This window comes from Tinamus guttatus, unplaced genomic scaffold (genome assembly GCF_059628265.1).
Source record: "Tinamus guttatus ecotype Peru unplaced genomic scaffold, ASM5962826v1 Tinamus_guttatus_pri_ptg000408l, whole genome shotgun sequence".
Lineage (NCBI taxonomy): Eukaryota > Metazoa > Chordata > Aves > Tinamiformes > Tinamidae > Tinamus > Tinamus guttatus.
In genome coordinates, this window is record NW_028288942.1 from 1,018,016 (window position 1) to 1,088,307 (window position 70,292).

The window sequence follows — 70,292 nt, forward strand, 5'->3', positions numbered from 1 at the left end:
TCCACAGAGAAGGTTCTGTAGCGAGGCGGACCCAGAAGTGGTGGGGCTGGAAGGGTGAACAGGAGATGGAGATGCGTTGAAAGATTTTCACTCCAGGCTTCAGTTAAAATTTGGATGAAGAAACAATCACTAATGATGCACAGACAGAGTACTAAAGATGTCTTCTTCAAGCAGAGGATAAGAGCTTGTGCACAGTTTTGATGGTTATGGAATGCCACAGCTAGGATACAAGCCAGCTACAACTGAGGTGGGTTTCTCTCATGAATTCACTTCAACCTGAATTAGATCTTACCCACTCCACATCTCCCCCTTAGTGCTTTGATACCCCACAGCCTGCAAAACCATGGTCACTTAAGTTTGGATGTGGGTGAAGAACTGTGCTGTGTGGCCTTTACTCTGTTGTTATTGGAAGTAAGTAAATATTAGTTAATGTCATTAGCCTAGGAAATATGCAGTCTCCACACTGCAACTCTCCCACTCTTTGGACTTAGGAGTATCTGAGCAGGGATATTTAGGGGCACCAGCCTCTCAGTACAGTCTGTTCTCTGCTCCTATGTGGATCTTGCCAGCTGCCTGTCCTAGTCCAAGAAATGGGAGTACAAGTGCTCCTTTTAGCTCTGACCCTATTCCCAGCCACAGCTGCAGCAAGCTTCGAACCGTGAGATTATCTCCTTTCGATCTTGGTGGGCTTGGTAGAAGGGGCTGTCATTGAAGGGTGTGGTGATCAAATGCTGCATCATTTAGCAGTGTAGAGATGAGTGGCCTTTTTCTCAGGGCAGGCTGAGCAGAAGCAGTTCCTACTGTGTTCAGTGAGAGCTGTGAGTGTTCAGCACCACTGCAGATAAGGGCCGTGGTGCAGGACTAACACCGAAAAGCTACATAAGCAATATATATATATTTTTTTGTGTGTGTGTGTGTAGTTTTTTTTTTCTTCTCTTCATCTAGTGTCTTGCTAGTGATGGACTGAAATATGGTTGTGGTGATGATGGGGTTCAAGTCTTATGTCTCAGTCTTTGAGTCTTTGTCCTCATTTTCACACAGTCTAATTGCTCCTGTTGTACTTGCAATCCTGCACTGGGCAGCTTGATTCTGGCTGATGTAAGGGTAGTTGCAAGCATATGATAGGAACCCACTGTTTTTCGTGGAGCATGATACTTCTTTCTGGAGTGGGAAGGGAGCTGCCCTACAGTTCCTTTACTGCAGGCCTCAAGACCTCTCTAATCTATGGTCTACATCTTCATGAGTACAGCAGAGATGGATTCTGACCTGTCTGCCTACCTAACTCTGAATTATCTTTGAAATGCTTCCTTCTTTCTTCTAGTCACTATGTGGTGGTGTTCCCTGCTGTCATTCACCATTCCCGAGAAGAGAAGCTCTGTGTCCACCTCAGGTCTTTACCTGAGGCTGTCCACCTGACTGTCACCTTGGAGATGGAAGCCCAAAATCACACACTAGTGGAACAGAATGTGGAGAAGCCAGGCACTTTTGAGTGCATCAGCTTCCAGGTGAGTGTAGCTGTGATAGCTGGTTTGGCAGAGAATGCTCTTGCCTTCACCTCAGACAGAAGCCCAGCACGTCTCCAGGAACACTATCCTTCACTGCCTTGACATATTGACATCAGTAGGGGTCTGTGCAAACAAGATAAGTGTATTCCCTTACCCGTGCAAAGCAAAATGTGGCTGTGTCCTGTAATCTAGCAAAGTCAGAAATCCTTTCCTGTGCAGATGAGAACTTGGTCTTTTCATCTTTATTAGACCATTTTATCCTACTGAAAACGTGTTGGAAAAATGTCTTTCTGTTTTCTTATCCATGATTTTCCATGCAAATGTTTGTATATCGTAGAGCAAGCCGTTGCCTATGCAATACTTTTCATTCTTATTTCCTCAGAGGTCTGACCCTCCAGCTGAGAGAGTGGTTCTGCTCTCAAGCTTTATTTGTAGTGCAAGATGTTGTTGCAGCCTGCATAGATATTGACCCAGCTTCAACTGTGTTGGATTAGTGTTGGTGCAGAACCCATAATGAACTGGATTTCACCTAGGCACTCTGGATATTTCCTGGGCATCCTGAGCATCTTTCTTGCTGTAGTTAGCTAAGCTAGCCATACTGAGACTATTACATGAGACTACATGACTACAGAAGCTTTAGCTACATCTTTGGAGAGCCATGGAGATGTGCCTGACATTAAGACTCTCCAAACTTTTGTCTTCATCAGCACTGTGCTAAATCTCTGAGTCATTCTTGCAGGCTTTTATGCACGCCAATGCCCCACTAGCCTTTCAGATTCAGCACTACTCAAGAAGAAATTGTAGTCACTTCTGATTCTTACATCAACCCAGACAATCATTAACTAAATTTTCAGTGCCAAGCCTTAGGAGGGAGCCAGTCTAGGAAAGTGTGCAGTTAGCAAAGAAGTACCTTTCTCCAGGTGAGATGAATGTCTGGGTGATAGCTGGCCTCTGGGTGATGAAGTTCATTACATCATTTGGCAGAATTGTTTTCTGAAGTAGAGCTATGCTTCAGCTGTTTGCAGTGATCCTTGCTACTTATATATCGAATCTCTTAATATCTGATACTGAGATGTCCACAGTTTTCATTTTACCAGTACCTCATTTCCCTTTGCTATCTTGGCCCAGGTCTGACTTTCTTACGGTTTTCCTTGGTTTGATCAAAAATCTTTAATTTCTGTGAGTGGAAGAATCACGTCAGATGCATCACTCTTACATTCATGAATCAGAGACAGAAGGTGACAGCTTCTTCTCCTTATAATGTCAACTGGATAAGAAACAGGGTCATGCAGTGGAGTTTGGACTCTAAAGTTGGGGGGGTGTTTAACAGTGATTCTGTCTCTCACATTTAGGATAAAATTCAAGCAGCCTGATAAATTTGTTTTCTATTTCCTTATCCGAACCAATCCAGATCCCAGAGTTCATTCCCAAGAAAACGGACGATTCCACTTCACATGTAAGACTCACCTTTCTCTGCTACCTTTCTTACAAACCAAAGATCTTCAGCCTCTCCTATGCCAAAGCAATGTTAAATGGTAGAAATACAGTATGGAGAAAATAGCTGAAAGGAGAGAGAAATATGGAAAAAGGCAAACACAACAAGGAGAAAGGGAGAGAAGGAGAAAGAGGATTCTGGGAACCATAGACAAGAATATGACTAAGGAAAGGAATAAAATAAGTCAAAGAAGGGGAATGGAGAAGAGGAAAATTGAAGGGGATGATAAAGGAGATTTTATTTTTGAATGCTGTTTTGGGAATATAGCAACAAGCATTGGAGCAAAGGAAGGTTCAGTCTCCCAGCATTATCCCAATTTACTAAGAGGGGTGCCTCCCTTTCCCCATCAAGTTGCTTACAGCCTCAGGCACTTTTAAATTTTTCATCTGACAGACAGAGGAGGTGGGTTTTATGCATGCCCTGATCCACAGCGGGGACAGTGTGCTTTTTGAAGGTCGCAAGAAAGTTCTGGTAAAGCCGAAGAAGGATGTAATTCTGGTAGAGACAGACAAGGCCTTCTACAAACCTGGAGAAACAGGTAAGGCAAAGAGGCGGCATACTGAAATATAGAAGGAATGGTCAGGGTAGCAGCCACATCTGAGATGAATATTTCATGAAGTGCAGCAAGCTAAGCCCATTGCAACTGGAAGAAAGCAAATTTTTGTTAGCAGGCATTTCCAGGAATGATGTGAGTCAGGATGCACTCCTATGAGCCATGCTGCACCAATTGCCCAGCATGCTGCTCTTTGGTCTTGTTTGAGTAAAGTGTCTCAAATAAGGCCTAAAATAAATGCCAGGACACTGGGCAATCTCCTCATTTTTTGAAGACTGTTGCTTGTGTTTGAGGAACATGATAGAATCATTGCATAAACAATGGCTTGAGTGTGCTTGAGCTGAACAAAGAGATAAAGTCCTTGCTACACAGATATCACCATATAAATAGACTGCATGCAGACAGAACCCACGGTTTTACCTATCAGAACAATCTTTGCAGGTAGAGGCAATGAGTTTCTACAGTCTTCCACTGTGCATAAATCTCCCACATAAAGTAAATTTGTGTTTGAAGAAGGTTGTTTGAGGAAAGAGCTGAATACCTCTGAGCAAAGACAGAAAAAGACACTGGAGCACAAAACAAGGATAAGCAGACTTATGCAAGGGTGTATTGCAGCCAAAACATTTTACTATTCTCTTCTTTTCCTCTGCAGTCAAGTTTCGAATTGTTAACCTTGATGATGACCTTAACGTCATTAAAAATAGTGTGAGTATCACCCTGTGCTTTCAACAAGAAGGAGCCTCAACATGATTCCTTTCTCCCTGCATGCCCATTAAACCACAAAAACGAGTGATTTCTTAAAGGAAACCGCTCATCTATTAGTGTCTTGGAGAAAGGCTGCAGTAAAAGCTAGTATAGAGAGAGGAGACCTGTTGTGGAGTTGTGGATAGGGCAGAATTTTCTGACCAAGGGCCCATGCCAGATAGTGTTACTAATACTGAGCTACATGAATGCCATTTTGCTCTGTACATGTACAGCACTGAAGTTCTCTCTCTCTCTCTCTCTTTTCTTTTTTACAGTACTCCCAGATATGGCTGGAGGTAACTGATAAAGTCCTGACACCTGACTGTGGGGAGATCTCTGTCTCTTCTCCTATGCCTTTTCAGTCCTGGACTGAACTGTGCCATAAATATATCCACGGAAATAAGACAGCTAAAGTGTTTTCTCCGTGGCCAGCCAGGACACAGCTGAGCTAGAGATAGAGCAGTAGTGCACCTTTGTCCAACATCTTACCTACACAGAACACAAAGGACAAGGCAAAGTGCTCCATAGATGAAACAGATGCTTCTCCTTCCAATGGTGTTCTAGTATTATTTCCCTGGTAGCTTTAATATCCTTTGCAGGCTTCACACATTCCCTAGAAGAATAAAGCTGGGGGGGGCAGGGAGGAGGAGAGGGACACATGGAAATGAACCTCCCCTGATGCTCTGGCATCGTCTCTACTTGGGCAAGGGTGAGCCCTGGTAGTGTCTTCTGCACTCACTTTGTGCCTGAGTGTGGCTGGACCTACCAGGTACCCCCTTGGTGGCTCTGCATGTTCTTTTTCAAACAGGATCCTGAACATAATCGTATTGCTGAGTGGCAGAATGTGAAGTCAAAACACGGCATCGTGGATTTGTCCTTTCCCCTGGCCTCTGAAGCAGCCATTGGGCAGTATACCATCTCAGTGAGAGGCAGGATTGAAAAAAGGTTCAGAGTTGAAGAATATGGTGAGACTTGGGAGAGAGAAAGAATGGAGAAGCAGCTTGAGTAGATGGAGAAAAGAGCAGGGTGATCTGACCATGCTCATCAGATCCTATGTCCTGGGAAAACAGGCTGGGGACATGTGGGCTGTGTACACATCTCATATTGGGTTGATTTTTCTGCAGGTGTGTAGGGTGCAATGGTGAAGTTGTGGTCTGACATCTTGTTCTAGCTGTAGCTGGGTCCTGTGATGAGCATTTTCTGCTGCTCATTGTCACCCTCTTCTAGGCTAAATTTACTGTGTGCTCTGTCAGCTTCCATAATGGGAACTGGCAGCATGCCTTATCCCAGTTCAGTTGTGGTAATGTGGTTTAGGAGAAAACTCTGTGCTGTTTGAAATGATTATGCTTGTCTGAGTGCCAGTAGAAAGCAGCTGCAAATAGAAGGAGGTGGGAACAAAGGCAGTAACCTTTATTACACCATGATGATAGGCAACTGGGACACTATTGTCTTCATTCTTTCTGAACTGCAACTATAACGGAACTTCCAATCACTGCCATGCTCACTATAGCCGTATCCTTCCCCCTTCAATGCCTCTATCTGCAGAATTGATGAAATTTGAAATGAAGCTTGAACACCCTCCTTTCATTACTACAGTGGATGAGGAATTTGAGGTGAAAGTCTGTGGCAAGTGAGTACATGATTCCATTGGGATCTCTGTCCTTTGGCTCCATAGTCACTTCTAGATTGTTGATAGCAGAGAAGTGGCATTCAGGTATGATGTTCTCTCATTACCCAATGGCTGGGAAGCAGAACTGTGGAACTTGCTTCTTTTTGTACTTGGTCATTTATTGTGTGGCTGAAGGACACTAAGGATTCTGGGAAAAGGGGGCAGTTGGGATGATAGCCTGAGGAGGTGAAGTGACATCAAGAGAGAAGCTTGAAGTTCCTGACCTAACAAGGTACAGAGTTCTTCCAGGCTTCACATCCTGCTGGTTAGGGAGATGGCCTGCTCTCCTTGTTTATTCTTTCTGCTCAATTGGCTCATCTTCAGGTGGATGTTTCTCTCCTTCAACACAGATATACCTATGGAAAGCCCATTCAGGGGAATATAAGTGTTTCTTTTATTCTGAGTTCACATTCTGAAGATGAAACTTCAAATTCTTCTGAGAAGAAGGAGCACAGTAGCTCGGTAGGTGGCTAAACAGAAGGGTGGAAAATAATACCTGCTGTACATTTAATCTGCCTGGATGCACCTCTGGTATGCATTAATCTGCTTAGCCAGGTATCTTCCCACTTGATAGACCTAATCAGACCATTTATTCCTCTTCTGAGACTCTACTGCTCCAGTTAACTTTTCTGACTGTCATAGTATCGTATCTAGTGCATAGTGTCATATCTAATGCAGTATTTCAAAAGAGGGTGCAAGCTCTGTATAAGCAGGGATGGCCAGTACCTTTCCCAAGGGTATCATATTGTATAGAATCAGATCACTGGTCCATTCAGTCATGTTCTCTCACCAATGAATAAGGATATCAGTGCATCAGTTGTTCTCTGTGGCTTACTGTTTGCTGCAGTAACCACACAGTTTATGCATCATTTTAAGCTTGTTAGTGTCCTGGCTGAGACTGTATCTAGTACTGGCTACACTTTCAGAACATTTGTATTCATTACATTTTTGTGGTTAAGCCCCAAGTTTTTTCTCAGATACTTTAGATGCATCTCATGGGTTTCTGCAGAAGTAGGTTTTTGACCTTGCAAAAGTATTTGGAAAAGCTTTTTTTAGGATCATGTAGCATCTGCCAGAAAAGGCTTCTTCTCTCTCTGTTCATATAAGTTTCTCCAGACGAACAAGAATGGCTGTGCTACTTTTACAATGAAGACACAGACTCTGGAATTAACTGAACATGACAGCTATATATCTGTGAAAGGAGCGATAGAGGAAGACGGAACAGGTAGTGGAGGGCATGGGAAAAGCTCCTGTCTTTGCAGTCAATTTCTTCTCTCTCTCTCTCTCTCTTTATTTGTATATACATATATATGTATATATACATATGCATTTGTTTCTGGCCTCTCTGTGGCAATTAAATTCCTTTTGGAAATATAGTTTGAGAGTTCCCTAGTCTTCTGTCCTGACAATGTTCTAGTATCTCCCCCTCTTCTATGTATTCTTTCTACATTTCCTAATTATCTCCCACTCCAACTCAAATAGCAGGAAGAGGTAATTTTAGTGTTTGCCTGTGCGCTTATGTATCTCTCAGAGAGCTGCAACAAACCATCACAGTCCAGTTAATTGTGTATAATTCTATTGTTTGGAATCCCAGGCTACTCCCTTTTTGCTTGCCCCAACTCTAACTACAAGGAAGCAAGTTTTCAGCTTTAGTGTCAATGTGTGCATAGCTCTGTTTAAACTGCTGTCTACTATTCCAAAACAAGACAATGTAAGTGTGGTCCTTCAGGCCATTTTTAGGAGGACCTCATGTGTAACTGTCTGTAAGTAAGCAGTCTTCTAGTTTCTCTTAATCTCCCATGAAGAGAAATGGGACCCATGTACTATGATGTATCCTGTTGTGAACTGGAAAGCTCAAACTGGTGGAATTGTACTTGAAAAGTATGTCTCCTCAAAAAGTGTCTCTCCTCAATTTGTATGCTCTAAATAGTGGAGAAGGATCTTCTCATTTTATGCTTCCTTAAGAGCACTACTAGTTTTTGACAGATTTCTCATCTCTCCATCCAGGAATAATGACTAATAAAACGGCTAAAATTCCTATTGTTACGAGAATGAAGTCTGTAGAGTTTATCGATCTCCACCCGTTCTACAAACGTGGACTACCATACACAGGGAAGGTAATACACTTTGGTCCCTGCTCTGCTGAGAATACATTATAGGTCTAACCTTCTGTTAGCAGAAAATAGTGTTGTCCAGGAAAGTAAACAATGACATACTGATATCCCACAACTGTGAATGAAACTTCCTTGAGGAGAAAATTCTTCTTCTCCCCTTAACCATAACTTCTGTGGACAGGAATTCTGTGGACAGCTGCTGTCTCTGAAGGCTTCTGCCAAGATTAGTTCCTGCAACTTGTCTGTGTGATTGAAGGCATATGGGATATGGGGTGGGGGTTGGAAAATGATTTAGACAGCTGTTCAAATGCTCATGCCATCTAAAGCCTTCTATATCAATTCATTGGCAGTCATTCCTGACCCAGGTACCTGAAGAGTGCTGTATTAGGATGAGAAACACTTCCACCTAGGCCAGTGCTAATCCCAGCACGGGGGAGAGCATAGAACAGGAGGAGTTAAGTAGCTGTATACAAGACTGTTTCTGATCTTCAGGGGGTCTGCAGCATTGTTCAAGAAACATCTCAGAATCCACAGAAATTACTTTTTTTTTTTTTCCTCAGCATGGGTATGCCATTTGGTTGTACTTTTGTTTTGTTTTGTTTTGTTTTTTTCCTGAGTCTGAACTGCTACACACCGTTGTCTTGTGTATTTATTCAATTTTTACTTGGATTCACAACATCTGAAAGCTGAAAAGACTTAGGAACCCCAATGATAGAACAAATTGGTATTAAGCACTGGCATTTTAACTTTGTCTCCAGGAAATGAGTCATTTTATATCTCCCAGGATGCCATGCTCTAGGAGTGTGGCAGAAGAGGGCATTAACTTCGTTCCTTGCTTTGCAGTTATATTGCCACAGTGGTGACTCTCCTCTGATAAATGAAACAGTCTACCTGACAGTTGACATCAATGATGAGGAGATCCAGCTGTCATTCCTTACAGATGAAAAAGGGGAAGTCCACTTCTCACTGGATACCACCAGCTGGAACAGCACTATGGTTTCTTTGAAGGTGAGCATGGGCCACATAGAAAGGAGAATAAAGTAAGCAGAGAATGAGGAATGGGACCAGACCAGGTCTGGAAGTACTTGTCTTCTGATCCTCCTAACTTATACTTGAAAATTTTTGTTGCTAGTCTGGTAGTACACCCACTATCTGCATTCTAGCAACTGCCATTGAATTCATGCCCAAGCAACATGATCTCCTATTGTCATCCATTCATAGAATCATAGAATCATAGAATCATAGAATGCTTAGGGTTGGAAGGGACCTCTAGAGATCATCTAGTCCAACCCCCCTGCATACGCAGGGACACCTAGAGCACGTGGCACAGGACTGCATCCAAGCGGGTTTTGAAGATCTCCAGAGAAGGAGACTCTACAACCTCTCTGGGCAGCCTGTTCCAGTGCTCTGTCACCCTCACTGTTAAGAAATTTTTCCTTAAGTTCCTATGGAATTTTTGATGTTTCAGTTTCCGGCCATTTCCTCTAGTCCTATCAGTGGCCACCACTGAAAAGAGACCATCCCCGTCCTCTGCACTCCCTCCCTTGAGGTATTTATATACACTGATTAGATCCCCTCTCAGCCTTCTCTTCTCCAGGCTGAACAGGCCCAGCTCCCTCAGCCTCTCCTCATAGGGCAGATGTTCCAGGCCCCTGATCATCCTTGTAGCCCTGCGCTGGACTCTCTCCAGCAGCTCCACATCCCTCTTGTACTGTGGAGCCCAGAACTGGACACAGTACTCCAGATGCGGCCTCACCAGGGCTGAGTAGAGGGGCAGGATCACCTCTCTCGACCTGCTAGAGATGCTCTTCTTAATGCACCCCAGGATCCCATTGGCCTTCTTGGCCACGAGGGCACACTGCTGCCTCATGGTCAACTTATCATCCACCATGACGCCCAGGTCTTTCTCTGCAGAGCTGCTCTCCACAAGGTCAGTCCCCAGCCTGTACTGGTGTCTGGGGTTATTTCTCCTCAGGTGCAGGACCTTGCACTTGGCCTTGTTGAATTGCATGAGGTTTTTCACCGCCCAGTTGTCCAGTCTGTCCAGGTACCTCTGGATGGCAGCACAGCCCTCTGGGGTATCGGCTACTCCTCCCAGTTTCATGTCATCAGCAAACTTGCTGAGGGAGCACTCTGTGCCTTCATCCAGGTCATTGATGAATAAATTGAACAGGACTGGACCAAGGACTGACCCCTGGGGGACCCCACTAGCCACAGGCCTCCAACTAGACTCTGCACCGCTGATCACCACTCTCTGGGCCCTGCCATCCAGCCAGTTCCTAATCCATCTCACTGTCCACTCATCTATCCCACACTTCCGGAGCTTGCCCAGGAGGATGTTGTGAGGGACGGTGTCAAAAGCCTTGGTGAAGTCGAGATAGACGACATTCACCGCTCTCCCCTCGTCTATCCAGCTGGTCATTTCATCATAGAAGGCTATCAGGTTAGTCAGGCAAGATTTCCCCTTGGTGAATCCATGCTGACTACTCTTGAGCACCTTCTTGTCCTCCATGTGCCTGGAGACAACGGCCAGTATGAGCCGTTCCATCACTTTTCCGGGGACGGAGGTGAGGCTGACTGGCCTGTAGTTGCCTGGGTCCTCCTTCTTGCCTTTTTTGAAGACTGGCGTGACATTGGCCTTCTTCCAGTCTTCCAGCACCTCCCCCGTTCTCCAGGATCTTTCAAAGATGATGGAGAGCGGCTTAGCTATGGCATCTGCCAGCTCCCGCAGCACTCTGGGGTGCATCCCATCAGGGCCCATGGATTTGTGGGTATCGAGGTTCCTTAGGTGCTCTCTGACCCAATCTTCCTCTACCCAGGGCAAGTCTTCCTCTCCACCAGCTTCTTCTCTTGTCTCTAGGGCCTGGGGCTCTAAAGGGCTGCCCTTGGTAAACACCGAAGCAAAGAAGGCATTGAGCAACTCTGCTTTTTCTGTGTTATTTGTAACCAAGGTGCCCATCCCGTCCTCCAGCGGACCCACGTTTTCCCTGATCTTCCTTTTGCTGTTAATGTATTTGAAGAAATTTTTTTTGTTATTTTTAACGTCCCTTGCCAGCTTGCCTTCCAGACGTGCCTTAGCTTTCCTTGTTGCATCTCTGCACTCCCTAACTACGTTCCTGTATTTCTCCCAGGGGGCCTGTCCTTTTTTCCACATTCTGTATACCGCTGCCTTCTGCTTGAGCATTGCCACAAGCTCCCGGCTCATCCACGCAGGTCGCCTGCCCCCTCTGCCTCCCTTCCTACACACAGGGATGCACTGTTGCTGGACGTGGAGGAAGCGCCGCTTGAAAACTAACCAGCTCTCTTGGGCCCCTCTTCCTTCTAGAGCACTAGCCCATGGGATTCTACCGAGGAGGTCTCTGAAGAGGCTAAAGTTGGCCCTCCTGAAGTCCATCGTCGCAAGGCTACTTACAGCCCTGCCTCCTCCTCGTTGAATCCTGAACTCCACCAACTCATGGTCACTGCAGCCGAGGCTACCCCCCACCTTCACATCTCCTACTAGGCCCTCCCTATTTGATAGCACGAGGTCCAGTAGCCCACCTCTCCTTGTCGGCTCCTCCACAACCTGCGTCAAAAAGTTATTGTCGACGCTCTGCAGGAACCTCCAGGACTGCTTATGCCTGGCTGTGTTGTCCTCCCAGTTGATGTCAGGGTAGTTGAAGTCCCCCATGAGAACCAGGGCCTGTGACCGTGAGGCAACATCCAGCTGCCTATAGAAGGCCTCATCAACCTCCTCGTCTTGGTCAGGTGACCTGTAGCAGACACCCACCACAGTGTCTCCCACATTAGCCTGCCCTCTAATCCTTACCCACAAGCTCTCAACTCGCTCATCCTCGACTCCCAGGTCGACCATTCCCCAGCGACCATTCCCCGAGCGACCATTCCCCACAGACTGTAACAGGTGCTCCAGCTGTTTTCATCAGAGACTCAATACTATCCAGAAAGGTTGTCCTTATTTTGAGTTGGGTTAGATTTTATGATTAGAGGATCTGTAATCTGGGATGTAGTTTCCCATCCACAGAAAGCGTGGGAATAGGCTCCAGTGCTTGTTCCCAGGCCCATGGCTATTGTCCACAGAGCCCTGAAGTCACTGCAGAGAAGTAGAACTTCACTGTGCAAAAGCTTATTTGCCTATTGCTCATCTTCAGGGCATCCGACCAGAAGTACAGATTGAAAATATGGGTGCTGTTTACCTGATAGAGGTTTGAAGTCTGGTGTGGGGTGTGTTTCCATGGAAAAAGAGCAGAGACAAAATGGGATTAGGGATGAATTTACTAGATTTAGACTTTTGCTAAAGCTTCAGTAGAGAAAGTATTATTGCCTTTAAAGTACTATTTAAACAAAATAACTTTTTAAACATATAGATATATATTCTGCCTAGTAAATCTGGTAATAACTTAGCCTTTTCAGCAAATGCAAAGTATGCAAGCTCCCTTGTCGCTTGATACTGATGGTTTAGTTATGCTTTTATGTTTTGAAGGGTACCTACTTTATTGCAAATGATACTGAGAAGAATCATTTCGACTCAAGCAAAAAAATTGAGGAAAGCTTATACTGGTTGAAACCTTTCTACTCTGAGAGCAACAGCTTTCTGGAGATCCAGGACAGGAATGACATATTTCTTTGTGATCAAGAGCAGGAAGTCCAGGTGGATTATATCCTTGACCACAATAAACTCAGCTCTGAAGTAGATGATGTGGATTTCTACTACTTGGTGAGCATAGAAGACAGCTGAATCTGAGGACAGGATTATTCTCATTGATGTTTTATCCTTTTGACAATAGCTCACAGATACTCGTAAAGGGTAAACAACTCCCAGTTCAGTGGAAGTCAGTTTGTGAGTTCTGTTCTGTCCCTGTCTTGACTTTCTTTTTCCCATCTCCTTATCCTTCTATTTTCCAGCTGCCTTGTCTTGTTAGGAATGCCATGAGTTAAATTTGGATGACAGATGGCTACCATTCACCCTAGTTTCTAGTATGTTCACATAGGCAACACTGGAGGACTGGTCTGCTTTCGGCCCCCAGGTGTGCCCCTGACTTCCATCTGGGTGGACTCAGAGAATATTTCTGGGGCAGCTGCACTTCCCTGTCCTGTATCTGTCCAGAAAAGAGCCTGAAGTTGCCCAGGGTCTAGATGCACACCAGGGATACATAACCATGTGTTGATGAAGCCCACTTTCAAAGAGAGAAGTCTAAAGGAAGAGAGTATCTATAACCTAGTTGAGAGGTTATGAGCATCTGGGTTGCTGAATTGGGCTCTTGTTTGTAAGAGCAAAAAGTATGGTACCTTCTAAGCTGAAGATCATGCTTCTGAGGCACTTAAACTAGCTGTAGACTCAGATATGTCTTTGGCTTTGTAAGTGGATGCTACTTATTGCCTTACAGTTACTTCTCAGGTCCCTTCCCAGCTGTGCTATCACCATCTCTGGCTAGAGAGTTCTTTATGTCATGTCCTGCCAAGTGACAACATCTGTCACAAGCTTCCTTATTTCTTCTCATGTTTCTTGCCCATTCATTGTGCTTGCAGAACTCATATCCTTGAATGACTCTTCTCCTTTCTCTTTAGGTGATAGCAAAAGGCAAGATCCTTTTCAGTGGAGAGAAGCAGGTGCCAATTCTCCAGCACGAGAGTAAGTAGAACGGAAGTACACTGTAACACATCTCAGAAGTGTGATTGCTATCCAGTGAAAAGGTCTGCAAGTGTTATTCTTATCCAGAGGCAGGAGCTATTGAATTCTTGTGTGTGGTCCACCTCATTAGATCACCACAGTCTTTACTCAAATCATCTCAGGAGCCATCTGTGCAAATGTCCCTCTCCTGTCTAATTAATTACCCTGATGACTTGACTGCTGGTTTGTACATTTTAGAATGTATAAAATTTATTGTAGTTTGCCTGCTTGTCTAAGGTACAAGAGTAAAGAGGAACACTTTTATCAACTTTGAGCCAAAGAGGTGTCCAGTGTCCTGGGGTTATTGTTAATCTGTGACAGTGCTTGTTTGGTCTATTCTTATCTGCAGGTAGAAATTACTGAATTCCCTCTTTTGATTCCTCTTGAGTGTCCTGCCCCAGAGAGATGATTCTGTATGCTGTAGACTGTAAGGAATGCTTACTCTCTCCTCTTCCCTACTGTTATGTTATGCAGATTTAAAAGGTTCCTTCTCATTGATTTTGACTATTGGTTATGACTTTCTGCCGGACATCAAGCTTCTAGTATATACAATATTCTCAGATGGAGAAGTTGTAGCCGATGCACAAGGGTTTGAAGTGGCCAAGTGCCTCAGACACAAGGTGAATGGGAATATAAAACACAGTGAATGTGAAGAAAGAGTATGATAACATTTTAGATAAGACCTGCCCAACCTTATCCTCAGCCAATAAGTGTAACCTGGACACATGCCAAGTCAGATACCCAGTAATCTCCTTCCTTCATAAATTCCTAGTCCTGCCCTCCCTGTAGCTGAGTGACAGTCTTCTCCCAGGAGTAGATCAGGCAGGCACCTTGAGCTCTGATGAATTATTTTTACACACTATCTGTAATGCAAAGGGGAACCCTATCTGTCTATGTACCTGTGGTAGCCCTGGATTTCATAGATGGGGCAGTATCATGGTAGGGGAATTCTGGCTGGGCTGTATGCATAGTAATCCCAATTACCTTCCCACTGGCTTTTCATTAAGGGGCTGTTTCAGCATCTTAACATTTTTCTCCACCTTACTTTCTGACTTTACCTCAGACTTTCCCTCATAAATACCTATGAGTTTCAGCCTTCCACTCCCCAGTGTTAAGCCCCTGATCTTGTCTCATTTTGTAGGTGACACTGAACTTTTCACAGAAGGAGGAAGTCCCAAGGTCAGAAGTTACTCTGAACCTCAAGGCTGCACCAGGATCCCTGTGCTCTGTCCAAGCTGTTGACAGGAGCGTACTCCTTTTGGAGAACCATACCCTTACAGCAATGACTGTAAGTGCAACTTGCCATGACTCATCGCCTATTGTCTGCCTGCCTTCTGTCTCCCTTGGCAGGAGGCTCCTGACAGGAGAAAGGCCACAATCTATACCAGGACAATGCTGCAGTGTTAAGTGGCTACCCTGGTATTTTCCCAGTCCTTTGCCACCTCTGGGCAGTTATGTGGTGCTCATGTTTGTAGTGTATCTGTCCTGCACTATGTGCCTCTGCCTGGAGAGAGGTGAGTGCTGCAGGACACTGCATGGGTGGGTGGAGACAGCAGCTTTAAAGAGTTGCTGTTTCTCTCTGCACTGAGACAGACTCCTTAATGGTATCCTTCATATCCACAGGCCCCTCTGCTCTCCTGTCTTTCATAGGGCAGTAAAGCCAACTCTTGAAAAGTGATTTTTGTCCTAGTAAAGTCTTTCTGCCCCTCTGCCCCAAACACTTCTGCATTATGTTATGTATATATCTATATATATAAAATATCTATATATATTAGATACATATAGATATAGCTATAGCTATAGATATATGTATATATCTATGTATATATTATATGTATATTATGTATATATTATATGTATATTATGTATATATTATATCTATGATCTACAGATCAGGTTGAGCACCTGAATAATTGCTTTAGGAAATTCTTTAGGAAAGAGTAGCCAGAAAGGACTGAACGCACTGTGTCCCCAAGGGGCATACAGTGGTTGGTGAAAAGTGATAGGATCTTGTTGCCATGCAGGTGCATACTGTTAATCCAGAGGGGTTCATTGCATTGAACATCCTTGTATTTCATAGGCCCTTCAGCTTAAATTTAAGACATTTTAGTTAAAATAAAAATATTGCAAGAATTCAAAATCCTGACACAGTTCCAAAATGTGTTCCACAGATAATATGTATGCATATGTCTCACATGAAACTTCTTAAATCTTCTAACAACAGATAAAAGGAGCACTTATTAAATAAGTAAATGTGTTCAGACTGAATCATGTGTGCTAACCTAATCTTTCACTACACAATTAAGAGGCTGAACTGACAGACTGAAGTCCACAGAATAAAAGCTTCTCATCTATGTCCACGCTTTTGGTGTTAAGTTCTTTAGCATAAACTGGGCTGGTATTAACTCCTTCAACTGTAAAGCTTTCTAAGGTATGACTGAAAATTTATGAAGTGTAGTAGATGTCTACAATTCAAATTACTCACCCATACCCATGCTTGTTGGCCAGTTCCTTATAATGACCTCTGTTTTTCCATTGCAGCTGTATAAAAAGTTTTTTGATGACAACTTTATAATTGGAACACGAGGGTTTCCTTATCACTTGGAAGACTTTGAGGCATACCCTTGCCTGAATCTGCAATCCGACCCTCAAAAGAAAAAGATCTCGATGGCAGCACCCTGGTACCAAAGTGATGCTGATGTCTTTAATCTATTTAAGGTGAGTCTCTACACATGTAACAAGGTTTTTCTGAGCCAGTAGCTGTAAGCATGCCATCCTGAATATTTACAAGAATTTCCTCTCGGCAAACTTCAGCTACCATAACTCCCTGCTACAAGTCCTTTCTGCCTTGTTCTTCTCCAGTGCAGCCACACTTGTTTGAGCACTCTGTGGAAAGATGGAATTTCTGAGTAAATATAGTGCAAACTCCTTGATTAGAGAAAGACTTGCCATGAGTCTGAAGTATAAACTCTTAGTTTAAGTAAGTTTTTAAGTAAGTTTTTAGAATAAGTTTTATGTATAAACTCTTAGTTTGGGCTATAGTGTCTACAGAGGGTGGCTGGCAAGAATGCCCCAGTAAGACTGGAGCACCTTACTTTAATTGATTTCTGTTTGGTTTTATTATATTGTAAACTTCTTCAGTCTGTGTTTCATTGAGTCTGCTCTTACTTCTCCAATGGTTTTAATAAAAAGCCCTTCACACAACTTGGTTTTATAGCCAACTGTCAAGATTAATGACAAAATAGCCAATACACTACCAGTCATGATAGCTATAAAAAAAAGTAACAGCCCAGTTGCAAACTTAATCCAACCAGTGCTGGTCCAGACAGGATGCTGCTTAAAGAGCCATACATAATTAAAAACACTTAAAAATATTAGAAAGGGTAGCAATACTCTGAAAGCAACCCCGAATGGATTCTGACTTGCACAGGCTTCTCAGGCTGATGGGACTCTGCCTTACAAGTACCCTGTCACAGATCCTGTAGCTTCCTCTACAAAGGCACGATACTCTGGTGTCTTATAGGTTCTCACTCCTAGAATAAGTTGGATGCTGGAGATCTCTGAAGGAAATTCCAGTGTATCTGTATTTTTTATTATTTAACTTGTGGCAGATGACTGTGCCTCAAAAAGCAAGTCCAAGTCTGCAGGTGCGTACATCCTCCACAACAGGGTGAAAGCCTGTATCCTCCATGAAAGGTTGTGATGCTTTAGGAAAGTAAAAGAGTTCTCAGTGATGAGCAGACTATAAAATCACAGCAAAGTCTGTGCATAGGACCAAATGCATTCTTTCTGTGATGATGAATTCTCTCCTCAGGGCACACATGAGAGTGTGTTCAGCTGAATATTTCTATCCTTAGGAAGCACAGATTTTCATTCAAATGAAAGTAGAATCCAAATAAAGTAGTAACTGAGTTTCTCATCAGTTTTCTAAGTCAGCACTGTGTAGTAACTTGTATAAGAATGCATAGTTTTCTGTGACCAACGTCAGATCTCTCTGTTCTAAATTTGTGCATATATTTAACCTTTTTTTTTCCTAAGTCGTTCATGAGAGGTATGGCATCTGACTCTAACAATGAGGTTAGAGTCATGCATCAGGTGTATGAGGAACAGAAGTGGCTGGAATTTACTTTTATGACAGATAAGAATTGGCCCTGATATTCATCAGAAATTGATTTCTACTCCTCACACACTGCTGAGTCTGAGCATGTGAATCTGTATGTATACAAAAAAACAGCACTTTTAAAAGTTTCTTTTGCACCAGACCACTGATTAATACTTGGTATTGTGATATTTTTTCAACATTCCTTGTTCCTTTCTATTCATCATTGATTTATTCCCTTCACTGTTTTCCCAGCTATTGCGCATGAAAATATTAACCAACACGAAAATCAAGAAACCAGTTCACTGTATGCAACCAGGCTTTACGAAAAAGATGTATTATAGCAGAGGAAATATTGTGAGTAAGTAAGAGATATGGTCATCTCTTTGCCTGAGGTGGCCATTCTGCAGCTGAAATAGCTGACTTCCATCGCGCTGTATTTCTTGTTTGTGTGTATGTAAAAGGAAGGCAATCTTTGTCCAGTTCAAAGTTCTCATTTTATAAATTGTAGATCAATACCCTAGCCTCTGTGCATCATTGGCTGTCCCTGCGCTGTTCAGTCTCCCTACAAAATGTAGTATGCTCTGCTACTGCCTTTATAGGTCACTTTAAGAAATACACTTCCATTTGAATATGTTGCTTCTTAGATCCAGAACAAACTTGATGGATATGTCAAAACTGAGCCTCACACTAAGCTTCATCTAATTCTGTCTCCCCAAAGACACAGACTCTGTGTGAGACTCTCACTGAAAAGCTAATCTTGAAGACTCTTCTTTTATGGCACAAAGCATTTATTTTTCTCACATTGCCTATAAATGAAAGAATTAATTTCACCTGTAACTACATATGCTATTTTTTGATATATCGTTTCATTTCTGCAGATGTTACTGCTTTTCATGATGGCCATGTGCCTCACCCTGATAATACAGAGAAGCCGAAACCACGGACATATTTCCCAGAGACCTGGATTTGGGATCTAGTCTCAGTTGGGTGAGTAAAAGCCTCTGGCTTCTACCATAGAGAGATTCCTGGAGACTTCTGAACATTTTTGAGAAAATGCTTCTCTCTCTTTTCCTTCTATAGTGAGGAAGGGAAAGCATCACTCCAAGTAATTGTACCTGACACAATTACTGAATGGAACGCCAACACCTTCTGTGTTGCTGAGAGTGGCTTTGGGCTATCTCCTCTGACCTTTCTAACAGTGTTCAAGCCTTTCTTTGTGGATCTGACACTGCCATACTCTGTGGTCCAAGGAGAGACCTTCAGTCTAAAAGCTACTGTCTTCAACTACCTGAAGACTTGTATACAGGCAAGTATTCCCCCAGTCACCAATCTGTCATATAAAGAGATTGAGCCCAAAGACAACTGTGAGCTTCTAAGGAACCCTTGATATTTGCATCTGGTCCAGAAAGCAGTTTCACACTTCATGACCCATGGAGTTGGCTCCTTTGGACAGTGCCTCATACTAACGCTATACCAATGTGTTTTTATACTCCACCACACTCAGGTACACACCACCCTCACGGAGACTTCAGAACTAAAGGTGGTTCCCTGTTCAGACTGCCAGTTCACCAGCTGTCTCTGTGCCAATGAGGCAAAAACCTTTGTGTGGAATGTGACAGCTACCAAACTGGGTGAGTTTGGACAAAGTTGGACAAAAGGATACATGGCAGTTAGGGAGTTAGGGAGCGGGGGTAAAATTTGCCTGCCTCTGTGTGTCTGTTCCCCTTTCCTGCATATCCAGATCTCTGCTGCAACTGCTTAGCAATACACCTGTGTGTTCCCTGCAGGCAAAGTGAATGTCACTGTGAACAGTGTGGCACAAGATGCACACAACCAGTGTGATAATAGGATTACTGTGACACCTTTGCGAGGAGAAATGGACACAGTGATAAAACTCCTACTTGTCAAGGTTAGTTGAACCTTGGGGTGGAGAATACTTGAGGACAATGGATTGTCCCCCAAGGCAGTTAGCAAGATGTTAAGAGGAAGCTTAGCCCCTCCATCAGCAGACAGGCCTGCTGATGGAGGCTTACTTGCTTTTCTGTCTTCCCTATCTGACTATCATTTTTTCAAATGCAGCCAGGAGGTGTCCTTCAAGAGAACACACAGAACGCCTTTCTTTGTGCTACAGGTATGTGACATAAATCTTTAACTGCAGTCCATCATGAAAGAAGGGTGGAAGTGGCAAGAAGACTGCAAATACTCACAGGTGGAGGGGATTGGTCAGAGGGGTTGCACTATTGGCACCAAACTTGCTTTAGTTATATATAGACTATAGTTTTTATTTATGTCTGTCTTTTACTTCTCAAATACTCCCGCACTTAAGCATTTGTTTGCAGGCCTTGGACCGCTACGTTTCAGTGTCACACTGTGCCATAGTAATTGAGCCATAGAAGGGTCTCCTTGAGGTATTACTCATGTGTGTGATAGGAATAAATTTATGAGTTTTTGTCTTCCTTAGAGAACACAGTCTCTCATGAATTCTCCCTGACTCTGCCTGAAGAAGTATTGGAAGGATCTGGCAGAGCCACTTTGTCTGTGATTGGTAAGAAAGATTTTCCCTATTCTTGGGCTTCTGTGGCAACAGTTTTCACAATATTTTGGCTTTAATGTTGCATCAACCCAATTTCTCCACTATATAAAATCTGATGGGCATGATATGGGCCTCTGAAATTTATATTAAATCATCTTTTTCACAAGTTATTCCTCTAATGAGGATTGATGCTGAGTAATATCCAAGTGGCTAGAGAAGGTAAAAAACGGGGTATCTTCTTTGATGATTGTCACTGCCATCCACCTAATGGAACCAAAAGCTTCCCTCCTGGTTTCCATCTAGTTTGCTTCTATAATGCTTTCTCTCCTTAATACTATCTCAGAAATGATGGTTCTCTTAATCTTCTTCAGATTTCTTCAAGCAACACATTCCTACCCTAACCCCAGAATTATGCAGTCTTCCTTTTAGGTGCTGGACTGATACAGGAATGGTTAGAAGAAATCCAGGGCAGAGATTATAAATCACCCCAGTTTCATGAATAGTGGTCTTTTTTTTCCAGATCTCATAGTGTTTAATATTGTTTAATTGTCCTTTTGTTTAATATTGCTGAATGTCTGTGCTTTTCCTTTCTCTCACCTCCTCTCATCCCCATCTCAAACTTAAGGGGATATCATGGGCCCAGCACTTCAAAACTTAGATCAGCTACTTCAGATGCCTTTTGGCTGTGGGGAACAGAACATGGTTAAGTTTGCACCAAACATCTTTATACTCCAGTACTTGAAGAAGATAAAACACTTGGTGCCAGAAATTGAAGATAAAGCACTGAAATTCCTGAAAACAGGTAAATATCGTCCTTTCCACCTGAAAAAAGAAGGTGCTATAAATCATAAGTAGAACGCACTGGCAGAGATGTCAAAGAGGAAGGTATCACAAAGAATGACAGAATTGTGTATCAAGGAGGGAAAATCATGTTTTTGTATTTGGAGGACTTCTATCTATTTATTGAGGCCTTAAGTCTCCTTTTCTGAAAAGGGGTGTGGACGATTAAAAATTTCTGCTATAACTGGCTTCTGACTTGGCTTGTTCCCTTGTCAGAGGCAGAGAGAAATCTCTTGTTTTCAAGGCATCAGCTGAAGTTAATTGGAATAAAGTGTGATCCTTAGGGAAGAGGAATTTGGTAACTTGGTGTTTCTTTATGTTTTAGCACATGAACTTCGGAGCATGTCAGTTCTGTCCGAATAGATTCTGCATTTGATATAGCGCTAATGCCTGTGTCTCATTTTGCAATACACTTTATTCCAGCAGGCACTTTATCCGGCTACTCTGCTTGTGTAGAAGCTGTCTCCACACAGAACATGACAGTTGGCAGTTTTCTGTCTTCCTCTTTTTCTTTCCTGTACCACGAGTGGACAGAAAGGAACCTATTGAAATGAATATTAGCAGCAGGATGGCAAAAGTGAACAGGGAGACCATGTAGAAGGAGGAGGAAAACAGATACAGACAGCATTTTGCCTCAGAGCTTATAGACAGATCCATCTCAATTTCTGTGTGTCCCATATAAAGCATTTTCCTGATTTCCAACACCACCAGAACTACTGGAAAAAAATAAACAGGATTTCAAATTTGTCCTCCGTAGGAAAAACCTTCCTCCTCACCCTTACAGTTCTTTTTATTCACAGCAAGGTGCCAATGAGGGTTCCCGAGGTAACTGAGAGACATGAAATGACTGAGCATAACCATTCTGTAAAACCACTAGGACACTCACGTAATGGCTCTAGCAATGCAAAGCAATGATGTAGTGCACTTTAGTGGTGCTGCGCAACTGTTCCTTGTTAATCTGTTGCTGTGGGATGCATTATAGGATCTGGTGAAGTCTCTTTCTGTGGAGCCTTCTTCCCACAGTAAAGATACAGCTTGAGAAGCTACAGCCCTTCATATATATACTGCATTGTGCCTCTGTACCCATCTTCATAGGCTACCAGCGTCAGCTGCTTTACAAACATCATGACGGCTCCTACAGTGCTTTTGGGAAGGCTGACACCCAGGGCAACACATGGTGAGTGACGAGAGTGGGTATTTTCATCCCAAACTTATTGTACTTGCTGTTTCTATTCCTGACTGTGACATGGGATTCCTCTGTGCTCTGTCCACAGGCTGACAGCTTTTGTAGCTAGGTCATTTGGACAGGCCAGTTCTCACATTTACATCAATAAGCATCATGTGGAAGATGCTCTCCTCTGGCTGCAGAAGCACCAGCTGCCCAGTGGCTGCTTCCAGAGTGTAGGAAAGCTCTTCAACAATGACTTGAAGGTATGACTCCTGGCCACAGTGGAAGGTGTGTCAGGAACACAATGCGTGGAGAGTGCTGCTCCCTCAGGTTCTTCCACTGTGCACAGTAACAGAGAGCAGTGTCTCCATGGCTCAGCACAGCCGAGGCAGCTTCCTTGAGCAGAATGAAAGAGCATGGCCTAAAACAACAGGCCTTTTGTCTATGTCAAATTTTAATATCTGCCAGATCTTCTTCAAGATCTCTCTAGCCGAATAGGACCATGGCCAACTGTGACATGGTACATTAGGCGCACAGGAAGAAACAACTTTATTTTCCAGTGTTTGTCTAGCATACACTCTCAGGATTCTATTCTTATGCCTTATCACCCAGAATACAGACCCTCCAGGTCTGTTTATGTGCTCTACCATGACATTATCTGAAGTCATAATAATCTCTCCACTTCCAGAGAGGTGTTGATCATGGCCCATCTAGTATGGCTTATCCTTGAGCATGGTACCCCCAAAATGATGCCTGCAATCTAGCTGGAAATGCAATAAACTCTTGCTCTGGTGCTCAGGTACAAACAATTTGCATAAAGTATAGTAATATTTCAGTTCACTGTCCTTGTAAAAGTAAGAATAATCCAGGTTGATCAGATTGCAAATATACCCCTTTTAAACAGACATTAAGCTTATGAAATAAAACAGGTCGATATTTCAGTAAAGTAAAAGACAACTTTTTTTTTTTCCTTAAAATTTGGAAGCATTGCAAAGTAAAACCAGAATCCACATGTAGATCACTCCCCCTTCTTTAACTTTCACTCTTTCCTCAGCTCAGAGCTCCTGTCTGAACACAATTGTTTTGGAACAGGTTTTGGTCCTCCATTAGACTCAGGGAAATCTCCACTATTATGTGTGAATAGTGCCTCACAGCATTTCAGCTCCAATTCTCTCTCATTTAAGACACTGCCTCATTTAAGACAGACTGTCTCATGTCTGAGCTTGCAAGTGGGATCCCCTGAGAATAAATATCGTTTGGTGGGTGAAGAGGCTCCTTGGAACCTGTTTACCCAGGTTAACTTGTGGCTTCTCACATTCAGCTGATTTGTATATAAATTTACATTTTCTTGTGTGTAATTCTATATCATAAAAGCTTTAATAAAGTTTCTAATTGCAATGTCTTTAATAAAATACACAGATTAACACAGTCCCTCATGCCCTTCTATGAGCAGGTAAGTTGAGGCTGTATGCAAAGAGCCCTGAGACTGCCTGTGAGATCAAGCTTTCGTGATAGTCAGACAGTGAGTCTCGAGTATTTTCCTGTAATCCCCACATGCCCAAGAATGGCCAGTGGTAAGGTACTGTACTTTCTCAGGTAGTACTTCACTTTGGTAGTTTTAGTGACTATAAAATGGCAGTCCACACTGTTTGCAGGGAAGGAATAGATGTTTTTGTCTCTGTTTGATGTCCCTCTGGTTGCCTTGCAGGGTGGTGTGGATGATTCACTCTCATTAACAGCCTATATCACTGCTGCACTTCTGGAGCTCCATCTGGAGAAGAATGTAAGTTGCGTTTGAATTTTTACATTACACTTGTGCATGATAAGTTCAAAAGGAAATTTTAAATGTGTGTGGGTAATGAGTTCTTAATATAAATGGCCTGGCCTGCAACAAAGTAAAGAATCTCCCATTCTCCACTGATCTCAGGAGAAACAATTGTCTCAGGCAGTGATTCAGGGTTTCCTGAGAGATTTAATGTCTTCCATAAACAAATTGATACAGCTGATGGAGAAAAACAACAACAACCAAAAAATAAAACAAACAAACAAAAATCCCAACAAAAACACAGCCTCTCCCAGCCAAGATTGCACTTATACAATCCTACTTTTCAGACCTGCAATAAAAGCAATAATGTTCAGTCAGAATGTACATTGTTCTAGTATTGATAGGCTGATATGCCAGACTTACTAGTACAGGTTTAAAAACAAAGGTTTCTCCGCTTTAGAGCATAGACATGGGTTTAACAATTCTGAGCTAGCCTGTTATCAGACACTTCCTGGACTTGCATGCTCCAGTGTAGTGACAACTCCCTGCCCCAGTGAACTGTCTTGTGACCTGTTTATTCTCAATCCACAGTGATATTTTGTCTGCTCTACTTCATGCTCTGCACTCATTAGAGAGATGCTAGCACTGAAATACATTCAGACTGCAGCTTAGATAACTGAGAATTGTGAATACATTCTCATAGTGAAAAGTGGCCAAGGGAAACTCAGCGGGTTTGTATTCCTTTTGTAGGACACCATGCTGGATAATGCTTTACGTTGTCTCAAAGATGTAGCACTTAATGAGACCAGCCTTTATGTCAAGGCCTTGATGGCTTATGTCTTTACACTGACCAAGAACATGGAAATGAGAGAGCAGCTTCTTGATGAGCTACAGAAGGAAATCGGTAGGTTGTTGCTTTTAAGAAGATTTGGGGTTCTAGAAACAACTATGCTTAAGGCCTGACTTTGTTAGGATTTAGTTAGAGTGGGCTGGGAAATTTAAGTTTTATTAAATTGGCTTTTGGGACAGAAAACAGTGATTTGTGGAAAGTCTCTAGTTTCAATGATTTTTTTTTTCTCTCAGGCCCAGGAGAAAATTTCTGGAGCAAGTGATTAATATTTAGTCCTTGTGGTTGAAACACTTTCTTCAGTTATGAAAGAGTTTGATCCAAATATTGCCCTCATCATCCTTCAGCAATTCATTCCAAGAGACCTTAGAGATGAAACTTGCCTCATTTTATCTATTCAATTGCTGAGCAGGACACTTATTTGCAGAATGAGAGATCTAAATTCAAGCCTGTTCCCCATTGCTGCTCTACTCAGTTTAGCCTCTCTGGTGCCTGAATCTCTCTATTGCTAGCCCACTGTGAACTAGGTTCTTCCTTTTGTCTCGTATGATAGTGTGGTGAAGGGCATTGGGAACTAAAAAAAGAGCAAAAAAAGAGAGAAAAAAAAAAGAGCTAGAATTATTTTTCAGCTCGACCAGTTACCGCTACAGTCCACTACAGTCTGCAAAGCTGAGTTCATGGACTGGCTGATGGGCAAACAAGAGGGAGCAGTGGTACATATACTATAGCTGCTATTGAGGAAGTGTGTACGGTATGACACAACCCCATTGACCAGGTAGACTAATGCGTCTAACTCACTAAGCAATTTCAAAAATGTCACCCTGAGAATCTAGGGCATGGGACAACAAAAAGTGCCTGTGATTCAGAGGACCTTTTTCTTTGGCTCTTGCTTCTGCTGGTATAGTTAGTGATGACTTGGCAAGAAGTACGGAGTTGTGAGAGAAAGTTGTAGTCATGTACATCTAAGTGTGTCTGTATTGTGCCTAATGTGTGTGAGAATGTGAGTGCAACAACCAGCTGCAAACAGTTTGTCTGGTGGAGAATCGTAGCTTGAGAGGATTATCCTCTGTTGCCTAGAGACATATCTTCCTTGGCCTGGTGGCTGGGATTCTGCTAACTTTGTTAATGGTGTTACAGTTGTATCCCAAAGAGAAATTTGACGCTTCTTAGAGAATCATGTGTAATCTGTAGGTCATCTGTAGATGTTTCTCCGCAATAGCTTCTATGACTTCATGACAAAAAAAAATCTACTTATATCACCTTGGAAGTAATAAATCACAAATGTGTCCTGCAAAAACTTTCCATTGTGGTAAACATAATGAAGTAATACTAGTCCATAGAGAGCTAAATTTTAAGGACTTTATGCTGTGTTTATGCAAATGAGTGATCTTGTGATTCTTTATTTTCCAAAAGTTCTGAAAAATGATTTTGAATTTAAAAGTATTATAGGCTTCCACAAATGTTCAGTTCCAGGACATGTTTATAGTGCACAATTAACCTAGCTTGTTTGGATTTTGGCTACCTGCTACTGTTGCTATAGTAAAGCCTCCAAAGGGATTCAAGTGTATCCAGTATCTGTAAAATTAGATTACAGACAGGGAGCCCGGCTCTGGTTTAAGCTGATCTAGACCATCCACTCTGTAGTGAGGATATCATCAAAATCATTTGGGTAGTGTTGCTCCTTTCGTAACCTGCCAGTAATTCTCCATAAAGTAGTGACCAGTTCTTGTGCAATAGGTACAACTGACTGGAGAAAAAAAAAAATAGACCTCAAGCTTCTCAGCGTAGTAAGCTGTGATGGACTAACCCAAGTGAATGTAAAAGCAGTGAAAATGCTCAGTTTGGTGAGGGTTTTGCACTGGAAACTTTTTACAAGAGTGTGCAAGTAGGCACTGAGTAGTTGTCTCTCCACACAAGAATCCTAAAATATCCTTAGGATCTCAAACCCAAGCTAGACCACTTAATGAACTTAAGAGCTGCAGTAACAGCCCAGGAACATAAGCTCTTCCTCATGGAATGTCACCAAGGAAACAGTTCCTGAATGCAGAGAAGAAAAAGAAAAGTGTGGCTTCCTTAAGCTAGGCTGAGCTGAAGGAAATGAAAAATAGTTCATCATGGTCACCACAAACAGGGAGTAGCTTTCAATATTCAATGCAACTACAGCTGTACTTTAAAAAAATAGCCTCTGTTCAGAGACAACCAATTCCTGGATTTTCTTGAGGATTTTCTTGAGCACATCTGCAGTCTGGATTTCTCTGCTTGTACTTTCAGAGGAAGTAGAGCGTAACATATCTGGTTGGCCTTTCAGAGCACAACAGGCAGGTTTTACTACTGCACTCTGAGGTGCCCCAGAAAGGCACAGCGATTTCTGATAGTGTAAAGCAAACTGCCTGCCCTGTAAGGGTAGCAGGGCAGGATGAGCTAATGTTCACGAGGGAGCTAATATCTTTCTCTTCTCCATGTTCCTGCCTCCATCAGCAGGGCTGTTGTCATCACACTCAAGTGGGAGAGAATCTTCTTCCTCTATGATTGAAATAGTAGCCTACACCCTCCTAGCTCATGTCTCCAAACCAAATGTGGCGGTTAATGAAACCACAATGAGCAGGCTTGTACACTGGCTCAGCGGACGAAGAAATGCCTTTGGGGGCTTTGCTTCCACTCAGGTAACAAACTGGGGAAAAGTATTGGAGAAGGACAGAGGTAGTGTGTGCCTTGCCTGTGCATGTTACTTCAGATCTAGAGTAGAGACGTATGTGATCCTTGCTTGTGTAGGGAAAGCCATGGGGAAATCCTTGTTTGGTGGTGTAAATGGTATCAACTAGCACCTGGGATTGCTAGCCCCAGAGCTGAGAAGCCACTTCTGCCAGATGCCCCCCAATTACCTATGCATGAACCCTGCTTGCACTGGAATGGGAATCAGGGTCATGGTTCTTATATACTGCCTGACTTAGTGTGCTGTATCTTGTACTCGTAACTTACAGCAAAGTGACTTTCTCTTTGTGTTCAGGACACAGTTGTTAGCCTGCAGGCCCTGGCTCAGTATGCAGCCCTGATTCCTCATGAGATCAGAGATGTAAAGGTGATGGTGAAAGGCAAGGATGCTTCTCCAGTGGAGTTCCATGTGCACAGGAACAACAAATTCGTTCTGCATCAGGCACCTCTCCTTGCAATCCCAGGAGTGTACACGGTGCAGGCAACTGGGAGTGGATGTGTTTATGTACAGGTAAGTTTACATAGCACAAAGCTATAGAGTTTTGCCCTTTGTTGGGGCCTTAGTAAGAATATATAGGAAAGTGGAGTTTGTGGGGAACTGGACCGACGCCTAGCAACCAAGCACCTGGAGGAGAACCAATCAGCTGGGAGCCTGTAGCCAATGAGTGCTGCTCCTCAGCGCATGCCCACCTGCACCGGTATAAAGCTCTGCTACAGACAACAGCAGAGTGGAGTTGACTTCACTTTCCATAGAGGTGTTGTTCACTCTGGCTTGTGGAGAAGGCTTTGGCAGTTGCCACGAGTTAAACCCCCTTCATATTAAAGTGCTGCTCACTCTGATTTGTGGAGTGAGCCTCAACATTTGAGTGACCCTCGACATCTGGTGATCCCAACGTGATCGTGCGAGGACGTGAGGGATCTTACTGGAGAAAAGCGGATTGTGACCACGACCTGGTGAGTCAGAATGGGAATTGCCGCATCTAGAGTGGAAGTTGCTGCAACAGCAATGGAAGATGATACTGTTGAATGCTTCATAAGGCTTGCTCAAAAAACTAAGATTGAGGTCTCAAAAACTGAGTTAACTGATTTATTGCTATTTTGTAAGAAGAGAAAAATCATAGAAGAAGTCTCCCAGGCATATAAGTTTGAGTTATGGGAGTGAGTAGGGAGAGAACTATGGGACGGTGTACAATTAGGCTCAGAGGAAGCGTGGTGCCTCACCAAGACATATCGTCTAATATGGCCTATGTTTGAGCGGTTAGTCGCTACTGCCTTCTGGGAAACGCTCCATGGAGAAGAGGAGAATGGGTCTGAAAGTTCTGAGTATACTAACAATACTGAGCCAAATCAGTGTGAGAGAATAGATAATAAGAAAAAGGTAACCTCACCTAAACAGGCATGTCCGGTAACTTTGGCCGAACGAGAAGTATGGGGGGGAGTGGATGAGTATCTCCCCCCATGGGAGGGGGAGGAGCGACCACCCCCCACAGCACCTGAATGGGAGAAGTGACCACCTCCCACAGCGCCCGAATGGGAGGGGGAAAAGCGACCAACCCCCACAGTGCCCAAAATGGAAGTGGACCCAATTAAAGTACCGATCCCAGATGGATCGGATGATGATAATGCCGTGGTTCAAAAAATGCGACAAGAACTTCGGGGGCAAGCAGAGAGAATGACAGAGTTATTAGAACAAATGCGGCGATTAGACTGCGGGTCCAAGGCCAGAGATGTGAAGGCAGCCTATAAGGCTGCCCATAGGGCTATAGTGGAGGGATTGGAAAATGTAGACAAACAATTGGAGCAGTGGGAGGCACGAAAAGATGCTCCTAAGATTCAAAAGAAAGCAGCTGGAGGAAGTGACCCAGCTGAAGAAGGATTGTTGCCGGAGCTCCCAGCCACTGCAGGTGGAAGTAATGATGAGGGAATGCCACCTGTTGATCCAACATTTAATGCGGGAGCACGGTATAAAGGACTCGTAGAGAATGCTCAGTTACAAGGAGAATTTGTATTAACACCACTAGCAGCTCCTGTAGTAACAGGAGCCCAGGGCCCCAGGTGGGAACCTCTCGACTGGAAACTGGTTCAAGGCTTACTGCATTATTGTTTTTTGTATGGGCACGACAATAAGTTGGTGAGAAATCAGGTCTCTGCTCTGTTTAAATATTCCCATATGGTGCCTGCATATAGCAGAGCGATAATGGAGCTTCTGCTTTCCTCTACCGCTTATATGCTTTGGTTAGCAAAATGGCAGGAAAGATTAGAGGAAAAACAATTGGAGAATTTAAATCGCAGTATGGACGATCCATTAAGGGTTGCCACCCTTGATCAACTGATGGGGAATGGGCGTTACCGGGCAACCGAGGCCCAGGCAGCGCTCCACCCCAGGATACTACAGCAATCAAAAAATGCAGCGCTAGCCACTTTTCTTGCCCTACCACAAATAGGAACGCCACAGTTGCCATACACCAAAATAATACAAAAGCCCAATGAGTCTTTTTTTCAACTTTCTTGATTGGCTGAAGGAAGCCCTGGATATGGCACCTAATGTGCCTTCGGAAATGAAAGCAATATTGGCAAAAGATTTAGCAGTTCAAAACGCAAACCAAACTTGCAAGCAACTATTAGCTACTTTGCCACCAGGAGCTTCAATTGTCCAAATGATAGAGACCTGTGCCCGAGCGCCAATGATGGAGGAAGAACAAAAAGCAAAAATACATGGTGCGGCTTTGGCCGCAGCAATTAAAGGAGAAAGAATGTCTAGAAAGGGAGACAAGAGATTTCATGGAACATGTTTCCTATGTGGTTGATTAGGACACATGAAAGGGAAGTGTCCTAACAGGTTCAGGATGGAAGGTATGGCCCCGAGAGGATTTAATGGGACCTGTACAAGATGTCAAAGGTTCGGGCATAAGGCAGCGGAGTGTCGATCACCGTTCCGCAAGAACGGCACGCCGATACAGGGAAACGGGAGCCGCCGCGTTGTGAGGGACGCGGCGAACAAGTATCCCCAGACGATGGCTGCCTCTGTGAACTCTCCGCCGCAACCCGCAGAAGCACAGGAGTCGATCTCTCCGTGGCAAGATCCACAGTGATTAGAGACTGACGTGCACATATTAGAATTGATGTGCACTGGTCCCCTGGGAAGGAGCTAAGAACCAGCGACCCTTCCCTCCCCCCCCCAACCGCCACCCTCTCCTCCTTCTCCTGCCCCCTGAGCCGTGGTGTCGCCGGGAGCAGGCCGGGGCGGGCGGACGAACCGGGCCTGTTAATGAGCAGCGGACGGAAGGGCAGATTTGTGATCCTCTTGGAGGTGGCAGTGAAGTGCAACTTTAGCATGGGAAAATGAGTGAGCTTGACCAGTTACTTGAGGAGGCCGAGCAACTGAAAAACCAAATCAGGGATGCTAGGAAAGCATGTGCTAACGTCACCTTGGCTCAGATCACAGCCAACATTGACCCCGTGGGGAGAATTCAAATGCATACTAGAAGAACACTCTGGGGACACTTGGCTAAAATTTACGCAATGCACTGGGGGACTGATTCCAGGCTTCTAGTCAGTGCCTCCCAGGATGGCAAGCTTATCTGGGACAGCTATGTCTCTTCCTAGCTGGTTATGATGACTTCAACTGCAATGTCTGGGATACACTGAAAGCTGATAGAGCAGGTGTCCTTGCCGGTCATGATAACCATGTCAGTTGCTTACATATGACTGATGATGGAATGGCAGTGGCAACAGGATCGTGGGACAGCTTCCTCAAGGTCTGGAACTGAAAAGAGCGGCAGACTCCGTGACTGGAAGAACTTTCCAGTGGTTGAAAACTAAAAATGATAGCATATCCAGTCTGACCATACTAACTTGGACCCCCATCCTCCCCAGCTCCAAAGGGCAAGATTTTTTCCTTCTCCTGTTGCTGAAATGAAGGGCACAATTACCTTTCCAAGAAGAATTTCTGTGGTTGTAAGCAAAATGAAATTGTGTATTCCTTTGGGATCATTTTCTTTTGTCTTGGGAATTTAAAAATGAAACACTAACATAAAAGTGTGATCAGAATGATCATATTTATGCTTGCAACTATGTTACTTTGTTTTTGTTTGTGATATTTTGATGCATGATATTGCCAATTTTTGTTTTTGTAAAAAGAGGGGAAATGCTGAGGCTTACAGCTATGTTACTTTGTAAATATTGCAATGTTTATTGCTAATTTTTGTTTTTTGGAAAAAAGAGGGGGAGATGTTGGGGCCTTAGTAAGAATATATAGGAAAGTGGAGTTTGGGCCTTAGTAAGAATATATAGGAAAGTGGAGTTTGTGGGGAACTGGACCGACGCCTAGCAACCAAGCACCTGGAGGAGAACCAATCAGCTGGGAGCCTGTAGCCAATGAGTGCTGCTCCTCAGCGCATGCCCACCTGCACCGGTATAAAGCTCTGCTACAGACAACAGCAGAGCGGAGTTGACTTCACTTCCCATAGAGGTGTTGTTCACTCTGGCTTGTGGAGAAGGCTTTGGCAGTCGCCACGAGTTAAACCCCCTTCATATTAAAGTGCTGCTCACTCTGATTCGTGGAGTGAGCCTCAACATTCGAGTGACCCTCGACAGCCCTTCATTCCTCAAGTGAGGATTTGACTCTAAGTAGGCACCATACTGTCAAAATCTCGGTAGGATTTGGCTTTCTGGGCAGAATCATGTCAAGCCTGAACAAGCTCTTGTATACTCTGCTGACGTGCTTTTTGTGTTAGTGTCCATGGTATCTTCTCAGACATGTTTCAGCTTTGCTGGTCCCATATTACAGAAACAAGTACTCTTACATCTAGCATGTGTTGATGACGTTACTGTTTCTGAGGTTTAGGATTGTAAATTTCTTCTGTCATGATATTCCTTGGATTTTTGTCTCATGCAGAGATTAAGAGTGATGTAGTACCAGGATGTTCCCATCCCAGTACATCAACACAATTGAGCTATCTGGAGAAGCCATCTTATTTTTCTGGCAGCTGTAATAGAAGTATGCTTGTGAACCATCTGTACGGCAAAAAAATGTGGGGTCAAGTCACTCCCTGTGTAAATCTCCTCCCTGTATATATTCAGACCTCTTACCAAGTTCACAGGGAGTTTACAAGCAGTGTATAGACAGTAAGACACAAAAAATATTTCTTGCCAATGCGTGAAGAAAGCAGTTAGGGTTAACATGCTACTTAACAGATGAATATTGTCAGTAAATGTGACAAGACCTGGTGAGTCTCTGCTGCCTGAGTTGTCAGTCACCAGGCAGACAGCGGAAGACTGGCCTCTGCTGATCCTTGGAACAGAATGATCCTACCTCTTGCTGAGTGGTCCTCTTCTGATTCTCTGCTTTTTTCTTTTCCTTACTTTTCTTAGTATTTTTCCTCTTGAGTCCTAGACCATGTTAACAATTATATTCCTTCTTTCTACTCAATGGAGAGGGCTTCAGCTAATGTACTTTCTCACACATTAAAAATATTTCTTTTCATAAAACTGAGGCAAATGTCACTCAACTGTGCTAGTCCAAGCCTTGGATCACAGACCATGTAGGCTGAGAATTACTCTTGGGTGATATATCTGACCCTATTTACTGCTACTACTACAGGTCTGAACAGGAAGCACACCTGGAGCCTGGTGTGTTAGCCACTGATAACTAACTTGTTGAAAGATGGAGGCACAGATAGCCCTTTAGCTCATACAGAGATATTCTGGCATTCTGGGGCACTTAACTGTATTCTCTCCTCCACCAGACCACTCTATACTACAACACCCCACCATCAAAAGCAAAAGAGGCGTTTGTCCTGGATGTGGAAACAGTGCCAAAGAGTTGTGATAATGGCAAGGAACAACTTGACATCCACGTGTCTGTCAGGTATGGGACAGTCCCTTTGGTCCCCTTCTTCATTTGAAAGATGTGGGAGCCAGCAGCAGAGAATAGACTTCCCTATCTGTGGTAACAAAGACACACTGTCTCCTTTTCCATGTGTCCCAAAGAGATCTGTTCTGCTTCTACATCTGTATAAAGCAGTCTAGAGGTTGGGAGCATTCACCACTGTCTTACAGAAATGCTGTGATGTCTTCCCCATCAAATGTGCTTCTTTCCTGTCTCTTTTTTTTTTTTTTTTTTTTTTTTTTTGTCAGTTATGTTGGCGATCGTGAAACCAGTAACATGGCCCTGGTAGAAGTGGAGATGTTGTCTGGGTTCATTCCTATGAAGAGCTCTATCAAAGCAGTAAGAGACCCTTCCCTCTGTCCTTCCTTACAAGTGTAAGGATCTGCTTCCCAGATGTAGCTCATCATATATATCCAACTCCCTATGAATTCCTGCTGAAGAATGGCAGGTACCCCTGCCAGGTGCCCCAGGTGGTGGGTTCAGACAACTAAATTAAGCAAGTGTGAATATACTATTGGACTATTTCACAAGGCAGCTCTCCACTTATAGAACTGGCTGGGCAGTTTTTCATATTTAGTAGTGAGGTTCACATAGTGAGGTAAGAGTTTAGAGAGGAGCTGAAAAACACCTAGTCAGAACCACATGGGATGCCCTTAGCTGTTGCCTGTGCTATTTTTAGGGATACTCTATTAGGCAGTGTTGAATCCCATAGAGCTGTTTGATGACAGTCTCCAATGAGCCATGAGATAGCTAGGAACATCTGTCATATGTTTATAATAAACATGCTGTCCTCTGCAACATGTGCCAAAAGCAGGAATGTGACTCAAGGAAAATTATTCCTAATTTGATATTTTTTTTCTAATATTTTGAGCACTTAAAACTTACAGGCCCTCCGTTAACTGGGATCATTGAGCCTGACTGCTGTCTCAATGCAATAGTGAACTTAAAAACACCTAACTGTGTGAAACAACAAGGTTGATGAGCCAATGCAAACTCATGTTCTTCTCTTGTCTTTGCACATAGCTGGAAGAGATATCCCTGGTGAAAAAGACAGAGATAAAACCAGACAAAGTCACAATCTACTTGGAAGAGGTAAGAGGAAGACCACAGAATCTGCCCATTCAAAGAGTTGCAACAACAGTACTTTGCACTGGGGCTCTTAGAGATCAGAAATACAAAGCTCTAGGCTGATGAGACAAGCTAAAATTTTGGCAAAAAAAGGAGGGTGGAGGGACCTGAAGAGGCAGAGAAGAAAGTATTTGGCACAGAGAGAATATAGCAGGGATGTCAGTGACTTTGAGGAGGCCAATGCCTTTCTGCTTGCTTCTGTCATCTCCAGTTGGATAAGACTTCTGTGAAGCTCACCATCTCAGTGGAACAAGATATTGAAGTTCAGAACCTGAAACCAGCAACAGTGCATGTCTATGACTACTATAAGCCAGGTGGGAGTTCACTGGTATAGGTAGAGTCACTATCATTCCTTTGATTCACTCAGACACAACTCTGCCCCCTTTTTTAAGTCAAAAAGCACCCCTTTTAAAGTTAATAAACTGAAAGTTTACTCCAGTAAACATCCTTCTGCAGCTCCAGTCTTGGGTTCCCTATGTACAAAACCTTGTACATACAAATTACAGAATCACTTGCTTTTCTGTTCCTAGATCTTTCTTGAGACAAGACCACCTGGCACCGAGAGTGTTTTGTGATGTGTTCAAATGATTGTTTTAGCTTCAAGCTCTGTAAAAGCAAGCTTCTCTGTCAATTCATTGCATCTTCTCCAGCTCCTTGGCTCTCTTGAAAATATTTATGTATTTATTTAAAATCAAATTACATACTGCCACCTGGATCCATCAGGTGGCAGAATTTAGTTCTATGATTTTCAGGTGTAATGTGATCCTACCATCTGTTGGGTGTTTTCATATCCCAGAGGATAATAGGAAAATAATTTCTTACCCTTTAAAGCTCTAAATGAAGTACACAGAGGAGAGACCTTGAAGTCATTGTTGGTCTCTTTCAGATGATTCAGTGCTCAGTATGAGCCAAAATAACAAATGCAATATTAGCAGTTATTAGAAAATAATTTGATAACAAAATGGAAAAAAAAGTCACTGGAGACAGTGCACCATGTGCCTACATGCTGTATACTGAATTCTGTTCTTGTTCCATTTCTTCATCCCATATCAAAAAGTGGAAAATTCTTAATTCTCTAGCAATTATCCTCTGAGGAAGCACGGGAACACATCATAAAAAACAAACAAACAACAAAAAGCAGCCTTTACATATCTAAATACTGTTACCTAATATGCTCTTTGCTATACCATCTTCTATAAGAAATGTTTGAGTTCAGTACATATATTTTTTAAATCATCTGACATGAAAATACTAATTCTTAATTAAAAAAAAATACAAGAACATCTTCTTTTTAAAGAAATGTCCTTCAATTAGAAGATATTTCATTGCAGGACTTTCTATTTTATGAAGGTTCAGACAGCTGTAGTGTGGACATGCTGGGGAGATGAACCTCTGGCCTGACCCACTGCAGACCTATTTTTGTCCCTACAAGCACAGTCTGAACATTGAAAATTGAAGAGAGTGGGATTAAAATGGGTTAAAGGAGAAGAAGCTTGGTACTAGTCTACTCTGCAGTTTTCAACTCACCACCCATTCTCATTTTTCTTTCCTTACAGATGACCACACAGCAAGAGAATACTTATCCCCTTGCAGGTCAGGTTAGTGTCAATGTGCCTGCAGTGTGCAAATGTCTAAAACAGAGGGAAGGACTGGGTAGTTTGCACAATTCCTTGGCCTGTAAGCAGCAAGGCAGCCTACCTTTGCCCTGTATTTAGTTCCATCATGTGCTGTAGAGCCTTGCTGGCCTGCAGTTTGAACTGAAACCAGTTTGAACGGAAATCTGTGGCCACTGTTTCTAACCTAAGCATGATATCAATACAGACCAAGACTTGTACATAGTATAGAATGATAAAACAGCCTATTTTTATTCCATTTCCATATGCTTCTCAGCTGTGAAGTCCTCACAACTTCCCAAATCTGAGTGCAACTGCAAATGACCACATGGATCACAAAAGATGTTGCTATTCATCCCCTAAGACCTCTTGACATTTAGATTTGTTCCTAAAAATTCATAATGCACTATGCCTTTTTCTTGTTCTTTCTTTCTGTAGATGTCTAGATGAAGAGTCCCTACTCCCTGGAACCAATAATCTGAGCTTCTTGCTTCTGTAAGGAAACCTTCAGTGTCCTGGCTCTCCATCCTGCTATACATGTTTCTTCTCTGTTGGATATATCGTGCTTCTTTTGACCTATAGGAATTTTCTCTGTGTGAAACCTTACTTGATATTCAGTAGTTTGGAATCAAATGAAATAAAGCATGTGGAACATGAGAAGTATATAGTCACTTGACAGTTAATTAAATATGCACAGAATTCATTGTCTGAAAGAGAGAGAGAGAAAAAAAGTAGCCTTAGGTCATAGTTATACATTTTTGGTTTAGGCTTTCTGGCAGGTTAGTATTCTTCTACTATTAATGTCCCATGCCTGGACTACCCTCTCAATTGTGCTAACACCACAAATTATCCTTAACCAAACTCCAAACCAAAAAAGACATTTTTAACCCAGTGGAATCGCAGGTCTGTGACAAGCCTTGATTTGGTTTGCTACATGAACCCCATGAACCATCTTACTATCACAACTGAGGAGCAGGAAAAGCAAAGGGATGCTAAGGGAGAGAGACTTCATCAGTTCTTCCACAAAGATAAGGATTGTGTAACAGTGCCTTGTGACAGGAAGCCACAAGTCCAAAACAGCATCTTACACAGAATCTCTACATGTCAGGTGGCCTATTTTTTGTTTCCACTTCTTACATGAAGGAGAAGTTGTTTTATTTTATTTTGTTTTATTTTATTTTGTTTTATTTTATTTTGTTTTATTTTATTTTGTTTTATTTTATTTTGTTTTATTTTATTTTATTTTATTTTATTTTATTTTATTTTATTTTATTTTAAAACCCAACAAGAGCATGATCCTGCAGATCTCAGGTTTGAATTTCACTGCCATTAAATCAAGCATTCCAGGATTTTGCTTCAATGTCAATTGCTTTAAAAATGTCTTCCAAACATTATCAAAGAAGGACTAGATTACCTTCCTAATGACATGGCAAGGGTACTGATGTCCTCACAGTTTCTACAATATATCTGCCCTGCATAACTGGATAAAGCAGATAGCTAAGACAACCTCAGAATGCTAATAGACAAATACCATGAGTAATAAGGTAGACTAACACTGATGGAAAAGATTGCGATATGTCACCACCTTATAGTATCAGTTCCCTCACATGTAGAGGATGCTAAGAAATGAGTACATCTGTCTTCAAGTGCTGTAAAGACCCTGGCAGTCTTGGTAGACAGAAAGTCGAACATGAGCCAGCAGTTGCCCTGGCAGAAAAACTAAGAGCCTAGCCAGTAGATCAAGGGAAGCTATTATCCTTTTCTACTCATCGCTCATTAAGTCTCATCTGTGAGAGTGCAGTTTTGCACTCTGCATCTGTGCAGTTTTGACACACATCTCTAGTACAAGAGAGATGATAAACTGGACTGAGTTCAACAAAGGCACACCAAGACACTCAGGGGTTTTAAAGTATTTGTTCCATGAAGAGAGGGTGAGGAAACCAGGCTGGTCTAGCCTGGAAAAGGGAAACCTTCATAGGGGACCTGATAGAAGACTTCCACTACCTATAAGGATGGGGTGGTAGGAGAACAGATGTGAAATGAGCGATTCAGTCTGGATATAGTGATATACTTCTTCACTATGATGTCAGTCAAACATTGGAACAGGCTGCCTAGAGAACCTGTGCAGTCTCCATCCTTGGAGATTTCCAAGACCTGACTGGAGAAAGCCCTGAGCAACCTAGCTTGATTTCATAGCTGACTTGATTCTCAGCAGGCATTTGGTCTAGAGATCTCCTGATGTCCCTTCCCATTTAAGTTATTCAGCAGTAAGTACTGAGGCCTACCACAGCCAGCGCAGACAAGAGTTGGTGTCCAAACGTCATGTGAGACAAATTACTGGTAGGCAGGTCAGTGGGCAAAAGTGATTCCTAGGAAAGGAAAAACTGCTATAGGAGTCAGATGAACCCTCTGTCCTTCTCCTTAAAGCCATAAGAGTGAGTAGAGTCAGAGCTGTTCTCACAGAGTATATCACAAAATGTCTAAGAGGTATAGAGGTCTCCCTGTGCTATCCCTCCTCCTGTGAGCAGTGGCTCAGTTTGCCCCTGTATTTTCCCAGCAATGCTCAAGAGATAATAGAGGTTCCAAGTTACAGATCACAAAGACTACCTCTGCTTGGCAGCTCCTGAGGTACCTCTTATGTCAGAAGGTGAGAAATGAAAAGGGCCTCAGCAGAGTCGTGACAGATGTCAATGTCACAGAATAGCAGAATGATTGAAGGTGAGAGATGATCTCTCTAGAGATCATCTAGTCCAACCTCCCTGCTCAGTGGGGACAATAAGCACCAACACCCACAATAAACAGTCTTTGGTCTTTGCTAAAGGCAAGAACAATCATCTAGCAATCATCATGATCTTTACAGAGTCATACAGCATGATCTCTTGGAGTGAAAAACAAGCAACACTCAGGATGCTGATTTAGTGTGGTTCTAGGAAACAGACCTAGAAAAGGGAAGGTGGAGGGGAATAATCTGTGAGGGAGGAAATGTTACTGAAGGGTAACACTGAGACAACACTTCCAGCAGCAGATTAAGCAATCTTATAGATTTCTACTAATAAAGGGGAAAGTTCTGTTCCTGTAAATCTTCCTGTTTTCCCCTTGATCGCCATCCTTCCCCTTTTACATGACATTTAGCAGCTCCATTATCACCAGTATGTCCCACCTCCCGCCATGGGAGTACTCCAAGGGTTTGCAATGGCGTAAATGAGTGAATGCAAAGGGCAGAGAGTAGAAATCAATAAGCCTGGTGCCCTCTGCAGCTCCAAAGAATGCAGGTGCTTCCTGCGCCTTTGAGTTGAGGAAAGGCTTGACCACCAGGCCCAGCGGCAGACCCACCTCTACATGACAGCACAGCACACCTGAAGGGTTCTTCCAGCTAACCTTTGCCCACATGACTTGCCTAACTGCTGCCAGAACTGCATATCCCAAGCAGTAGGGACTCCTAAAAGGCCCTTACTCTTCCCCAAGTGATTTGCACTCCTGCGATGCAAATACAACTTCACCTTCTTCCCACTGTCTCCTAACTACCTCCACGGTCCACTACCCCTACTTCAGATATCTGCATAGATATCCTTCTTTCTGGTCTACATTCTCCACTGAGGAGCCACTTCCCACCTTATTCTCTCTCATAACACTCCTGTTCCCTCCCTCTTTCAATGCAGAAGTGTTAATGGTAGACCACAGAGGAAATGAGAGTAAGAAAGACACAGGTGTATAAGAGGTACTTGAATGCCTCAGTTAGACTAATGGCCATGATAAGCCTGTGCTTATCCACCTTGATGCCCTGCCAATGGGTGAAGGAGCACAAATTTCAGGCCTTGCTTGGGACATATAGCTGTATTTTTCTTTTCCACAACCCGAGTCAAAAAGTTTTCATCAGTGCTCTGCTTTCATCAGAGTGAAAGTCTAGAGACTAGTTTGGGCATGACGTTGGGACTGGCCAAAAGAGAAGCACAGATAAAGATTAAGGTTGGCATTGAGGTGGTCTGAAAGACAAAGGGTAGAGACGGGTTGGACTTGGCATTGTGGCAGATCTTGGCTTTGAGGTTGCACAAGAGAGGAAGGTTGGAGCTTGGTTGGGCTTGGTGTTAGGATTGGACTAGGCACGGCGGTTGGACTTTGCACTGGGGTTGGCCAAAAGAGAAAGGGTAAAAAAGGGTTGTGTTCGGCTCTGCTATTGGGGAAAGGGAAATTCTAGAGGCTAGTTAGTTGTTCAGGTCTTATAACCTCATTGTGCTTATTGGCTCCACACACCAGGCACACTCCATAATGAAAAAACAGTGGCTTAGGGACAGAAAAAAAAAAGAGAAAGACTAAGGCTAGGGTTTTGAGAAACAGAAACATTAGTGTCAAGTTAGGGTTAGGATTATGCCTTGGAGATTATTTACAGGTAGGGTTAGGGTTTGGGCAAAGAGAAAGGTTAAGGACATGTTAGGCCTAGGGTTAGGCTTTGGACTAGGTTTTGTTTTTTTCCTAGGCTTTGGTTTTGGCTAAGAGTGTGGCTAGGAAAAAGAAAAAGGGCAGAGACTGCATAGGAGTGGGTCTGGAAAAGGGCTGGCTGGGAAAGGCATGTGTTACCAGGAGAGCTGTGTTGTGTGGAGTTTCTGTTGTGGACCAGTCATGGGAGTCATAATGCCAGCATTAACCTGAAAAATGTTCTAGCATAAGCACTGGAGTTTTGAGAAAGTGAAAAAGAGGCTACATTGGAGTGGTTCTGAAAAAGTCTGGCAAGAGAATGTGTGTGGTAGCAAGAGCACCGTACTGTTAGCGATTTCTGTTATGGTCCAGAAATGCAGTTCTGAGTGTTACCATTAAACTGAAAAATGGTTTAGACTTAGTTCTTGGGCTAGGCTTAGTGCTTGGGTTAGGGTTAGTCCTTGGGTTAGAGTCAACACTTGGAGAAAGGCTTGAAACACTATAGGAATGGGTCTAGAAAAGTGCTGGAAAGGAAAGGCATTTTTTACCAGGAGAGTTGTGCTGTGTGGAGTTTCTCCTGTGTGCCAGGCATGGTGGTCTTAATGCCAGCATTTTGAATGTGGGTTTGTCTTTGTTTTGTTAATCTATGACTTTTTCCATTTTGTTTGAAGCTCATAATCTCCTTGTCTTAGAACTTTGACCTATGTGACCATGTCCTTCACTTCCCATGAAATATGATTCATTTTTCCCATTTCAGCTACCCATGCCCAGGCCTTTGGAAAGGGTCATTCAACAGTCTCAGCAGCTGTACTTATTTAGACTTGGCAACACCCACTTCCCTTTTGCTAAGGTATTCAAGCAGACAGCTAATCATTTCCTGTAGTGCTACTAACAAGATAAGAATCTGAGGAATTTCAGGATGCAACATGCTATAATACCAGAGTTGAGTGTATGCAGATGGGCCATAGGAATAGACAATGCTATTAGCAAGGTAGTACAGAAAAAGACAGGACGCTAGTTAACAAAAATATGGGTGCTACTTTAACAGAACTGATGTCCAAGGGAGAGCTGCCATACCATAAATATGAAGTAAGGCTATGAAATCAACAGGAACATGACCAATGGGGAAAAAAGTGAACAAGGTGGGCTTTTTATTTTTAATGTGAGAATGCTTTTTTAAGATAGAAGTGTACTTTAAGAGTGAATGTGGTCTTTGCCTCTTGAAGCAAATGTTAGGGGATTTGATAAGCAGCTAATCTATGTGCTAGCTAAGCAATTTGAAGCCTTCCTAGTTCTGCTCACTGTAGCACAAGAGGGGAACCTTTGATATATGTAAATTAGAGTATGAGTAGCAGTCAAGTGGCCAGGAGACTTCCTCCCATGACCTCACAACAACAGCTATGCAAGTCTTGATTGCCCAGACAGCCTGGAAGCAATAGGGGGAACTTGTAAAGTTTTGCAGCTTCAGACTGCAAGAATAAATCCTGGTGAACACAATCCAAAACGCAACTAACAGGCAATCTGGTAAGTAGCACTTCAAATACCAAAAGATTATTCTGCAAAAATAATAAATAAAGCTCCTAACTGGGTTGGGAATTGTGTGGTAAAAGAAGCATGTGAGAGGGTCCCAAAAGGGGAGTTGTTCTTACAAATACATAGCATACTTGAAATCTATATATGAAGAAGATAGTTTGTATAAAGAATGGGAACAAAGATAATGAAGTACTGATAAAAAATTGCTGATTATGTCTTATTTGCACATGTTCCAGCAGTGTGCAAATAGGATTGGAAGGCTACTCTGCTTTTGATGAGTACAGAAGAGATCAGTTTCCAGATCAGTTTCCAGAAAGTCTTTGAAAAGGTCACATGGAAAACTGAAAGGACCCCTCATATAAAGACAAATTAGGACACAGGATGAGTGAGTTACCTGTGTCCTGGTACTCTAAATATCCACTTACGCTTAGAAAACTCTCCATTTCTAATCCTGGTACAGTATTAGGTAGGTATGTACCTGAAAGCTGAGCTTGTACAGCCTTGGAATCCTAAAATGCTGAACTGTTTGTGATAACATCTCCCCTTTTCTTTCTGAAAAGCAGAGCCTCTGACATCTCTTTAGGTCTCTCAAGATCCTGGTCACTTTTTTTCTGGTTCCCTCAATTCCCTCAATTGCAAACACACCTGCTTTCATGACTTTTATCATACACTTAAGTAGCATGCTCCCTGCTTGGAGACAGAGCAGAGATGTTGTGAATCTTTTATTTTTCTGACTTAGTTCCCCACACAGAAAAGAAATGCAATGTTATACATCTCAGGGTTGGAATGGTATGGCTTGCTGCTATCTGTGAAAGTTGGGAGAACCATGTGGATTTCCATTCATCTATGTTGTGCTCTGTTCTGTCTCCATGTATACCAAGCATACCTCTGGACCCACATGCAATGACTTGCTAGTCTTTATCTTATTCTAGAGTTTAGTTTTCTACTCAGCTCAACCAATTGCATCAAACTGTTTGTCTCACTTCTCATTTTGAGCAAAGACAAAGAAGAGATAAATAAGTAATTCTTAAACATGCATGTATTTCCATATAGTTTGTTTCAATTTAAGGATAAAGGTTATGGGATGTGGCTTATCTTTGACACCCAAAGGGATTTCTTTCTTGAAACTCAGAAATGTCCAGCACCTGTGATTGAGTTGTCCAGTTTGACAGATTGTTTCTCATATGAGCCCATTCCCATGCTAGTGGGGTCAGATCATTAAAATGTTTCTCTCATGTTGTAGTCAATGTAGTTCATGTTATCTTATTGGCCAGACCCAGTAGGTCTGGAAGGTAGATCAATATGTATCATTTATTGTTTGTTAATCTGTTTTTCTTTTTAGATGCAATTCACATTTTAAAGGGGAATGGAGAGGAGAAGGATGCCTTCAGGGTATTGCAGGTAACTGATACCTGGTATTGGCTCCTTACACATAGACAAAGCATTCCAATCTCCCTCTTATGTTTTCTAACACCCCATTCACTGCAGGGATCAGAAGCCATCTGGCATGCATCAGTCTGTATGCTGAAGGATCAGAAACAAAGGTGAGGAGACGTTTAAGCCTTTCTCCTTTCTCAGCTGGCAAACATGGAGAAGTCTGGTCATGGCAGAAGTGCTGACTCATACTAGGATAATTCTTAGAGGAAACAATGCAGAAAAGGGAAGGAGGACATGGCGGTATCTTCAAACTTGTGTGAAATATGGAGTTGGAGAGGTCAGGATGAGAACTTAGCAGATAGTGCAGTCAGATGAACCTTTTTGCTCAGAGACAGGGCAGAATGGCAATAAACTCTGGGGCTCCTAGGAATATTTCCTGTCCAGCTTCTTCCTTCTGAAGCTGGTGATAGGCCAGCTTGGTCAGTGCTAGCAGGAGGTGTGGTGGAAACTGACAGCTAGTCCACACCTTGCAGGAAGAAAGTTTTGTTAGGAGTATCAAACCGCTTTCCTGACTCACCTCAACAGCTCCATATAGGGAGACAGGTTTGGTCAGTCCTTTATCATTAATCCTACCTTAAAGCAATTGTAGTAGGTAGATACTCTGTGACTTGTACATGTAAGCCATGCTTTATAAGAAACCAAATGCAAATGCAGATGCGTATATGTCCATTTATATGCTTGTGCTATAAGAATCTATACAGCAGAGTGTACAGACTCATCTCCATGCTAAGTAATGCTGTTCACTTACCCGTGTGTGACGTTCATTTCTTACCAGTGTCTTCTTGACAACTTGGAAAACATTTTGCACGTGGACTCATAAGGAGCACTTTTCCCGCGGGGCCACTGAGTGTCACCACCACTCCATGGCTTGCTCAGTAAATGATTTATCCAGTAAGTATCTAGATAGGTTCAAAGCTAAAATAGGTTCAAAAGCCCTAGCCTGCTCAAAAGCCTGGAGCAGCAACTTGTTTCCTTGACACTCTGTGCTATGGAAATGTAAAGAATGTTCCTAAGGGTTTAGCAAGAACTGCTACCAATGAAATGAATCTTGCTTATATTTATGCACACTTCTAGACAAGATTCCAGACAGTTTCTATAAGCAAGTTTAATGAATTATAGTATGAAACTTGATAACAAATAATTATGGGATGGAAGAAGACACTAAAAAGGCTGGGAGTCTAATATTTGTTGAGTAGCAGGCTGATGTGGGATTGAGATTAACAAAAATTTAGCAAATTTGCGGGTTTTTTTTAGCCTAGTAGGGATCCTGCTACGAATCCTAGTAGGATATCAGTTTCAACTCCGCCACCGCCCCCCCCCAAAAAAAAGAGAGAGAGAGAGAAAGTATCTTATGCAAAAGAAACGGTTGCAATATTGCAACAGGAGTTAAGGGAGAAAATAACTATCATCAGGCTCAAAAAGATGTTACACAAATTAATGGAAAACTAGTCCCTTAACATAAATCAAAAGTAACAGTGAAGTGCTCTAACATTCCTAACACAGCGCTTGGATGCTGGAGTAGAACTTCTCAGGTGCTGGAGAACTGGAAGAAAGCCAATGTCACTGCAGTCTTCAAAAAAGGCAAGAGGGAGGAGCTGGAAAACTACAGGCCGGTCAGTCTCACCTCTGTCCCTGTAAAGGTGGTGGAGCAGCTCGTCCTGGAGACTGTCTCTAGGCATGTCAAGGAAAAGAGGGTGATCAGGAGTAGTCAGCATAGATTCACCAAGGGAAAGTCGTGTTTCACAAACCTCACAGCCTTCTATGATGGGATGACTGGCTGACTGGATGATGAGAAAGCCATGGATGTCATCTACATTGACTTCAGCAAGGCTTTCCACACCATTTCTCATAACATCCTCATGGGGAAGCTCAGGAAGTGTGGGTTAAGTGAGTGGACAGTGAGGTGGGTTGAGAACTGGCTGGGTGGCAGAGCTCAGAGGGTTGTGATAAATGAGGCCGGGTCTAGTTGGAGGCCTGTGGCCAGTGGTGTCCCCCAGGGGTCAGTACTGGGCCCTGTGCTGTTCAACTTGCTCATCAGTGGCTTGGATGAGGGGACAGAGGGCACCCTGAGCAAGTTTGCTGATGATAGTAAACTGAGTGGAGTGGCTGACAGTCCAGAGGGCTGTGCTGGAGGGCCAGACACTCCAGAGGGCCATTCAGAGGGATCTGGACAGGTTGGAGAATTGAGCAGAGAGGAACCTCATGAGGTTCAACAAGGACAAGTGCAGGGTCCTGCATCTGTGGAGGAATAACCCCAGGCACCAGTAAAGATCAGGGGTTGACCTGCTGGAAAGCAGCTCCGCAGAGAGGGATTTGGGAGTCCTGGTTGACAACAAGTTACCCATGAGGCAGCACTGTGCCCTCATGGCCAAGAAGGCCAATGGGATCCTGGCCTGCATCAGGAGGAGAGTTGCCAGCAGGTTCAGGGAGGGGATCCTGCTTCTCTGCTTAGCTCTGGAGAGGCTGCACCTGGAGTATTGTGTGCAGTTCTGGGCTCCCAGCACAAGAGGGATGTGGAACTTCTAGAGACGTTCCAGTGTAGAGCTACAAAGATGATTAAGGGACTGGGGCATCTATCTTATGAGGAAAGACTAAGCAAGCTGGGCCTGTTTAGCCTGGAGAAGATTAAGAGGGGATCTGATCAATATGTATAAATACCTGAGGGCAGAATGTAAAGAAGATGGGTCAAAACTCTTTTCGGTGGTGACCAGTGACAGGACAAGGGGCAATGGGTACAAATTGAAACACAGGAAGTTTCATCTGCATATGAGGAAGAACTTTGTTGCTGTGAGGGTGACAGAGCCCCGGAACAGACTGCACAGAGAGGCTGTGGAGCCTCCTTCTCTGGAGATCTTCCAAACCTGCCTGGATGCCACCCTGTGCCATGTGCTCTGAGTGTCCCTGCTGGAGCAGGGGAGGTTGGACTAGATGGTCTCTAGAGGTCCCTTCCAACCTCAACCATTCTGTGATTCTGTAACACAGGTATTGGAATGTAGATGGTGACCAAATTCATCTGCCCTCTTTACCCTAGAAAGTATTAAAGGCAGTCAAATCTGGAGGACTGAAAGTCTCAGAGGATTCATTCTTTCCTAGGCTGATGAAGTTGAGCGGTCACTTCTCACCTGTTTCATACCCTACCAGTAGCATTGTGGAGCAGAAATAATCAAATGCCATGCGCACACACTGTACAGACATGGCTAGACACACAGATTAACACAGGCAGTATACAGTCCTTTAAAGCACCCATATAAACACATAGAGCCTGAATAACCCAATCTGGTTACTAAGAATCAGTGCACAGCGAAAGCCCCCTTCAGGGGTCTCTGGCCCCCAAACCTTTCATCCTATTTTTTGGCTAGTCAGACTTGAAGTTTGCTAGTAGATCACACATAAATGCACACAAAATAGAGAGCACATTCACAAAGAAAATAATTAGAAATAATTTATAAAGAATATAATACAAAATGTGGTGATTGTGTACAGAATTTGTCCAGGCAAGCACACTAACTAGTAGCAGCTTATATATGTCCAGTCCAGGCTATGCCTTCTTTTCATTTTCTGATGTTTATTTGATGCTTGCTCATCTCTGATACATCTTGATCCCTCCATTTCTGTGATCCTGATTTTGAACATCCAGCTACAGTCCTGTCAGTCCCCAAATCCTCCTCCTCGAAATACCACATAATAAGATTCAGTGCACCTTTACTGCAGTAGTTTCCCTTAGCTTGCATAGAGTCTAAAGAGTTTCTTCTGTTAAATGAGTTTTAGTGGGTTTTGCAACAAGGACAAATGGTTTAGTCTTTCATCCAGAGGAGTGGTTGATTCAGAGGGATTAAGGTGGCCGCCTTCCCCATCTTGTCATTGTCCTTCTGATCACTAGCTGACCTTTGTCTTTTTCTTTTTTTTTTTGAATAGCTGTTTACTTCTTAAATGTCTGTTATCACTCCTCTTTTTAGGAGAATCAGCCAAACAACAGTCTTCTATCTAAATTAAAAAAAAGAAAAAAAAAGAATTTAAAAAAAGAATCTCCAAGTATTTAGAGCTGCTGTGTTTCACAGCAGCTCAAAAATCTTCCTACACGGTGTGTGTTTTGTCAGCTTTTCAGGCAAGAGCAATCTGTGATTCTAACTGAACTCTTCTGTGAATTGATAGCTCAGCACTTGTTTTACTGGGTCAGATGCACAAATCTCAAAACTTGCAAGATAATTCATGATGCTCAAAGCCATAGAGACACTTGAAGCAGGTTGAGCCTGCTTTAGCACCTTGTAGATGTAGGTGGATCATGGTCCCTTGTCCCTTTCTGCTTTTCTTTTGTTTCTTCTTGCCCTTTGTTTTGTTTGTGATCAGCTTCTTTTCACCTTTCCTTGGTGCATAAGTCACAATCTTTAAAGGACACTGAACAAGTCTGCCCAAGATGAGCCTCTGATCTGACCCAGCAGAGCACTCCTCATGTTCTTAGAAACATTCCTGCTTTTAACTGTACCTGAAGTACAGCCAACTTCAGCCTTATTGTAAATCAGGTAATCAGTTCTTAAGTAATCAGGAGAAGCACGTCTGAAGTTGGCTGTACAACGGATCTTCTCACGACTAGATGTTGCCAGGAAGCCCTGGTCCTCAAGTCTCATTTTACTCCCCACTGCACACCTGTACACATGCTCTATGTCACTTGGCCAGACAACCCACTAATAGGTTGTCTAAAGAACTAAAGAACTAATGTTTAATAGGTTTACAAGTCTCCAGAAGGCACAATAGCAAAGTGTGTCTCAGTAGGACAGGCACGTGCCTAACTGGACCGAAGTACTGTGTGCCAGTGGTACAAACAGGGCATAACACTTCACACAGTCTGGCTTTTGTCGCTTGATTCCCTTCCCCGGCAGCCTCCTGAGGAAGCAGGCTGCGAGCTGCCACACACCTGGCCAGGGTCTTTGGCTTGGCAGAAGCTGAGGGGGTGAGAGATACAGTGAAACAGGGGCACTATTCAGCAGGGAAGAATTCTCAGGGCTGCGTGGGAAGCGCAGATGCTTTTCAACACGTTTAGTCCTTTAATTCGAACTAAGAATTACGACGGGCGCCGCGGGGGAGCAGCAGGGCCCGAGGCCGGGCCGAGCCCCCGCCCCCCCGCGCCGGGGCCGCCCGAGCGGCGCCTCCCGCCGCGCGCCGGCCCCGTCGCCACGGCAACGCGCAAGCGGGGCCAGCGGCAGGGGGCCACGCGCCCCGGAAGAGCCTCGAGGGAGGAAGTGACGGAGCGCGGGAGCCTCGGCGGCCAAGACGTTAAAAAAAAAAAAAAAAAAAAAAAAAGAAAAGAAAAAAAAGAGGAGGGAAAAAAAAAAAAAAAAGGCGCGGGGGGGCGGGGCGGCCGCGGAGCGCGGCGCGAGGTGCGCGCGGGCCGGCCCCGCCCCCGCCGCGCCGCCCCGCCAGCCCCCGCGGCCGCGCAGGGCCCCGGGGCCGCCCGCGGAGGCCGCCGCCGGGAGGTAACGCGCCCCACGCGAGCGCCCCACGCGCGCGGCCGCCCCGCTGCCCCCTGCCCGCGCGGCCCGGCCCGGCCCGGCTGTCCGCGCGCGGGGGCGTGCCGGGCGCGCGCGGCCGCGGTGCCGCCCGGTGGGCGCGGGCGAGGCCGCGGCGAGGGGGCTTCGGCGGGGCGAGGGCGGGCGCCGAGTGACGGCGCCCGCGGAGCCGCCGCTCCGGAGCGGCTATTGTGCGCCCTGCCCTGCCCTGCCCCGCGCCGCGCTGCGCTGCGCCGGGGGCGGCGGCCGCAGCAGCTTCACCCCTCGGCGCCGCGCGAGTAACTGCCGGGTCCGGGCTGTCCCTCCGCCTGGGAGCCCGTGCGTTGCTCCCGCGCCCTGCCCGCCCGCCGCCATCGCGGCCGCCCTGCGGCGCCCTCCTCGCCTCGCCCGCTCTGCGGCGGGGCCGCGCCGCATTGTACGGGCGCGCGCTCCCGCGCAGCCCGCGCTCGCGAGCGGCGTGGGGGGCCGAGCCGAGCCGGGCCGGGCCGGGCAGCCCTGCCGAGGCGGGCGGGTGTGCGGGGCGCGGGGGCGGCTCCGCGCGCGGCGCTTCCCGAGCGTTGGCGCCGCGGTGCTGCTGCAGGTTCGTTTCCCTGCGTGCGGAGTTCGGGGAGCGTGCCGTAGGAAACTGGGGTAGCAGCAGGGAGAGGTGGGTGTGCTGCAGGTGCTGTACACTTGGTAGCCTATTTCCTCCCGACCCTCCCACCCCCGCTCCTAAATCTTGCGGGCCATCCTGTGCAAATCTTACCTGTTTGCTGACTTGGTTTCCCAAGGATGAAGCTACAAAAGCAGTTGTAAGGTTAGAAAGTATTCTGCAGGCAGCAGTCCTGTGCAAGAAAAAATGGATGGGATGAGCAAGTAAGATTTTTGGTTTTGAACTCCTATGTAGTGTTCCGTGGTTACTGTAGATGCCTGGCCTGAATTTTCTGCTGCTGCGCTTGGGAAAGGTCAAGTAGTTGTAAGCAGGCAACCTATATTCTTCTGTGCATTGAAATCAGTGGTGCAGGTCAGGCTGTAGACCATGCTTTCCTACTCGTGTTGTTCTGTGAGCTAGCTTTCTTCCCTTCTGCAGTGCTATTATCCCTGTCTTGATATTAATATTAATAGGCTTTTGTTTTCTTACGTGTTGGTCTCTTGGGGTGCAGTTCTGTATTAGTTTTGATCCAGTTTAGCTCTTTTTTCCAAGGTAATTTTGTATAATGGCCATATATTTTTCCCTCCTTTTATTGCTTGGGACCTACTGATTATGTTTGCAAAGTGAGTCGGTTAACTTAATCTGTTGGGAAAAGCAATTGTTTGGTTGGTTTTGATTATCTCTCATTTAGGGAGCAGCCCGCTGAATCAGGTGGTCGGACAGCCCCACCAGTGCAGTGGATCATCCAGTGGATCACTGGACTGGTGTAAGAGGATGCTGCTGCAAGATGTACTTGGAGGAGGAGAGTGTGTGGGAGGAGGGGGTGAAATCAGGGCTATGTTGCTGGGAGTAGCCTGTGTTTGGGTCGGATTTCCCTAACACAGACCTGCATCCACTTGCTTGGTGAAGTACCGTGCTGTTTGAGTTTTGTGTTTGGAAAGTTTAGTTGGGTAGTTGGTTTAGTTGGATAGCCTTGCAAGTTACGAGTTACTATTAAAATTCATACCATCCTCTGTGAAGGAACAGTATGGTGCTCTATGGGTGTCTGCTTAAGGCATTTTGCCTGCACAGAGACCGTTTTTTTTGACACACATTCCATCCCGGAGATACCAGCGTTTCATTAGGACTCTGTTTATGATAGAGCCTGATTTTAAGAAAATTCAGACCAATGTGAAACTCTCAAAAACGTTGGAAGATTGATACTGCTGTATACTGGGGAAATGGATGTTACTGAGCAGAGCACCCTGTCAGAAACCAGGTTTCTCCTCCGAGGGCAGCTGTTGAGAGTAAGGTTACACGCTACAACCAAGCGAATCTAACAGCTTGCTTAGCGCCCTTGCCTGCTGCTTCCTCTTTTCCCTCTCTCACTTGGAGGATCAGTGGAAAATGATGCCTGCTGTTGGTTTAGGCTAGTTTTTCTGCCAAGTTATCTAGCTGAATCAACAGGTGGAGGGACTAGCGGGTACTAGAGGGAAGGTAAGCGTAGGAGAACTTGTAAGGGGAGGTTGAGGATAGGCCGGAGAACAGGCATTTCCCCCTTTCTGATGGTAGCAGAGCTATTATATAACTTGGTCGTAGTGTGTGTGGCTTCACTCCATCTTGCATTTTGGCCCCATTTGGTGTACTTCACATATTTACCCAAGTTTCTTCCTTTGTAACAGTCTGTATTCTCTCCCTTCTCATTTGCTTGATTAATTTGTTTTCAGGCTTCATTTACTTGTGCTGCTGCCCCTTAGGGAAAACTTAAGGCAATTTTCTCCTCAAGAGATTTTATGTTCTAGGTAGGCTTATTGGCTGTATCCTAAATGTAGTGGAGTTGTGCATGGATACAATGTCCAATTAGGAGGTTGCTTCTTACAGTTGAGGAAAAGATGATTATAGGGCAGAATTACTCATGGTACTGTGTAAGCGGCATAGGGCGGTGGTGTTGGAAGCACAGAGAGTCCTGGGCAGGACTTAGAGGCAAAGGTCCACACAGGGATCCAGAACTGGAACAGCATCTATGGGCTTATTCATGATTGACTTTTTTTCTCTTAGATTTTGAGGAATAAGCTTGGAGCAGCTATTCTCTGATGTAGCCAGCCTTCCTCAGCAGTGTTAATGTTATTGTCCTGCTTCAAAGTCACCTTAACACCATTCCGGAATTTAGGAACTTATATCTGGGAGAGAATGTTACTGTACCTGATTTTCTGATGTGTTGGTCTGATTGTTTAGTCACCTAGAAAAAGCAGTGTGGAGAGGATTGAAGCTGTGAAGCCCACAGCTCCTGGATTTGAAAAGGTCTAATATCTATGCTGGTGTTACAAGATCTCGGAAGTGTCTAGGTAGGCTGCAGAGAAGCCAGCTGGTGCTTTTGGGAACAATCAAGCTGTTAGTGTTACCTAGACTGTTGGAAGATATTTTTAAATCTTACATGGGATGGTTTGCTTCAAGGAAATCCATTTTTTTAAAGGAATTCCACTGAATAAATCACTTTTCGTCACTTCTGATCACTTTTGCTCTTGCCTCTTCCTGGTTCTAATCCCTTCTCCTATTAGTCCCTGTCTAACACACGTTTCTTGCTGGAGGAAGCAGCCTGATCATCCCCATATGTTACTTTTCTGTTAAACATTCCTTGCAGTCTTGATTTTTCTTCCTCTTGGCTGATGAAAGAGCCTTCTCTGGTCTTTTCTTAGTCCTGTAGTTCACCTATTTATCTGCTGCTGAAAGATATCCTTAGCCCTGTATGGCCTCTTCAGAAGTTTTCCCTGTCACATTTGTTCATAGTGATCCCTTTATTCACTCTGCTCTTGTTACATTCCTCCTTAAAGCAACTTACCACAACAGATGACTGGCTGTAGTCTAATATGTGAATTATGGACTGTTAGAAACAGAGAGTACCCACAAGTGCATGGGATAAGAAAAAGAAAGAATAATTAGGGGTTCGGGGGTAAACTGTGAGAAGCAGGGAATGAGTTGGTGAATTTGCAGCAGGATAGTGGAGTTGCGATTCTCCTTTTCTCTAGCCCCAGAAGTAAAATTATCTCACAAACCAGGAAAGTGAAATTGGTGAATAGAAGCACAGTGTAATTTGCCTGAGTTTACTAGACTTGAAGCAGAGGTGATCAGAGCTGTAAACCAAATGATTTTCTGAGTGAGCTGAAGCTGGTACTTAGCCCTCTGCTTTTCTGAGAAGGCTAGCTGTAGCTTCCACTGCAACATAGCATTAAAAATTTGAGAATATGTATGTTATATTTTTCACTGTAGTAATCAAGCAAACAAAAAACCTGTAACTTTTGAGTGGATCCCCAGTCCCTTGTAACATGACGAAGTGGTGTAAGAAACTTAGCACCAAGATATTTAAGTAAAGAAGCTGTATAATGCAATGAAACACATTTTGGTTCTTTTTTCTAGCATGACTTGTTTTTCTAATTCTCTTGATTTAGGTCTGGAGTCAATCTCGGTCTGAGCTCCCAGGATCTTGTCACCATGGAGACTGAAAGTGAACAGAATTCCAGTTCCACCAGTGGGAGCTCCAGTTCTGGAGGAAGCAGCCGCCCTCAGATATCACAAATGTCTCTGTATGAGCGACAGGCCGTACAGGTAAGGCACTGTTATGTTCTGTTTTTTTTTGTCCATAGAAGGTGGCAGTAAGTTCTTCTCCATTGATCTAAGCTGTTGTGCTAAGGTAGGAACACGCTTAGAAGACGGTTTTCAGATTTTCAGAATTCTTACTTATTATATATTAAGTATATATGTTACATATACTTACATATACACTTATATAAGTATATATACACTATATATTTAATTCCATATAGCCTAATGTTCTGCTTCAGTTTTATAGGTGACTCCTCCAGTGTCCAGCTTCTTAATTTTATTAGTTCTGTGATCCAGTAGGTTGATGTCAGCCATTAGCCTGGTGTCCTATGTCAAGTTTTTCTGTTTATCATCCCAGTTTCTCTGGGACATCTGTACTATGCAGGAATACTGGTCTATCTGTCCACTTAATGATGCACTTCTCCAAATTCCAAGAGTTTTTTTAAAGTCTTAAAAGTGTTCTTCCTGCTATGCCTGAATACACCTGTGATTCAGTCTGTTACTGAACTTCTACTACGTATTTTGATGTTCTAATCTGGTGGCTTCACCTTTTTTCATGGGGATGAGGGATGTCTCCTGGCTGTTACTTAGATCGTGATTTCTCTCTTTAATCATGTTTCAGGGGCACAATGTTTTTTGACAGTTGGATTTTCTTTTTTCTCCAGGCCCTTCAAGCACTCCAGAGACAACCTAATGCAGCCCAGTATTTCCATCAGTTTATGCTCCAGCAGCAGCTTAATAGTGCCCAGTTCCACAGCTTGGCTGCTGTCCAGCAGGTGAGTTGCCAAGGGGCAGACTGAAAGGCGTTTGTCTCTGGGGGAGAGTCACTTTTTATGCAGCAACTTGTATGATGAGGTGCTGGTTTGTGATTAGACAACTAGTCCTTAAACATGTATTTAAAGGTAATGTAAACAACTAAAGAAACACGAAGCTAGGTGGATAGAACCCTCTGACTTCCAGTTACAGAGCAGGACAAGGTTGAATCTGGGATCCCCATAAGTGAAAATGGCATGTTTTGGCGGCATATGATGAGTCCCTGCACCTCCTTTAAATATAAAATGGATCATTACATCAGTAGCAGATACAGTAGCATTTTAAAACTGTCTTAAAATGAATCATGGATAGTTGTTTACCTGCAAATGCATGTGGTCTTATACACGTGAAATTTCACATGGTGTCCTCTGAATTTTCTATGTCTTTACAGTTAGTATTCCTTGTTTTCTTTATCAGTTACTAGCAAGATGGATCTGGGGAAGGTCATCTCCAGCAAGGAGGGTGTTTCTTTAGTTAAGATCTGTTTGTATAAATCAAAATAATGTATAAAGCCTGCTTATCTGGCATGTTTTTTTCCTTTAGCAACTTTGTTCATCATTTTGTCATCAGACTTTTATCCTCGGTCGAAGATAAATTTGATGTATGATGTTCCAGTAGTGTTCTCTCTATGTAACATCTTCATCAGTAGTTGCAGTTCTTTGATGTCAGTTCAGGAATCACAGAATGGTTGAGGTTGGAATAGATCTCTGGAGACCATCTAGTCCAACCCTGCTGCTCAAGCAGGGACACCTAGAACACGTGGCACGCCTGGGTGGCATCCAGGCGGGTTTGGAAGATCTCGCAAGGATGGAGACTCCCCAGTTTCCCTGGGCAGCCTGTTGCAGTGTTCAGTCACTTTTACAGTAAAGACATTTTTTTTTTTCTCATATTCAAATGGAACTGCCTTTGTTTCAATTTGGGCTCCTTGCCTCTGTTCCTGTTGCTGGGTGCTTCTGAAGAGTCTGGTCACATCCCCTTTACATCCTCCTTTTGGATACTTACATGCACTGATAAGATCTCCCCTAAGTCTGGTCTTCTCCAGCTGAACAGTCCCAGCTCTCTCAGCCTTTCTTCTTACGAGAGATACTTCAGTCCATTAAGTCATCTTAGCAGCCCTCTGCAGAACTCGTTCCAGTAGCTCCATGTCTCGCTTGTACTGGGGAGCCCAGCACTGGACACAGTACACCCGGTGAGGCCTCCCCAGGGCTGAGTAGAGGAGAAAGATTACCTCTCTCAAAGATAGTTCCCAAATCCTTACTTGCTGCTTTGTAGTGTGGGAGGAATAGAATCTTCTTGCTAATATCGCAGAAATCCTAGTTGCAGACTAACTGAACCTATTACCATACAGGCTGTTTGCCATGGGATCATATAGGACAGAAAAAAATACCTATTATTTATCCTCTTCCACCACTCATATGTGCTGTAATCAAAGTTTGTTACCTGGAGTTACTGTTACTAACTGTTACTAACCTGTTACTAACTTACACAACTTGCCCAACATAGTGTAAATGTTGTGGGGATAGAGTGTGTTGGAGCAGTAGGATGAGGGTCGTAGTTTGCAGCAGGACAAGCTGAGACAGTGGCAGAATATATACATGCCCCTGAGTGGAGGACTGCAGGTCGGTCACACACCGTAAGTGTCTCTTGTCTGATGTCTTGAGGGATGTGCAGAACTGGCTGGGGAGGAGGAGGTGCCCTGCTGACTTGCTACACCTGTTTTATAGGGCATGGCAGAGATTTGTAGTTGTTGTATTGTGTTCCAATTGTCAGGAAGGCAGAAGACGGTGATGCTGGGATGAGGTGTTCCAGCTAAGCCAAACATTTGGATTGGATTTAAAGCATTTTTTTTTCTAGGTGTTCATTTCTCTGCTGATCTCTCTTTGCAGGCTACAATTGCAGCCAGCAGACAGGCCAGCTCCCCCAACACCAGCACCCCACAACAGACCACCACTACCCAGGCCTCTGTAAGTAATTGCTTCCCCATGCATACCAAAGCCTTGCCCTCTTTGCTTTTTCTCCTCTTTGTCTTTTAGGGAAATCAGCCAGGAAAACACAGCTGCTAAGGATGATGGGAATCCACAAGATACAATCAATTTTGAGGATTTGGGGTGCTCTCATTATTGGTGGGGATTGAGGAGCCAACAGAAGGTTTTGAGTGGAAGAGGTCTCTTTAGCTGGAAAGGCAGAAACTGATCTGTTTTTGCTGAGCCTGTGAGGATACAATATCATGGATTAGGAGATGATTTCTAAGACAGAGGAGGAGATCAGCTTGAAAGGGATTGTCTTGTTTTCGGGCAGAAGGAAAGTGGCTTGTTGAGTGAGAAGAGGTCTGGGTTTATCTTGAGTATTGGGAAATTGGATGTATTTAAAGAATAGAAGAGTTTGTAAGGTAGGTACTGTGTGTTTTGTTTTTTGGATTGTTTTTTTCTTGAGACTCTGGAGAAATACATTTATTTTGCGGGGCAAGGGATTGATCTCTGTAAAGTTGCTTTTTAACAGTTATGCTCGGGTTCAGTATACAAATATAAACTAGCCAGAATCTTAGGTTGCATAGCTCCTTAAGACAATAGTTTCTTTTTTCTTGTCCCCGGGGCAGGAAAAAGGTGTAAAATGCCTGTCCTGGCAGTGTCCCAATGAGATAATTTCTGCCTGTTTCTTTGCCCTCATCATTTCCTATGTGATTTGGGCTTTTCTCTGTTTTAAGATCAACCTAGCCACCACGTCAGCTGCACAGCTGATCAGTCGCTCTCAGAGTGTGAGCTCCCCCAGCGCCACAACCCTCACACAGTCTGTGCTCCTTGGGAACACCACCTCGCCGCCTCTCAACCAGTCCCAGGCCCAGATGTATCTCCGGGTAAGAGATGTATGCACAAAGCGTGTCCTATCATGAGCACCATTTCCTGACCACTCTAGTGTTTTGCTGTGTGGGAGTACTAACATAAATTCTTACTTGGGGGCTAACTCCAGCTTTAGGGATAGTGTGGTTATATTTTAAATGCAAATGAGAAATGTTATGCTCCTGAAACCACAGGTCTAACTCTGGGTTCAGCTTTCGAGGATACATGAGCTTTTTATTGTGTGGTTTAGGAGTGTGCAGGTGAGATCATCTTTATCTCTGCTCTGCATAGATGTTAAAGATCCCATGGCACTTCTCACTAGAGTATAAATGTGAAATACATAGCCTAGACCTGAATATAGCTCACAGAAGTAAATTTGCTCCTCTCATGCAATGCTGGAACAGATATGTCTTGTAAATTACTCTCTTCAACCATTGCTGAGCTTGGGCACATAAGTCAGTGTTCAAGCAAGTCTGGGTGCATAGATTGATGTGAACAAATATCTCATCCTTTAAGGATGAGTTTGAGGTGATTCTATATACAAAACACTGATTATTGTCAGATTTGATCTAGAGTTTGGTTATCTACCGGAAAAAAAAAAAATCCTCTGCTCATACGGCTTCAGATACAGAATGTAATCCCCTTCTTTTCAAACAACCCCTATTTCGGATGTCTTGTGTCTTTGCTTCTCAGCTAGTCCTGGGCATATGTCTGAAAATTATACTCCAGGCTTCTAGCTAGTCCTGGGCCGTCTGTGGGAGTCAGCCCAGGCTCACATTTGGTTCACAGACAATCACTCATTTTCATAAGGATTTTTTTGCCAGTTTCCTGCTCCTGCAGGTTGTTCTCAGCTTTACAGTGGAAGGAGGGTTGGGGGTTTGCGCTGTGTGACGCTGCAGCCCAGCGTTGCTTTGTAATCTGTTTGCTTGTGGTTCGCTGTCTTTTTCTCCCCTTCTCCATTCCTTCCATTCCATGTCACCTGATCCTTCCCCAACAGCCGCAGCTGGGGAACCTGTTGCAGGTAAACCGGACCTTGGGCCGCAATGTTCCTCTTGCCTCCCAACTCATCCTGATGCCTAATGGGGCCGTGGCTGCTGTCCAGCAGGAAGTTCCACCCACCCAATCTCCTGGGGTCCATGCAGACACAGACCAGGTCAGTGATACCCCTCCCAGAGTCCTCCCCTTTCTCTTGCCCCACAGTCTGATCTCTGTCTCTGTCCCCTTGTGTAGGGAATTAAATCTATTTTATCCCCATCCTGTAGCCCTATAGCTGCTGCATGCAGAAGGGTCTCATCTCTCTTACCACTGTGTTTCTGTGTTTGCCTTTTAACTTCAAAGACAGAATTAATTTCTACTTAAATCCCTTGGGTGAACCACAAACTGGATCAATCCTGTCCTCATTTCTTCGTTGTCCTTTTTTGGAAAGAGTTGTGAGTTCTGTGTCAAGTTTTCAGTGGGGCAGGTGCTCTGTGAACGAAGAGTCTGGGCTGGTGGTAGTATTCATTGACCCAGTTAGTTTGCCGTTGTAAAGATGCCAAAGACTGAACAAATCACAAGGTCCTAGCTCCTGCATTCATCTGTAAATATTACTCTGCCCCTGCTGCAGTTACTTCCTATTTATCTTGTCTGGAGCACTTTCTTTGAAGCAAAGTCAGCTACGATCAAACTTGACGATAACACTGCATTTGCAAGGGGAGTAAATACAGAGGATGGCAGCACCAAAATGCAGAGAGAAACTGGAGAAATAAGGGCCGTGTGCCATGAGAAGAGATGAGAGCCTCTTAAATGGAAAGACCTGCACAGAGAGAGGTGGCAGGTGGCACAAATTAAAAAGGAATTGCTGATCTTAAACGGGAGTCTCTGTGCTTTCTGAGCCATGCTCAAGTGGATCCTCCGAATGCAGGAGCAGGGCGGACAGGTCTGAAGGATGTCCCATGCCTTTTAGTTTCTCATGTTGGAATCTACTGCATGGAGGGAATGGTGTTATCCTCAAGTCCTGCTTAGAAAGTGCCATGAGATCTTTAACTTCCATCAGAGATGGGCAGTAGGGAGTTGAGGTTAATAAGACTATGGGGAGGGCTGCACCTGAGCTTTGTCCTGCAATGTTAACCACCTTCCTGTGTGAAGCTTTAAGTGTCAGCTTAGGCTGCATCTCAGTAGTTTGTGCTACATCTGTGTTTTCTGCTTCTGTTAAACTCCCAGGAGGTAACACACATAACACAAATGGAGTGTTTTCTATGTGTGTTTCTAGGTGCAGAACTTGGCTGTGAGGAGCCAGCAGACATCAGCCACTAATGCCCAGCTCCAAGGTTCTGCTCAGAAGGCAGCTGTGCCAGGAAACTCCCAGCCTTCCGGCCTACCACAGGCCACAAATACAGGCCAGACATTGGCAGTGGCTCAGGCTTCTTCTGGCAACACAGGCCAGTCCCTCAACTTGAGCCAGGGGGCCACAGGCAGCAATAGTGTCTCTGGGGGTGTGGTGGCAAGCAGTGGGAACCAGACCTCAACAGGACTGAGCCAGGCATCCTCAGCAGGCCCTCCTGGTAGTTGCCAAAGGAAAGGCACAGGGGTGGTTCAGCCATTGCCAGTAGCAGCTGCCCAGGCAGTGACTGTCAGTCAGGGAAGCCAAACAGAAACAGAGAATGCAGCCACAAAGAAGTGTGAAGCAGACAGTGGTGGACAGCAAACAGTGGGCATGAACCTGACCAGGACAGCTACACCAGCACCTAGCCAGACGTTGATCAGCTCAGGTAAGTGGGGACTTGCTCCTCCTCTTTGAGCCCATTGGGCCTCCACAGGAAAGTCTCATTTGAGAAGTTTTCCACCATGTTTCCAAGTCTCAGTGTTTCAGGATGCGATTCTGTAGGAATTATCCCTCTTTGTGAATGAGAGTATTTGATCTCGGCCTGTTCCGTCCCCAGTCTTCTCTGCTAATAAGCTGTCAGACATTTTGGAATTTAACAATTCAAAACAGTGCTGGGGGGTTAAAAAGTCCATTTTCCATCCTTGCTTCTTTTTGTTTCCAGCTGCCCTGCTGCTAATTTTATGTACTGCCCTCTTTTCCCATCCCATGTTTGTAGCCACATATACACAGATCCAGCCCCACTCGCTGATACAGCAGCAGCAGCAGATCCACCTGCAGAAACAAGTAGTGATCCAGCAGCAGATTGCCATTCATCACCAGCAGCAGTTCCAACACCGCCAGTCCCAGCTCCTCCACACAGCCACCCATCTCCAGCTGGCTCAGCAGCAGCAACAGCAGCAAGCACCATCTCTAACTCAACAGCAGCAGCAAGCTCAACCCCCACAGCAGCAAGCTTCATCTCAAAACCAGCAGCAAGCTCAGACCCTTGTGGTGCAACCTATGTTGCAGTCCCAGCCACAGCCTGTTCAGCTTCAGCAGGACAGCGCTTGCCAGCCAGGCACCAAGTCACCTATTCCAATTCAGTCAAAAGCTCTGGTCACCTCCATCAAACCGCCTCAGCTTGGGCCTGCCAAAATGTCAGCAGCACTGCAGCCTCCACCACATATCCCAGTGCAGGTGGTGGGTACACGGCAGCAGGGCTCAGGACAAGCTCAGGCACTGGGTTTGACTCAGATTGCTGCAGCAGTGCCCGCCTCCCGGGGTATGCCAGCTGTGGTCCAGCCTGTTTCCCAAGCCCACGCTTCTTCCCCATCATCCGCTCCGGCATCTTTGCAGGAAGCTCCTCCTCTCACCACAGGGGTAAATTTGGCACAAGTTCAAGGTACAGCCCACATGGTGAAGAGCACAGCCTCCTCTCCAGTTGTGGCTCAGATGCCAGCAGCATTCTACATGCAGTCTGTCCAGTTGCCAGTAAGTGACATCACTGAGAAGGGAGGATAGCATATGGACTCTATTCGTTCATTCCTTAGGACACCAATTTTAGTCCAGCCCTGGGTCAGTGAAGTGGGGTGTGCTGAGGCATTTGGGGAAAGGAATATGGAGTTGTTTCCTTTCAGATGCATGAATTCCAGTCCAGTCGTAGGGACTATTGACTGCAAGTAATTCTCTTCCACATGATCATTCCGAGGTTTGCATGAGATTTGTTGGTGAAACTCGGCCCTGCTTCAAATGGGAGTATATGTCCTCAACACATACTATCACACTTAACAATAATTGGCATCTTTGTCTCTCTTAGGAGAGAGACCAAGGCTGAGTGGGCCATGAAAACTGAACTGCCCTCCTCCAAGTAGGTAGGGATACCACCAGTGCAGAGACCCCATGGTGTGTGGTATTGGCTGCAGAGTTAGGGCTGACTTTGGGCTTCTGAGGTTTCTCTAGTAACAGGTTATAAGAGGAATGAATATGGCTCATGCTGCACAAGCTTCTTTCATGCTGCTCTGAACTACCCATCTAGAGTCTACCTAACCCCTGTAACAACACTTTGCTCGCCCAGGTATCCTTAGCAGGCTCCTCAGGCTGTTCATTTTCATGAGACTTCACTTGTGTAGTCAGTCAAGGGCAGAATGCACCAGTTTCTAAACTCTGGCTCCTCCTTCAGGCAATCCTGTGATAGCTCCCTGAGGACTAGAGGACAAGTCGGTCTCTTGTCCAGCATATTTCCTTTAGTGTTACAATTCTTTCTTTGTAGAAACAGTGATCCAGCTGATGAAGGCTTATTTGGAAACTGGTAGGTGGCTGCCAATCCAGTTCCTTCTTGCTGGAGTAATTCCTTGAGCCTGGGACAGTGCTATTATCTTGATAATATATCAGTGTATCAAGATGAATTTGGACATATATCCTAATCCTAGTGCTGTGCTCGTGAGTGTCCTAAGTTTTGCTCCCCACTAAGCAAACGTCCTTAAACAGAGGAATGTACTGATGAGGGAGCTTGAGGTAGGGGAAGGAACTAGGCAGAAGAGGAAGGAAGATGGAGCAGGGTGTATCCTGCTGCCTTCAGTCTGTGGTGGTCTGTGATTGGGGGGTGGGGGTCCTCTTTCTGCTTATGTGTTCTTCTTCCTTCACACAGGGCAAGTCTCAGGCCTTAGCTGTGAAGCGCAAGGCAGAGTCAGAGGAGGAGAAGGAAGAATCACCCAGTGTAAATGCAGTTCTGCCTGCTAGGTCTTCTCCTGTGACAGATAGCCCCAAAAACATGGATGAGAAGAGTGGCCTTGGAGGTGAGGTGCAAACGAAAGCCATGTTTTGGTTTGGTTTATGATCCAATCTCTTATTGCAAAAGGAATATTAGGAGCAGAAAAGGAATATTAGGAGCAGAGAGAGCAAAGGTTACAGTGACTCCTGTGGTTTTAATATTCCAGATAAATCCGATTCCGCTGCCAGTGCAACCTCAAATACCACTTCAAGTGAAGCAAGATCAGTCACACCCACGTCAGCTCCCACCCCAAACCTGGCAATGGTGTCACGTCAGACAGGAGACTCCAAACCCCCACAAGCCATTGTGAAGCCCCAGATTCTCACACACATCATAGAGGGCTTTGTCATCCAGGAAGGAGCAGAGCCTTTTCCAGTAAGTGTCCACGGTGTACGGAAGGAGAGGCATCTATCTTGAGAGGGCGGTGGTCTACTTTCTTTGGACAGGAGTTTCTTTCCTCATGCTCAAGTCTGCTGCTTTTCTCAAAAGACATAGGCAGTGAAAAGAAGAAAAAGGAGAGAGGTTTCATTCATCAAGCAGGCATTAAGTGCTGCTACTAAAGAAAGTGGGTTAGAGGGAAGTGATGGGATTTTTTTCCCCCCAAGTCAGTACTCCTCAAAATAATACTATGTGCAGGAATTTCTTCTCTCTCTCTCTCTCTCTCTCTTTTTTTAATGGAGGCAAAGATGCACTGCATGTTGAACAAGCAGCTGCTGATGTTAAAGCAAGTAAAGGGGAATACAGTTACATGGAGTTGCAGGGTATTCAAGGCAGATGTCAAAGATGATCCAGTATTGTCAAGCCTGTTGGTCAGGAGCGACTAATGACTTTGTTCAGCATCCCCCCTCCTCCTCCGGTAGTGACAGGGATTCTTCTGAGCTCTAACAAGATGCAAGTGGCACCTACCTTGCACACAGTGGTACGCACACAGATGCCTTTACTGATGGACAGAACTCTCTCTTCCGGTCCAGGTTGGTTGTTCTCAGCTACTGAAAGAATCTGAGAAACCACTGCAGGGAGCCCCTCCCTCTGGACAGAGTGAAAACCTGTCCAGCAATTCCCCAGGAGGGGACAGTGCTTCTATGGGTGAGTTTCAGCACCTGGAGATTTAGCAAATGTTCCTGGAAGTGTTTTGATGTTGTTTTTCTTGTTTGTTTGTTTGTTTGTTTTCTGATACTTCTTTATGTACTTCATACATCATTAACTTGTGTTCCTTTTTATCTTCCTGCTAACTCTGTAGAGACTCGAACTCAAGCTACAGACATAAGATCTCTTTTTCTTGAGGTGCTACAAGATGATACTTTTTTTTTCTATATCTGATATAATATATCCTATGTCAATAGCAAGCAGGAAATTTTGAAATATTCCTGTCTCTAATAACTTTTTGAAAGCTATGAAAGATGTGTGAACACAGCTGAGGTGCAGTGATGATCTCCTCATACCTTTGTAGGATATGAGGGATAGGGTAGTTCTTACTTGCTCAGCAAAAGGTTAATGAAAGGAGAAATGCTTGGTACTGTGCAGCACTGTAGGTCCCTAATGGAGGGTTTTGGCCTCCCCTCTTCCAGATTCTTCCCCAAGCTAACTATATAGTATATTGAATAGAAAATACTGTTTGGAGTCAGTCTGTTCTGTAGAACAGTATGGGACTGGTGAATGATGGTTTGAACTGAAACAAACCACATATGATCAAGTGATGTGCATCTCTCTCTCTCACTAGAACTTGATAAGAAGGCGAGCTTGCTGAAGTGTGAATACTGTGGAAAGTATGCCCCAGCCACCCAGTTCCGTGGCTCCAAGAGGTTTTGTTCCATGACCTGTGCTAAAAGGTAATAGCAAGGCATTGTCTTCCTTTTCTCTGATTATGCATTATCTAGAACTGGGCATGTGCCTTGTGGTAGTGTGCAGTACTTCAGTACCTCTGACCCACCCACATGGAATACACTGACCACAGAGATCGTTTAGGGTTGAACCTCCTAATGGTTTGTGAATGCTTTTAGACCTGCATGAGGTAGATGACCTGTGAAGTGTAAACAGGATTCCTGACTTGTTCAGGAAATAAGATAAGAAAGGGAAACTCCTTATAGGATGTACATCTGATAAAGAGTGGTTCTCCAGAGCCCAAATGTCTAATCAGATGCTTACTGTTAGCCATCTGCTGTGTTTTTGATACCGCACAAAGACACAAGGGAGTATGGGAAGATGAACATGAGAAGTTGGACTAGTCATTGCCATCTCTTGTTGATAGTGGAAGGCATGTTATGGTTCATCTTTTCCATTAGGAAAGTGATCTAATCGATCCTTCAGATGTTAGATCAAAACTCTGATGTCCAAATATTGCTTGCGTCACCAATCTGGACTGGTAACTTCCAAGGGGAATTCTTAGGAGAAGGAACAGAACCTGATGATAAAGAGATTTATCCCCATTGAGAGGAAGGAGAAGTTGCTCTTTAAGTAGTTTCTGTTTCCTAACTGCAGCTCTGGTTCTACTTATTTGAGGTACAATGTCAGCTGCAGCCACCAGTTTCGGCTGAGAAAGAAGATGAAGGAGTTCCAGGAAGTTAACTATGCTCGCGTGCGGCGACGGGGACCACGGCGCAGCAGCTCTGAAATTGCTCGAGCAAAGATCCAGGGCAAGCGCCACAGGGTAAGGACGCAGTCCTGCCTGCCTCTGATCAGGCAGATCTCACTGTGACAGCAGTCACTGCTGGCTGTGCAGGAAACGTTTCCTACAGTGAGTGCGCTCTGCACCTGTATCTGTGCTGTAGCTGTGTTAGTTGCTGGATAGTCCTGGTTGCTTTACTTTGAGGCAAGGACTGAGCTTCTGGATGCTTACAAGTGCTTAGGTCAGACTTTCACAAGACATTGGGTCAGACCTAACTCACTGTGCTTCTGTATTGTTCCTGTCTTAGTGTCAATGATGTCAAGTGTGTTTTTTCTTGTAAATGCATTCAGAGCTGAGGTGAAATGCATGGCCCATCTGTAGGCATACGGCATATGCAGAGTGCACAGTGACACAGTTATTACACAACACACAAGGAACTGTCCCAGTTGTGCATCAGCTGCAAATAGTGATTCGCACTCATACTTGTTTGTTCTCTGTTAATTCCAGCATGAATTATAGAGCTCTCAGTGAGTGACACCAGCTGAAAACCTTGATAGAAAACAACCCACTTTCCTGTTTGGTTAGCTTTCTTCCAGCTTACTGAATTAAATGAGGTCATAGAAGGGCTCTAATGAGTTCCAGAACTGGCATGAAGGTGAATGGACTGGGGGAGGGTGGAAAGAAAGCAAAGAGGAGAGGAAGAAAGGGCAAAGCCTGCTTCTTCTGGCATCAGTGAGCTCTTGTCAGCTGTGACTGGATCAGCAGCCACAGACAGGGACTGTTGGGACAACTTTTGCTGTTCGCAGCGTTTTGTTTTGCTCTTAATGATTGTGATTTTCTTATACACACCTTCGCCTTTCTTTCTTTCCTGTGGGCTTGTAGGGCCAAGAAGATTCCAGTCGAGGCTCTGATAACTCCAGTTATGACGAGGCTTTATCCCCTACATCTCCAGGGCCCCTCTCAGTGAGGGCCAGTCATGGAGAGAGGGACCTGTCCAACTCCAGTATGGCCCCACCTACCCCAGACCTACATGGCATCAACCCAGTCTTCTTATCCAGCAATCCAAGTCGTTGGAGTGTAGAGGAGGTGTCTGAGTTCATTGCATCCCTGCAAGGTAAAGTTAAACTTCCAGCATGGGAAAAAGTGTTGGCTGTCTTTCTGGCAATGAGAGTCGCCTGTTGTCGGTAGCCCCTCTATGTCCTCAAGCAGCCTGTGGCACAGAGCTTGTCGGGAGAAGGGGGACTGGTTAGATTCCTAGCTTGCTTTCTCTACTGGCCACCTGTCCCAAGAGGGAGAATGTGGAGAGTGCCTGGAGCACGTGTTTCTCAGTGCTGTTTTCCTGGCTTCACAGGTTGCCAGGAGATTGCTGAGGAGTTTCGGTCACAGGAAATTGATGGCCAGGCGCTACTGCTCCTCAAGGAGGAACACCTCATGAGTGCCATGAACATCAAGCTGGGACCAGCTCTCAAGATTTGTGCCAAGATCAATATCCTCAAGGAGACCTAAAACAGCTCTGAAGCCTTTTTGCTCTGACCACAGTGCAGCTCCTAGCTTTGGAATGTCTTGCTTGGGTGGTGAAAGAGAGGACCATTCCACAACAAAAAATGGGAAGGAAATTAGTTAACTGAGTTGACCTGCTATGCACAAGCCTGTGTCTTGGCCCCTTTATGGTGCTACAAGGAGGAGGAAAATTCCCACCTAGGCCTTGAGACTTTTTTCCTTCTTGATGGTTTTGAATATACTTCTGCCATACACCATGTGAAAAATGGGAAGGAAGGGGACCTCTTTCTGCCCTAACAGACTTCTGACAGGGAACTCCCCTGTCCCTTTTGCTGCATCAGGGCTGTTAGATCCTATGTAGCAAGCTGAATCTTGCTGTGCCAGAACTTGAGGCATAAAGAAACCTGCCTAGCACTAGTATTATGAGCAGTTGTTTTTGGGACACTTAGAAAGAAGAAAAAGTAAATTCCACATGACAAAAAGATACAAGTGAGAGTTACAGACTAAGGGGCTGCCCCTCTTCCCTTATTCTAAAAATACCTAGGCTGTTTATGAATGGGGTTTAATAGACATTCCAGCAAGCATACCCAACCTACAGGCCCAAGGCCGTAAGAGCTGCCTTAGCCTTCACTTTGCTGCATAGCAGGAGATGGTAATGCTAAGTGTTGTGGCAGCTTGTATGCTACTCCTTAATCCAGTCAGAGGAGGATTCATACCGAGTTCAAGGTGCTGGAGAAGAAAAGGGCAGTGGGAAAGTGCTTTACTTTAGGGGACTCTGCAGCACTAGGTTTGTTCTGCCATAATAATTTACAGATCCAAAGCAGTCTTCAGAAGTGCTAAGGCTCTTCATAAAATGGCTTGGGGGTTGTTTTTTGTTTTGTTTTAAATGTATGATCTCTTATTTTTTTTTGGTGTGTGTGGTCTGTCTTTATTACCCCCAGGGGAAGATACAGGGCAAGGATTAAGCTAAACTGGCAGGAGTGTAGCCTGCCAGTGTTTGTGTTTTTTTTTTTTTTTTTTTTTGAAGGAGGGGGGGGTGTCTTTTTTGTGTGTGTGTCATTGTTAAACAGAGGAAGAAAAAAATACTTAATCTGCCCCACACACACACAAGCTCCCACCCCCACTGCTCTTCCCTGTACTCTGATCCTTTAAGTTAGTTAGATGAACCCTCCCTGGCTGCTCCTGCCATTTTTGTTTTTAAAGGACCAAATGTATTCAGAAGCTTTCTAGCCAGCTTGCTAGAGATGAGCCTGGGCAGAGTTGTCCTGTAAGCAACTCTGCTTTTAAAAACAAACACGAGCTTAGGAAATTATACAAAGCACTGAAGAGGTAAGACCTCTTCTAAACCAGCTCTGCTGTTTTTGTAAGTTTCAGATAATTTTTCCAGCAAAACCTACATCTCTGGGAAGTGCCTACAGTTGGAAAGGTTTAGGATCACAGCAGGAGGCCTAATATGGGAATGAAAAGAGTACAGGTCTTTGGAAGGAATGTATTCACCCACCTCTTAAAGATACAAGTGAGAGGAAATACAGGGCTTAGGATATGGCTATAGAGTGTGAAAGCAACTTCTAGTCTTAATTCAGGTGCTAAGTACAACATGGGTACTCTGATCATAATACCAGATCCATTACAAGTTAGGGGAGAAAAGTTAGGATCGCTATAGCCATTAGAGGATGGCTGCCCTTAGACAATTTTAGCCTTACCAAGTTGCTTACAGGACAGTAGCCCATGGCAGAGTAGAAAGAGCCTATCAATTACTAGCACCTTCCAAGGACTGGGTTTATTTCACCAAAAGGGAAATATTTTACCTGAAATTCATTATATATGTTCAAGGTTCTTAATGAAAAAAAATAAAAAAGGCTTCACAGCTATTTTTAGCATCACTTTTTAACCACCCAAACTGAGCATTAGTTTGGTGATTGTATCTTCCTAGAATTAAAGCCTTCATCAAGAAGTCAATTTTGATTTTATTGCAGAAAAATACAGGACATTGGAGACTACAATCCATAAGTGGCAGAGCTTTTACATTTCACTCCCGGATCAAGTCTTGAGGACAGATTTTCATAAGAGTTAGAAGCCATGACCCTGTACTCACAAGGGGCTATCCATTCCTGCCCAGGAGTGATTCAGACACAAGGCACTATATAATGAGGGCCCTCCACTTGTGACAAAGCTGTCCTGGAACCAAAAAAAGATGCTGTCTTACCAACACAACACTTCGGTTTGATTATTTTATTTTTTCAAAGTCATGTTTTGTACAAAAAAATACCACCCATATCTTAAACACCACCATGAAAAACAGGAACAGACTTGGTGACTTCCTATTTTTTCCATGTTATGAGAAAGACTGAGACCATAACAAAAGTCAAGGAAAGCAGGAACTGTTTACCTATGCAATCCAGCAAGAGGGCAGGGCCACTTGCTTCTCAGCATCCCTGTTGAGACTATCTGCAGTATAAAAACGCATAAACTTTTTTGTTCCCTGTTAGCAGCAGTGGCTTCCTCACAGTCTCTACTCTCAAGACTGAAGATGGGTCTTTGTCTTCAGAATGTAACTTCTAGAGCCTACCCGCCTCAAAAGGAAGGTGCCAAGTTGAGGGTTGGACTAGATGATATTCAGAGGTCCCTTCCAACCTCAACCATTCAGTGACACTGTAAAGTATCTGAAGGCTCCAGTTAAACCTTGTAACTCTGCAGGCGCTACCTTGGCCGCAGGGGAATACTCTCTCTCCCACCTAGTAGCAGTGTGCAACCATCACCAGCACTGGGCAAGCATCATAAGACTGACCTGAATCACACTTGGGGGGACAGTGGCTTAACCAAGTGACTATAAGCTCAGGAGTATGCAGTTTTGAATCTGCTAGCATACTTATCCCTTGGCTTCTATGTTTTATTTTCATAAAAGGAAAAAAAAAAAAAAGTAGCCTCACAGAAAAATCCTCTACCAGACAGTGAAAATTCACAAAGCATACAATCAACAGCTCAGTTACTGTCAAAATTCTGAGCAGTTAGCCTGCATTGCGGCTACCTCCAACTATTTCGTTTTGTCCTGAGTTCAGTTTCACTTCAACACAAGTCCCCTTTACTTAGCAGCACATCATTTTCTTTGGCTTCCCAGTGACTGAGAAGATAAAGATGTCATCTGGACTGAAGGAGGAGGTCACAAAACAGTATCTTGTAGTTTTCAAGCATTGTCCCTTTCCAGTCTGAAAGAATACCAGTGGATAACCTACAGCTCTCTGCATCTCAAGAAAACTGGTGTGTACTTTTCAACACATTACCATTAGGAAAACAAAAGACTTCAGAAGTGCTAATGCCTCTTCCATTCAGAGTTTGGCATAGATGACCTTGTGCACATTGTGCTGGCTCGTGTAACAGGGCAGAAGCTAGAAAAGCTGGAAAAAAGTATTGGAAGTATAAAACCAGTGTGTTTCTTACAGATCTGATTAGCCTTAGAGGACAGACAAAAGCTCATCTCAGCTGTTTTAACTCACTGTCTTCTTTCACACCCCCTCTTTGAACCCATCTATGCCCTTCTCAATATCACATCTTCCAGCCCCACTCACTACTGAATGTTGAATATTCATTTTTGGTGTCACCTATTGCACTCTCAACACATTGCCCTCCCCCTCCAGCTCTACTGCATTCCTTGAAAGCCTAAAACACCATTAGATCCAGAAGACATGCCTTCAGGAATCAGTGGTGCTCATATCCAGAGGCTTTCTTGATGCCAGAAAAAGCAAAAGCGAAAAGTTTAAGAAGATCAGAAGCAAGAGAACTGTCAGGGAGGCACCTGGCTAAACAAGCACCAGGATGGAGGGGGAAGAGAGAGAGAGGAGAAGAAGAAAAAAAAAAAAAAAAAAAAGTGTTGTGAGCCCATCACATTGGCAGCAAGTGGTCATCCCGTTCTTCTGATTCCTCACCCAGCTGGTCATCACCCACACCACGGTATGCAGCTGGCACATTTCGAGGCTTAGATC

At 44.2% G+C, this 70,292-nt stretch overlaps 3 protein-coding genes across 4 annotated transcripts in view; 2 read left to right on the plus strand and 1 right to left on the minus strand.

Annotated features, from left to right (window-relative positions):
- Positions 1–533: 533 nt before the first annotated feature.
- LOC104570740 (alpha-2-macroglobulin-like protein 1) lies at positions 534–36,792 on the plus strand. Its single transcript, XM_088531351.1, has 36 exons — positions 534–658; positions 1,322–1,505; positions 2,917–2,961; positions 3,394–3,538; positions 4,206–4,258; positions 4,573–4,593; positions 5,106–5,262; positions 5,843–5,927; positions 6,317–6,428; positions 7,083–7,191; positions 7,974–8,083; positions 8,924–9,088; positions 12,561–12,794; positions 13,646–13,709; positions 14,223–14,368; positions 14,890–15,036; positions 16,290–16,466; positions 18,103–18,208; positions 18,729–18,837; positions 18,931–19,156; positions 19,355–19,481; positions 19,638–19,759; positions 19,930–19,981; positions 20,312–20,395; positions 21,009–21,185; positions 22,319–22,400; positions 22,498–22,654; positions 24,100–24,174; positions 24,907–25,060; positions 27,482–27,666; positions 28,011–28,226; positions 33,463–33,584; positions 33,854–33,944; positions 34,629–34,697; positions 34,945–35,047; positions 36,785–36,792. Exons 1-36 carry the CDS (start codon positions 591–593, stop codon positions 36,790–36,792), a joined length of 4,287 nt encoding a protein of 1,428 aa, XP_088387477.1. The 5' UTR covers positions 534–590.
- A 16,462-nt stretch (positions 36,793–53,254) lies between these two features.
- PHC1 (polyhomeotic homolog 1) lies at positions 53,255–66,348 on the plus strand. Of its 2 annotated transcripts, XM_010217772.2 has the most exons (14): positions 53,255–53,446; positions 54,109–54,219; positions 56,143–56,220; positions 56,961–57,110; positions 58,091–58,246; positions 59,345–59,843; positions 60,174–60,928; positions 62,085–62,232; positions 62,374–62,582; positions 63,179–63,293; positions 63,928–64,036; positions 64,707–64,854; positions 65,695–65,926; positions 66,164–66,348. In XM_010217772.2, exons 1-14 carry the CDS (start codon positions 53,333–53,335, stop codon positions 66,316–66,318), a joined length of 2,979 nt encoding a protein of 992 aa, XP_010216074.2. In that variant the 5' UTR covers positions 53,255–53,332; the 3' UTR covers positions 66,319–66,348. The 2 variants fall into 2 exon arrangements, with proteins under 2 accessions (XP_010216074.2, XP_088387455.1); XM_088531329.1 differs by lacking the exon at positions 58,091–58,246.
- A 3,118-nt stretch (positions 66,349–69,466) lies between these two features.
- Positions 69,467–70,292, minus strand: part of M6PR (mannose-6-phosphate receptor, cation dependent) — a 3,204-nt gene continuing 2,378 nt past the window's right edge. Inside the window, exon 6 of the mRNA XM_010217775.2 lies at positions 69,467–70,292. This exon is cut by the window's right edge and continues 22 nt beyond it. Within this exon, the coding sequence (XP_010216077.1) occupies positions 70,192–70,292 (101 nt within the window). The 3' untranslated portion in view covers positions 69,467–70,191.

What these genes read in the sequence shown, in the direction of transcription:
- LOC104570740 (XM_088531351.1), top strand. Translation starts at nt 591, where the DNA reads ATGGGAGTACAAGTGCTCCTTTTAGCTCTGACCCTATTCCCAGCCACA. An exon ending in CTACAAACCTGGAGAAACAG is followed by an intron (nt 3,539 to 4,205) that starts GTAAGGCAAAGA and finishes TTTCCTCTGCAG; the next exon opens with TCAAGTTTCGAATTGTTAAC. An exon ending in GACATCCACGTGTCTGTCAG is followed by an intron (nt 33,585 to 33,853) that starts GTATGGGACAGT and finishes TTTTTTTGTCAG; the next exon opens with TTATGTTGGCGATCGTGAAA.
- PHC1 (XM_010217772.2), top strand. Translation starts at nt 53,333, where the DNA reads ATGGAGACTGAAAGTGAACAGAATTCCAGTTCCACCAGTGGGAGCTCC. An exon ending in CCACCACTACCCAGGCCTCT is followed by an intron (nt 56,221 to 56,960) that starts GTAAGTAATTGC and finishes CTCTGTTTTAAG; the next exon opens with ATCAACCTAGCCACCACGTC. An exon ending in AAGGAGCAGAGCCTTTTCCA is followed by an intron (nt 62,583 to 63,178) that starts GTAAGTGTCCAC and finishes CTTCCGGTCCAG; the next exon opens with GTTGGTTGTTCTCAGCTACT.